This window comes from Phragmites australis, chromosome 1 (assembly GCF_958298935.1).
Source record: "Phragmites australis chromosome 1, lpPhrAust1.1, whole genome shotgun sequence".
Lineage (NCBI taxonomy): Eukaryota > Viridiplantae > Streptophyta > Magnoliopsida > Poales > Poaceae > Phragmites > Phragmites australis.
Genome location: NC_084921.1, coordinates 44,460,318 through 44,532,091, shown reverse-complemented (window position 1 = coordinate 44,532,091; position 71,774 = coordinate 44,460,318). Strand labels below are relative to the sequence as shown.

Sequence of the window (71,774 nt, the reverse complement as noted above, 5' to 3'; positions counted from 1 at the left end):
GTATAGGAATTCCGGACCCAATACTTCCTCCCCTTCTTCTCTAGGTCTATAGGGATCTTGATCTGCTTGTAATGACCTTCCGACCATTGGGGTTTTAGCAGGAAATGATTTTTCAAAACCAAACCGATCTAACACTTTCTGAGTGTAGTTTGATTGATGTACAAATATTTCATTTGCTACATGCTCTAGGTACAGGCCCAAGCAAAATTTGGTTCTACCCAAATCTTTCATTTCAAATTCAGATTTTAAGTAGTAACTTGCTTCTTCTATATCTTCCTTTATACCAATGATATTCAGATCATCTACATATATTGATATTATGCAAAATCCATTTTGGGACCTTCTTATGAATACACAGGGACAATTCGTGTTATTTGTGTAGCCTCATTTTCCAAGAAATTCACTCCAATGATTGTACAATATTCTACCTGACTATTTTAACCCATACAACGACTTCTTCAATTGTACGCTATAAAGGTGTCTATTTCCTCTATCCTGATTCGGCAATGGTATTCCTTCAGGTACCTTCATATAAATGACCAAATCTAGGCTCCCATAAAGATATGCGGTCACAACATCCATCAATTTCATTTTCAACTCCAGGTTGACTGCCATTGAGATTAAATATCTAAAGGTAATGCCACCCATCACCGAGGAATAAGTTTTTTCATAATCAACGCCTGGTCGTTGAGTGAAACCTTGTGCCACTAGTCGTACTTTGTACCTCACAATTTCATTCCTTTTATTCCTCTTACGAACAAAAACCCACTTATATCCGACTGGTTTAATATGGGGAGGTGTGCGACATACTGACCCGAAAATCTCTCTTCTGTTCAGGGATAACAGTTCAGCTGTTATTGCCTTCTGCCAGTCTTCCCAATCTGACCTCATTCTACATTCAGTGAGCAATGCAGACTCAGGGTCATGATCTATGACTGTGGCAATTTTATTTGCGAAGTATGTGTCGACTATTATGGTTGCTCGATTCCAGGATTCCCCAAAATTCACATAGTTTATTGCTATTTCATCATGGGCTGCAGTTTCAGGTGCTTCTTCATCTTGCTCTTCATAATTTCTTACTATTGGAGCAAGGTCCTTTAGTTTACCAGCGTCAATTTCAGTGCGCGCATTTTTGTTGGTTCCTTCCTGCGTGGGAAGATTCAAATCTGGTTTACCTACTTCCTGAGATTTCATACCATCGTTAGGTCTCAACTGGTACCCCTTCTTTTTCCTTTGGGGCACTTTTGCGATCGGCTATGGTAAGCTCTCATTTCCCACCTTCGTCGGACGTCTCCGGCTATTTGGGACTTGAGAAACCAAATTTCTTGTCCTTTTATTATTTTTCGGAGCTCCTAGGACAAGATGAGGGGTACCTTCTTTTGGTACTTCCACCCTCTCCGGTGCATTACATGCAGGCACATGCGACTTAATCACGCTCTTCAAATCATAAAAATGATCAAGCAGATTGTTTGCTAATTTCTGCAAATTGATAATTTTTTGTACTTCACAATTTGGTTCACTAGTGTGAGGATCATGTGCCGTAATTCCTTCAGCCTGTCATATAATTTCCCGACATTTTTCATCCAAGGGTATATTTTCTCCCCTTAATGACGGAAAATTATTTTCATAAAAAATGCAGTCAGCGAAGCGGGCCGTATGTAAATTTTCAGTTGTTGGTTCTAAATATCGGATTATGGATGCAGTCTCATAACCGACATATATTCCAACTTTCCGCAAAGGTCCCATAGTGGTTCGTTGTGGCGGCGGTATTGTCACATAAACCATACATCCAAATTTGCATAAATGGGAAATCTTCGGAATTACTCCTTGCATCAGTTGTATAGGTGACTGGATGTTGTAGGAGGATGGTCTATAATTAGTGAGAGCTGCCGCATGTAAGACTACGTGTCCCCAACATGTAGCAGATAAATTACAATGCTGCAACAAAGGTCTAGTAATGAACTTTATTCTTTTTATAAGCGCTTCGGCTAGTCCATTCTGAGTGTGGACATACGGTACAAAATATTCAACTTTAATTCCTATACCATTGAAATAATCATCGAACGCTTTAGAAATAAATTGACCAGCGTTGTCCATTCTGATGGATTTCACTCGATGATCCGGAAAATTATTCCTAATTTGTATGATCTGCGAGATCAACTTTGCAAAGGCGTGGTTGTGGGTAGATAATAGACATACATGCGACCACTTCAAGGATGCGTTTATTAATACCATAAAGTACCGAAATAGGCCAGAAAGCGGCTGAATAGGACCACAAATATCCCTTTAGATTTGGTCCAGGAATGCAAGTATTTTATCTTGTACCTTCAAGTCAGACAGTCTTATTATTAATTTTCCAGTAGCACATGCAGGGCATACAAAATCTTTATGATTCGGAAAATTCTTCACATTTATATCATGACCTTGTGAGTTAGTAATTATGTTTATCATCATTCTAAGACCAGGGTGACCTAACCTATCATGCCACATGGAGAATAATTCTACACTATGAAACACAGTTTTCAAGGTAGTGAACACTTCAAGTGCCCTAATACGAGTGTAGTACAAGCTACTGCTCATGGAGGGAAGTTTTTCTAGTATTCTCACTTCGCTATTACGCTTAGTGATGTGTAGGTACTCCCTACCATCTTCTTGACCAGTTTCTACATGGAAATCATTAGCGTGAATGTCTTTAAAACTTAAGAGATTTCTTGTAGATTCAGGGTATAACAACGCTTCCTCAATGTGCAAAGTAGTTCCTATCAGTAGTATGACTGTGGCTATTCCAGAATCTACTATGCATTTATCACTTACAGTGACAGTCATCACCTTTCCAGAGCTATTTCTAATAAACTGAAAATACATCTTTTCTCTTAAGATGGGGTTTGTGGTTTCACTATCCACAATACACACTTCCTCAATACGGACGCCACACATATTCTATAAATAAAACATTCAATCATTCACATGCGAGAAAGTAGCAATAAGACTAAATGCTTCATTAGCTATCGAAAAATAATATTGTTTGCAGCTAAGATTTCTCTTCTAGAGCTTACATTTATTCAATCCTCTAAATTCAGCAGCTAATTGAATGGTTAATTACTCTAATTCTAGATAGAGTCTGTGAACTATCCAGTCACTTCTGCTTCAATGGCTTTATTTTCCGCTTCATTCTTCATGGCATATTGTATGACAGTGGAGGAGGGCAAAGTAGAGGTCTCCGTATCTTTCATTGGGAGGTATTTTACAGTCATTGCGGGAGCGTCATCAACTTCCATGAGATATGCATCCCTTTCAACTTTGACTGCTTTGTCCTCTTCCATCCCCACTGCAATGGTGAGGTGTGCTTCTGGCTGCTCTTTCTTCTTCTTCCGAAATGCTTCCACAACATGCTTTGGTGTTTTGCAGATTCGGGACCAATGGCCCCAAACACCGTACTTATAGCATGTCTGGTTCTGCTCACCATATGACTTAACTTTTTTCTTTGTCTTACCATTATCATCACCAGGCTTGACTTTATCTGCCACCACTTTCTTTCATCCCTTCACCTGCTTCATATTGCGGTTCTTGCGCACTTTGAAAGAGCTGTGATCGACTTCTAGACCATTGCTCTTCCCTTACGGCTGGGATAAAAAGTTCTTGTTTATGACTTCATCATGAACTTCATGCAGTTGCAACACATCAATGAATTCAGAATACTTCTTGTAATTTGATTGACGATGATTGCGTGCGGATTCTGCCGTATTTGGGTGGAAAGTGGAGAGAGTCTTCTCAATTTTCTCCTCTTCTGTGATCTCTTTCCCACAAAGACACAGTAATGTGCAAATACGGTGCAGCGCGGAGTTGTACTCTCTTGTATGCTTATAGTCACAGAAACAGAGCCGGACCCATTCTTATTCTGCGAGAGGTTTGATTGTGTATTTAAGAAGTTATTAACGTGGACCATCTTACTAGTTAAAAAAAATCTACACATTTATTTTAATTGATCTGGTTTTCAACGCTAAAATATGAACTATTGACCAATTCGATCAATCAAGAATCTAAACGTTTGCGTGAGCAGCTTGGAGTCTTATCTGATTCCCAACCGGTCAAACATCTAATCGTTTACAGGACGATGCTACACCACTCGGTGCCGTGGAGCTTCCATGCGCAAGATCCCCTGTTGCTCTTGCCATCCCAACCACTTGGAAAGAAACATCACACACTGAGAGGCGGCTCTTGGTGCCACCGAGCTTTCCTGGCTGCGAGCCTGCGACTTGTGTTGCTCTTGCCATCAATGGGAATAGGGAAAGAAGCGTCAGAGTGGGAAAGAGACGGAGCCCACCCAAAAAATTACACTGCTATATATGTGTTTTTCCCTCAAAGATTTGATTGCATATGTATAAAAAGCAACTCTTTTGTTGCTAGACAAAGAAGAAAAAGATATTCAACCGTAGCGTAAAAGTTGGTTTACACGTATACATGGGAAAAAACGCACTCAGATATTGTTGATGATACAGATCATTCTCATATACTTTTTAATATATACTAGTTAGTATCCCACCCGTGACCGCGGGCAAGCTATTTGAAGGAAATTGATACAATATACATGAGCAATAATAACAGCACATGTATGTATATAGATATTAGAATAAGGTAGATTCTTTATGAAAGTAACATAACTTTATTTACATATGTGTTAGCATTGTATCATTTTGGGACATAATGTAAGTTTCACGGTTGTCCGATTATATAGACAGTCTCCATTATAAATGCTGGAACAATAAAACAAATCTTATTGCCGACGCCGTATAGCAATGTCCAACCTCGAGGTCAGCCATTACACCAAACAAATGAAACAAAAAGGAAAGGGACAGCTACATACAAATTAATAAAGCAACACTCACAGGTAACCAAATAAACTGGATAGAGCATATTTGTACATGACATAGCAGCAGGAAGCCAATGAAAATAAAAACTGAAGGTAACACAACAACAAATTAAAAAAAAAACGCACTGGAATACGCAGGGTGTGGCTCATCGGGCAAATCTTGTTGGTCCACAAATGAGGCACTGCTAGCATTAGCAAGAGCAGCGGCACCTATTGATTGGGACTCATTTTCAGTCATGAATATAAGATTGCGTCTATTTTTTTTCTCCGCGACGGGAGATAAAATCCCAAAACAAGGCTTTGTGGTTGAGAGTCCTCCACGGAGATCTCTGATTAGGCCGGCTGTTCATTGATGGAAGCACCTTCCATAGTTAAAAGAAACATTTTTTAAGCACATGTAGCTCAAACAGCTTGAAGCATAACAACAGGAAATCAAATTCCAGAAAGAGAGTCACCTGAGAGGAAATATACTCTAGATCGACAAAAGAGGAACATAATAAATCAGAGCAATAATCATAGCAGTGAACAAAATAAAATAAAAAAGGAATGCCGTAGCTATATACAGGAGACCAAAGTAGCACCCACTGAATTCAAACGGAACTATACAACGCACAGCTGTTCCATGGTACTAAGCTAATGAAAATAAAAAAAACAAAGGCAATACGAATATATATAAGACATACCGCAAAGGGCGAGACGGGGATCATCGGCTAGAACCTGATGGTCTAGAAGTGTGACACTATCGTCATTAGCAAGAACACTGGTACCCACCGGTGTGGATGCATTGTCGAGTATAAACATAAGTTTGTGCCTTATTTTTTTATCGTGATGGAAGGTGAAATCCTGAGACGAAGCTTTCTAGTTAAGAGCCTTCTATGGAGGTATCCAATTGGTTTGGTTGTTCATTAACGGAGACACCTGGCACAAATTTAGGAGAAAAAACATGACCGTGTGAGAAAACAAGTTGAAATATGTCTTAGTTTAATTGTGATGAGTGATTGATATTGTCTTTTATTTAGTTTGATGATCTTCAGTTTTGTATGTGCTTTGATGTGATTTGAATTGATTTGAGATTTTATTTGAGCATATTGATTATGGATTAATTGAAATTGGAGTTGGAGATATGTGTTTGCTTGTCTCATTGTGTGTAGATAATGGATGCAACTTGATAGTCGACGACGGGATGATCAGGGCCAAGCGGAGTGCTTGATGCTAGGCGATCAAGAAGGCTGGATGGAGTCAAGGGTGATCCTAGCTGAACACGTGGAGGTCAAGCAAAGCATTAATGGCGGATGGAGACAGCATGTTGATAAAGTCAAACGAAGGGGATGCCGGTGCAAGTGATAAGGTGGCCCGAGAGATCGGGAGCGGGAGACTTGTCGGTGGTCAGGATCGCATGATGGAGTACACGCGTCGACATCGAAGCGCTTGCTTAAGGTGTAAGCAAGGTGATGAGTCACGCTTTGAGAAGCGTGTAGGCGGTTTCGCGGTCTGATCTCAAAACTATGGAAGGATTGGGGGAGTATGTGACACCATCACGAAGCTTGCGTTGAGACGAAGCTAAGTCGTGAAGGCGCCGCGGCCAAATGCCCTCGATAGTAGGTAGGAGTGTACTACAAGAGAGGAGTATTTTAGGGAAAGGTAAAAAACTTAGGAGTCAAGTTTTTTAGGTCTATAAATATAGAGGTAGGGCTATAAGAGAGTTTGAATCAGCCACTTGAGCCCCTTTATATCACTCATTTGAGAGCCTTAGAGCTAGAGTTTTAGATGAGAAGGATTATTACTTAGCATATGTAATAGGTGAGAGTTTTGATAGATAAATCTTTGTAATTCGTCTAAAATAGGGCTAACATCTTTGAGTAATGAAGTTTATGTTTTTTGCATATGCTTGAATTCCCCACCTTCTAGTTTTCCTCTATTGGTTCCCTTGCAAGTTTGCAAGTTTTTTGGTTTTCGGTTTTGATTTTGTTTTGGTTTTTGGGCTGAAATTTCAGCACCTTGTGAGGTCATTTTTCTTGTTGCTAGAGGCATAAAAACTCACATACGAGTGAATGCTCATGGGTCTTTAGTACCCTTGCCTCTAGATCATCAATTTGGAGAGATTCTTTACCCGGTGATCTTTTCTTTGAGCTGCAGTTTTTCACCTTTGCAGGGTTATTTTTCTTGATGCTAGTGGATTAAACACTGACATACTCATGTATTTGAGCAGGACTTAAGCCCCTTGCCACTAGACTATCATCTTGGAGGATAACCTTGTCCAGTGTCCATCTTCTCTAGTTTCTTTAAAAGTTGCGAGTTTATGTGCACAAAGAAACATGGAATGGTCTTGAATGGAACATATGATTCATATTCCGTCCGTGGAGTCATGTTGCCATGAAATTAGTTTTCTTGCTTTGCCTCTCTAATTCTTTTGCTTCTGCTTGAGTGTTTTGAGGTGCGTTGGGTGAGAAATAGGAAAAGGTCATCTATTTCAAAAGAAATTTGTGAGGTGCCTATTCACCCCTCTCTAGTCGGCATTCTTGTTCCTACAACGTGTGTTACAGACAACTCAGAGCAAAACAATGGAAAATCAAATTCAAGTGATGGTGTATTGTATCAATGTTTAATCACCGACCATATGCTTCATATGTAGGAACAGCCCGCCATTTATGATTTGAACCACCCATTGGCGATCCGATATTATGCTAGTATGGTCAACCGAGGCCAATTTGTAATTTCCTATGATCATTCAACAAAGACGACTGCAATGCGCCGGAAGATACCTGCGCGCGTGACTACAAGGGGTCAATGTGGGGAGGGGCCTTTCCAGCTATTTCAACTAGGGCTGCACCAAGATGACAAGGAAGAGGAAGAACGTCGGGGATGATGAGGCTTCTATTTTGCAGATGGAGGATGGTGCGGCGCCGGTAGCTTCTGGAGGCAGAAGGACGCCGTTATTCGGTGTTGTGAGGCCAAGGCACCGCGCAAGAAGGATGAGGCAGAGGAGAAGCAGGCCGGCCCAAGCATGATCGCACAGTGGATTAGCAGCGAGGCGGGTGACCTGATTTGGTGAAGGTGGGGAGAAGACTTTCAAGGCCGGTACTTTTTTTTTGCCGTGCTTGCGGTCAATGCGGTGACAGGGCTTTTTTTATTTTTTTATTTTTTGATTAAAAATTTAAATAAATAGATTTCTTATCGTAATAATTACAAAAGTAGGCGCCTGCAGCCCCCTGAGAGGGCGGGTGGCCGAACCGCCCTCTCAGAGAGCGGCAGGGAGCTAACCGCCCTCTCAGGGGGCGGGTAGGGTCTCCCGCCCAATGAGAGGGCGAGTACATTGCCAACCACCTTCTCAATGGGCGGGTAGGATATTTTTTTAAAGTTGCAAAATTTACTAGAAAACGTTGCTCAATATTTGAAATAGGTATTTTGCAAAATTTGGAATTAAAATAGTTAAAAAGTGGTCAAAACAGCATATTGGGGAAGCGAGATTTTGAAGTAGTTTACCTATTATTTGGAGGATAAAAAATCAATATTTGTGAACAAATTATATATGTGAAGCACTTGCAGCATATTACGCGGCAATGAGGTTGCAAACGGTGACAAACATAAGATTATACGTATGGTGGAAAATATTTCATGGGAGTGTAACCACGACGACACGACGAGAAAAAAAAGGTGGCATGTACGGTTTGCACAAAGACCTACTTAATAGTGTGCCGCTCCTAATTATAACATGTCTTGGGGGGTTGAAACATGTCGGGTTACATTATATACTCTCTACTGAATGCACCTAGGACATTTTCCCTTTCGCAGGGCATCGGGATCTGCCGCCTTAGTGCGACGGGCCCTCTCCCGCTTCCTTGCCCTCTCAGCTTCCCGAGCCTGAGCCGTGGTATAGTCCTGTGTTGCCTTCCTCATGTGCTCTTCTTCCTGCCACTTCAGGCATAGTTCCTCTTGCTGTTGCTCGTACTCCCGGCTTGCGTAAGCTTCCCTCCTCCACCGTATGGTCATATCGACCCACCGCTTTTGATCTTCATTTTGCTCAATGTCAAGCCATTGAATAAAGTCACAGATCGGTGGAGGGGACTGGACTAATAGAACAAGATGAAAGATTAGTAAAACAGGGTGTGAAATCAGAAAAGATGTGGCTAATCTTTATTGCTATACCGGTGGATACTCATACGGTCCATGTTGAGGCTTGTCGTATTGGTAATTGGCACACATGAAGAAGCGTAGCCCATAGGTGTATGAGAGGTCCTGAGACTCGTGAAGCCTACAACGGTCACCACAGAAGCACATCGGTAGTTCGATCCCCTTAGGGATGAAAATTCCCCAATGTTTCTTGGGTGGGTTTGGTAGAGCTGATGAAGACATTGCAGTTGAGAGAACTTAGAAATGAGTGGTGTATCTTTGTATGAAGGTTGGGTTATTTATGGTGGGGGAAGGCAGGAGCATTAGATTCCCTCTTGAAGAAAGGAGTGGATGGAAGGGCTTAGTGGGCGGCAGGAGCATTGGATTCCCTCTTGAAGAATAGAAAAATTGTGGCATTGATGCTGGACAGAGATTCCATGTGTCAAGGTACATGTGTTGTCATTAAATTTTTGGTAAAAGTTGTCCCGTGTTGTCACTTCTTGTCTATAGCCTGCGAAGAACAAATATGTTGTCATTTAATGGTTAAAGTTAAGTGGTGCGGTCAATTCGTTTCTGCAGATTACGCCAGGAAAGAGGTGATGTCATTTAATGGTTAAAGTTCAGTTGTGTGGTCACTTCGTGACTAAAGTTAGACTCCCAACAGAGTTTTCGAGTGGTCACTTCGTGTACAAATAGCTTTGTAAGAAATACTTTTCTAGGTCTATCGTGAACAGTTGATACATGGCCGAGGATGATAGAAAGTAGTGTGTGGTCACGTTGGATTAAGAAATGTAACTAGCGTGCGATCACACTGGAATAAGAAATGCAGTTACGATATGGTAAGTGGACCATAAAGATTACACGCATCTGAATACGTAAGAATAGATCGTGAATCGAATATGCATATGTAAGTTACAAAAACAAATGTACAATCCTACTGCTGTCTTCCTCGTTGCCGTCGGCCATTCCCCCCATCATGGTCCAGTTGCCGTTGTCACTGGTTGGCCCTCACGTGGCCCCTAGAGTAGGTCAGGGGGTCGGGTGGACCAACCTGCCTGGTAGGCCTAGTAGGGAACACCGGTGTCGAGGCCTCCTCCTGGGTGTGTTGTGTCCGATGTGGAGCACTGGGTACCTGGGACTACTGGAGGATGTCGTAGTCTGGTGTGCCTCCAAAGAAGTCCCGCACGAGGTCGTACCGGGGGTCTAGTCCAGGCTCATCCTCCTGACTCGGGTATGAAGACTGAGAAGGATCAGCGGGCGTCCATGTGTACTAGCTGGAGGGGCCTACGAACAGATAATTGTATTATGTATGGAAAATGTGGAAATGAAAGTAGTTATACAAAATTCACTATTGTACCTGTGTGGTGTGCCGGTGCAGTAGCAGATGGCCAGGCGTGCGTGCCGTAGTAGGGGTCGAACGGTGGTGGTGGGATCGGTCGCGGGGCAGCTAAAGACGGCCGGCCTCATCACCGAGATAACTTGTGGACAATATTAGATGTACTATTGAATATATTGAATACAAGAATGTAGTGTCGCCCAGTACCTGAGTGGCTTGCGAGTGGTGAGGGTGTCGGCACACGGCTCGGTCTAGGTGGTAGCGTCGAGACGTGTGTAGGTGCACCTAATATTTGTTTAAAATCAATGCACCAGTAAGGAATATTTAAACGCCGTGCGATTGAAAAATCCGTACCTATTGGGTCCGGTCCTGCAGGTCGTGGTACAGGGGGGCGTGTGGGTGCCGACACCGATGAACGGCCTTGCACATCAGACCTCCTGCACAACTTAGCGTGGACCCCACTCGACTTAGGAGGCGCTCTTGCGACGTCTGCGGTGGACCGGCAAGAGGTAAGCTTCAAGGCCCGTGCGGTCTTATCGAAAATCCGCTTGACGAACCTCGCTACATCCGACGCACTAAGTTGCACCCCTTGCCTGAGGCGGTCCATGGTACCAGTTGCGTCCATATGGATATCATAAATGATATCGGCCTATGGAAACAAACAAGAAAAAACAATTTCAATTTATAGTTGTTGTTACGCGAGTATCTGGTACTGAAATGAGATGTAAATTACACATACCACCAATGCGGCGTCCTCGCCCCAATGGCCCGGGTAGGCCTTCGTAGTCGACGCGACGTGGGGTCGAACACCCTCTGGGGTGTAGGTATCCCATGTAAGTGTACGTGGCACGTACCACCGTAGGTAGTCCTCGAAGCTCCGCTCGTCGAACGGACGCGCCTCCTCCATGACATCCTGAAGGGCCTAGGCCTATGCTGAGACGTACGGGGCCAAGTGATCTGCCCAGAGGTTGCCAGCTGGCTGTCCCTTGCGTATATACCTGCAAGTGAACCACGTTAAATAGAATGACAGTAAGATAAATGTTACGAATTATTCACTTCATTATATTTACCTGTGGACGTGCACTGGAACAGCGCGAATGTGGACGAGAGGGAAAGCCTGGTGGTGGCCAAACTGCCGCATGACGCGGTGCGATGAGTACTCCTCGACGTAGATGTCGAAGACAAGCGGTATCTTCATAAGCCAGTACTCCTCGTCGCGGGTACACAATGAAGACAGACCCAAACCCGCATGGCCTTGGATGGCCAAGAAGCTGTATGGCGTCCATACCATGTCGTCCGGACACAGCCAGTCGAACTACGACCGAAAAAGCTCATAAGTGTTGTGAGCCTTCTCATGCGCCTAGTGTGGTTGTGTGACAAACAAAGTCAGAATTCATTACAAATACATGTGAGAAACATGATCTATATCCATAACAATAACATATGAAAATTAAAGTATTAAAAAAAGTATGTACCCGGCGTCGACACCAAAGCGAGGCCATGGTAGGCGCGTCCTCCTCGGGCTCACCGTACCATTCCTCAGGGTACGGGGAGCGGTCCACCACTAGCCGGCCTATGACGAACCGCTCGTAGGACCACAGCTGCAGTAGTAGTGGGCACCCAGAAAAAGTGGCAAGTGGCTCCTTCTTCGTGCACGCATCACACAGTGCCTGATATGTCGCAGCAAGGATAGCAGATGCCCAACTAAATTGTGGTAGCTCCTCGCCAACAGCATCCACTATCAATCTCGCGTATGGAACAAGGGTCCTCGCCACCAGCTGGCCTTGGCCGCTGGTGAACATAATCCAGCCAAACAGCCAAAGCAGACAGGCCTCTAAATACCCGGACACCGAGTACACGTTGGCCTACGGGTGCATGTACGCCGGCTACTAGTATGACAAGTGATAATAAGGAACAGAACTTGATACTTGAAAAGTAAATGAGAAGTTGCATTGTACGGTACTTGGAACTGTAGGATCCACTTCTTCGTGGGCCCTCGTGGATCGGACAAGAACGCAGGCACGTAGGGGGGGTGTCGTCTGTCCGCTGAACTGGGCCAAAACGCTGATGCATGACGTTCATCCAGTCAGCATCCATGTTGATGACTCCAACCGTAGCTCCCGCGCAAGGTAAGCCTAAGAGGTAGACTACGTCATGCAAGGTCGGAGTCATCTCACCGGAGGGGAGGTGGAAAGTATGTGTCTAAGGCCTCCATCGGTCAACCAGGGCTGCTATCAGTGAGCGGTTAAAATAGAATCGACGCGCCGCTGCCTCGGGGTTCTTCGTCGATCGGGCCTCCAACAAACGACAAATTGGTAGGAGTCCCATTGCTTCCAACCTGCACCATTGCGAATATAAATAAACTGGGGGATGCAAAACATAAATGAATTGGTACATGTGTATAAAAGTATTGACTTACCTACGCTTCCACCGATCGTCGACCGTAAGTAGCTCTCCAGGGCCATGTGGTTAGAATACTCCTAACTACGTCTGGTGCACGACGAACAATAAGCTGCGGTGCCTCTTGTCCACTACAGGGTCGAGAAGCTCAGGGGTCGAAGGGTGCGCCATATCTGCATTAAAACCACATGTACATTAAGATATTTCAACATGTAGACAAAAACAATATATTGAATGGAAATTTACATTGCAACTATATGTAACATGAATATATTGCGACATGTACTTACAAATGTAAGGTTAAAATGCTATAGAGCGAAGTACAAATATAATAGCAAGGTATGCTAAATACAATCACAGTAGAACACGCTGTAAAACTCACCTACACAACATGTGCATTTTTAGGACAATACTTGTACGTGTGACCTGTTTCATTGCACTAGCTGCATCGCTTGACCCTTGGACCCGCCTTGGATTCATCCATATCGTTGCAAATCCGGCGAGTTTGTCGACGACCCGGTGCGTTCTTCATCTTTTCCAAATCAGGCACATAGATTCGTGAAGGGTCTGGATTACTTGTAAAAGTATCAACAATACCGTAACCATACAGCTCATGATTCCAGGTGTTCAATATCTGATCCTTCATGAAATACTTTGAAACATATTGCCTGGGAGGCATATTGTGCTCCGCACACGCAGCTATGATGTGTGTACAAGGTTTGTGAAGTAATTGTGGCTTTTGGCAAGTACAAATGCATGTCCCACTCCTAGGCACACACTCTTGCACATGCCACTCACGTCTTCCACCCCTACGACCCTTATCCCGGCACAGGACACTGAACATGTGCTCCGCTGTCCCCTCTTGATTAGCGCAATGGATGTGTGCTTTCTTTGTGGTCTTCTCCATATACTCACATAGCATCCGTCCATAAAGCGTACGATTATCTTTCATTACCTTGGAAGCAGTTGCATACCGATCAATAAAGTATTTACAAGTCCCATGCAAAATACCTTCTACAATTCCAACGAGTGGGAGGGACCTCATTCCTCGCATGACCCAGTTATAAATCTCAGCAAGATTTGTTGTCATTATTCCATACCTTGCCCCACCACTGTTGTACAGCAAAGCCCATTTTTCGTTTGGCTCGTTACGTATCCACTGTGAAAAGCTCCTAATAGCTAACCCTGACCTCCTTACTATGTGAGGAGTATCTGTTGGGAGAGGTCCAAGAGCTATCGGTTCATCACCTGTGGCTGCAACCTCAGCTGTCTGTTTCAGAGTTAGTTCGTCCAGTCTTACCCATAGGGTATTAAACTTCCGTTGCAGGTTTTGACTGCACAATTTTTTGAAAAGCTACATCAACTCTTTGTTTTTAAACTGTCTGTAGAAGTTCGCACCCATATGGCTCATGAACCACCTGCTCTTCAAGTCGGGTCACTTTGCTGCAACACCCCATCGAACACTCCCATATTGCATATCCAGCAAAGCCTGCAACAACCCTGCATGTCTATCATGAATCAGACACACATCTGGCCGGTCCAGAACAATAGCATGCTTCACCCGCTCAAAGAACCAATACCAGTTGTCCCCATTCTCACTCTCCACGAAAGAAAATCCTAGTGGCAGGACTTGGTTGTTACCGTCGACCCAAATTGCAGACAATATCTGTCCTTTGTACTTTTCAATGAGGAATGTCCCGTACAAGCAAATGATGGGTCGACAGTACCAAAATGCTTTAATGGTTGCAGCAAATACAAAGAAAACACGCTGCAATTCTCGTTTCTCGCTATACTCCACATCAATCGAGGGATAATGCTTGATATCATAGTAAATGCCTAGGTTCCTTCCACATATTGTAACTAATATACGAGGTAGATTGTGATATGAATCTTCATATGTTCCGAACCTCATCTCAATAGTCTTCTGCTTCGTCCTCCATGCCTTCGCATAGTTTATTGTATACTGGAATCTTTGCTCAATAGCACGGATTATTGTATGCTAGGGATGTGCTCCCCCTCATCGGCTACACCCATCAGTTGCATCTTAGAAATATCCCCAACATCTGCCCTGGTCCTGACATTACGGGGTCTGATTCATCTTCCACTGCCTGACTTGGTCCCGCTACTACTTCCGCAGAGTTTACCTCTGTTTGATCTTTCTGGTACGCCTCAGCTAACAAAATAAGAGGCAGCCCACGTTCACATGATATATCTACATACTGCCTCCAAGTAGATGTTGCTTCGATCGGGACAAGCTTGCCGAAGTATCCTGACTAGCACAGCTGAGGACAGCTTTCAACTTAAGATCATGTTGCTGCGGATCCAGTTGAAAAAACCGCATCAGCCACTTACACACACTTGCAATGGTCCTCTCATTGGCTTTACTAAGACCCTTCATGACATGACGAAACCCAGACATACCTACACCGTTAGGACCATAACTAATTTCACCCTCACCATAATATATTTGAAAAATTAATTTATCTGTCATCCCTGAAAACATCCTCAAATATAACCAATGTTAAGACCGGCAAACTACATTTCTGAGTATCGAAACTAAAAAAATTACCGACACTGATTAATGCCTAACAATAGGTTCTTCAATAATACTCCTAACCAAACTAACCTACAATTATTGCTCTGTACAATGTACATATTGACAATATACTAGCATTTTCTAAACCTTAAACCCTAGGTCATACCGCTAGACCCTAAGTCATACCGCTAAACCCTATGTCATACAATGCTAAACCCTATGTCATACAGTGCTAACATAACCAAACTAACCTACAATTATTACTCTGTACAATCTACATATTCAAAGCTACCATAGAAAAAAATACTACTATGTATTTAATGACTATCCTATCATGTCGTAGTTAATATTGACAATATTCTACTAAATATAGTATTTTCTAAACCCTAAATCCTAGGTCATACCGCTAAACCCTAGGTCATACAGTGTTAAAACCTATGTCACACAATGCTACCCTAACCAAACTAATATACAATTATTACTCTGTACAATCTACATATTCGAAACTACCATACTACAAATACTACTATGTACTTAATTGCCATCCTACCATGTCGTAATTAATATTGACAATATTCTACTAAATACAGTATTTTCTAAATCCTAAACCCTAGGTCATACATGTCTAAACCCTATATCATACAGTGCTACTTTACTTATTGACAACAATATAAGTACAGAAGAAATTACCGGAAAGTGCTCTTCAAATCCGCCGATCAAAAACAACAGGGCTTTACTGCACTCTCTTCCTCTCCTCTCCTCTCTTCTTCAGAATTTTCTCTTTTTTCGGATTAAAATGAGGATTTATCCTCATTTTTTACCCTTTTATAGAGACGGGAAGAGGGGGGGCACAAGGGTGCGTCCTTACCGCCCCTTGTGAGGGCGGCAAGGAGCCTAACCGCCCTCTCAAGGGGCGGTAAGGGGGGCGCGCAGGTGGAAAACCCCTACCCGCCCTCAGAGAGGGCAATTAGGCCCCCCGCCCTATCAGGGGACGGTAGGCGCCTACTTTTGTAATTCTTGCTACGAGGAATCTATTTATTTAAATTTTTAATTAAAAAAATATATATAAAAAAATCGGTGACGGGAGTGCTACTCGTGGTGGCCGTTCACGGCGGGTGGGCAGCACAAGGCAGGGCATTGGTAGGAGCTGGTGGCGAAGGCGGCAAGGGTGGCGACGCGAGAGTAGGCACCGCCTGCGACGACATTTGGGCTACTGAATGGATCGGCACTTGTTGGGGATGTGCATTTTTTTTCTATTGTTTTTTACCGCAAAGCGTTGAGGGTGGTTCCTGTAACATCCTGAATTTAAACATATTTATTTAGTTGCAAATTTAGCTCTAAATTAAAAAAAATTAGGATTTATTAAGCTAACTAAGGTTAAGAAGATAAGTATGTGGATGTATATATACCAGTATATATACATTCACGTACATTAGATGTGCTAAGTTGAATAAGTGTTCCAAATAGCACAAGAGTCAATTTCAAAGTAATCTCTGCATTAGATTAGTTCATATGCTTTGGTTTGAGATTCTTATGGTTTTTTGTGTGGTGATTTGAAATTGAATGTCTCTCAATTTCAAACCTACCATTCAAATCAAATCCAATTCAAATTCAAATTCTTGGATTCAAATCATCTTCAAAAGTCTCGAGATCCAAGTTCAATTCATAAATCAAATATGTTTATTTGAGTGGATCCTAATCCAAAGTCAAAACCAAATTCAAACTCTCCAATTTAATTTATTCCAAAACCTTTTTCTTTATATCTTTCTTTTTCTCCTTCTATTTTCTCCCGGGCCGGTTCCTTTTTCTCCTCTCATTTTCTTGGCCCGTCTCCTTTATTTTTCTTCCTCCCGCGTAGCCCAGCCATGCGGCCAACCAGCCGTTCTCTCCCTCCCCCGCACCACGCCCGGCCCACAACTGCGCTGGCGAGCCCATGCGCGCCCACGCGTCCTCAGCCGTTCACACCTCACTGATCCGACATCCGTCCCACGCCGTCCTCCCCTTTCTCCCTCCTCCACCTCACGCCGCGCCGGTACACGCTCCTCTCCAGGAAAATCTCCTGATCGGCTCCCCCGTTCTCCTCTCTCTCTCTCTCTCTCTCTCTCTCTCTCTCTCTCTCTCTCTCTCTCTCTCTCTCTCTCTCTCTCTCTCTCTCCTCCCATCCCCTGCATGCGCGACTTCCGCACCCCACTTGCGCTTGGCCAGCGCAGAGCATGCCCATGCTCCGGGAAACAAGGCGGGCGCCGGCCGCCACCTCACCGCCGACGTCCCGTGACACTAGCAACCCGCACCGCCTCTCTCCGCCTCTCCCTTCCCTCTATAAATAGTGTGCCTGGTCTCTCCCCCCCCCCCCCCTTCCCCATTTCGCCATCCACACCACCGTGTCGCCGTCGCCATTCACACTAACGCACCTTCGCCGTCACCAATCAGCCGTCCACATGCCGCCGAGGAGCTCTAGGACCACGCCGCCGTCCTTGTGCCACTGTTCGTTCGACCGAAAGCTCGATGGGAGGCCGTCCAAGCTGAAGCCGAGCCGCTCCGCCGTTAACACATCGACTCAGCGCCGACTGTCGTCCCGCTTCTCATCGTCTTTGAGCATGGTGAGCACCTCGAGCCCCTAGCACCCCTCCTAGATAGCGCGTAGTTGCCCCTGTGCTCTTCCTTGGCCGGTTGTTGAGCGTCGCTGTGTGTTCGACTTCCGTTGCCATGTTTTGGCTCGCCGCCGACGTGCTGGTGCTGTATGTGTGTGGCCGGCCATCGTGCCGTGGTGCCTATAGGCCTTAGGTCCTTTTTGTGCAGGTTGGCACCTTCCAGTACAGGGGAGGTACTGCTCAATTTTGGTCGTGTCGCTGCCCCTCTTTGGCCGTCGTCTGGTAGCGCTCTTGCTGCCGGCCGCCGTCGATGTGCTCCCAGTCGCATCCATCGTACCGCATACAAGCCCGGTGTCGACCTCCCATCACGAAACTACGTCGAAATCCCAACACTGGCGAGCTTCCTAGCACGCGCCACCGTGGATTCCTCTCCACCGGCCTTTCCTTCCACTCCCCTCCTCCGCTCGCGCTGCGCCGGCGCGCTCACGCAGACTGGCCAACAGGTCGCGCCCCATGGGCTAGCCCAGCTCCGGCCCATCTCCACAGCCCGTTAGCCAATAAAGCCCGAGTAGGCCTACACTGTGCAGGCCCAACACTGTGCAGCCCGGCCCATCCAGGCCCGGGTTAAGCCCAAGTCAGCCCACCAGTTACTGTTCATGCAGGCCCCACCAGGTTACTGTTCAGTGGGTCCCACTTATGGGTCCCACCTATAAATAGTGTCATTTCATAAAGGAAATAGTCTTATTATCGCATGTGTTATATATTGCATTTTCTCTAAACCGTTTATAATAGTTAAATCCTATCAACACTTGTCATACCTTAACTGTTATCATCCAGAATACATATTACCCTAGAATTACCTGTTGTTAACTATACTAATAACAGACGACGCTTTGATATCTAGCATACTTAGGATTGAATACGTCTCCTCGGGGATGTCGCTTTTAAAACACATCTCCTCGGAGATAAGATTACCGTTATCAATGATAACTCATATACTATGAATCCTTGATGGTTGTGAATTATGTGATTGTTGTGGAATCCTTGATGTCATGTGGAATGTGGGGGCAATGTGTAAAAATGGGTGAAAACTGCTTGGCGGGGGCAGGTGGAGTAGTACTCTGGATGAGGATGCTCCCGGGGGCTTGAGTCACCTATGTGGTGTTCATTGCCGAAAGATGTCTACCCCGGGCATTTAAGGACCGAGTCAATTGCTTCGACATGCTTAACCACCCCCATGCAACCATGTGTCCTGAGTGGGCAGGACTTGACTTTCTTTTCACTGGATTGAGTTGTGCATAATACTAGGAGGCTGAGAGCAGCGAGAGGCCAAGTGCCCATCTATCCCTCTGTTTGAAGGTTGCTAGAACCGGCTTAGGCTTAAAAAGGTGACTAGCCTTCAGTACATGGCCTCTAGGCTTGGGGTGTCTTGTAGAAAAGCCTGGCATGAAAGGTGTTTGGAGAGTCTCGGTATGATTCGCTCCTCAGCTAGCTACGGTTGGAGGCTGAGCATATCGCATGGGTAAAGCTGTACAACCTCTGCAGAGTGTAAATCTATTCGAATAGCCGTGTCCACGGTCATGGACATGCGAAGCATGACCCCATCTGACTAGACTCCAGGTGCGTGTGTCTTGATCAGTGAGTGTGTGAACTAGATGTCCGTGTGAAGAGGTTCCTGACTTAATCCGCCAGAAGCTGTGTGGTACTAAAGGTACACCAAATGTGATAATAGGGACTGCGGAGTGCGGTGTAGCCCCTCCCAGGACTGAAGAACCCTCAGATATAGCTTGTTACCTGGTTTTGAACGATTTAAACTGTTTTAAAGGTTAACGATAGATAATACAATGGAATACTTGCATAAAACTGCTTTACACTTAAAACTAAACCGTAAAGCTTTGTCTTTGCTTCATCCCTTATGCATCTATCAAATACTTTGAAGTAGTACAGGACTTGTTGAGTACCTTCGTACTCACTCTTGCTGTCATTCAGATAAAGGAACTGATGCTGACTTCCCCGGAGGTGAAGATATTGATGAAGAGTAGAGTTAGAAGTTGTATCCGCACCCTCGCTGCTTGTGGCTTGGGCTTTTGCTTTCCACCGTATCTTGTTGGCCATTAGGCCTGGCTTGTAATATGCAGTGCGGTTTGTAATATTTTGTACTCTGAATCTTAATACTTATATACGAAGTGTGACTGTGATACTACAACTGTTATACTGTACGTATCAGCTACTTAATCCAGAAATTAATACAGGAGGCACAGAAGATCCCGAAAAAAAGTCTTACAATTCCAGAAGGTCCTAAGCTTGAATGATTGAGATGGCATCAAATGGCTCGGGTGAAGCATGGGTAGTGCCACAGTGACAGAAGGGTGGTTGAACAGTGGAATAGTAGAGCAGTGCTTGGTATAAAAAACATAGATATAATATAGATTAGATATATAATATTTAGAGAATATATAATATTAATTATATATCCACGTTAGATACCTAGCTACTAAGCGTTGTATGTATTTGATTTTTATTATCCCTTTTTCATCATCACTGTATATAATTAGCGAGCTGTAACTATATATGTTGCTACAGCTAACGAAATATTTAATATTTTGTCACTCTATTAAAGTGATAATTTTGGCTGAGACTGACAAATAAGACTCTTAAATCTATAAATTGTAGATAAAATGATAACCAACAGAGTGTAAAAAAATCAAATACTCCCATCCAATCATCCATCCGATCAAATAAAAGCGCTGCTTGCCCAATTAATGGTCACACTGTAGCCTCTCGAATGTAACTAATTCTATCTCCGAATAAATTAAAAGAGATTGGAACGCAGGAGCTACCAGTCCCATCTGTACAGTTCACCACAGATTCTAGAGCCAGCACCTGCGCCTCGTAGACGTTGTTGATATGGAAAGGGCCATCGACTTTTCGGCGCGACTACTTTCCATTTTTTATAACTGAATTCCAATGGAAATTTTTGGAGCACGCACTCTACTGCCCAACTGGACCTGACTGGAGCTGAAAGAGTGAAAGGTCACTATCTACCGCCAAAAATATTGCCATCACATTTACATTTTCGCCTTTTTGTCAAAACAACATTTACAGGTTCTGTTGGCAGGTGTCTGTCATTCATCGATCATTGATGAACCGCTGCAGAAGTATGATATAAACAGGATCAGTCCTACATATCCATCAGAGTTCAGACTACTCTTGGCCGGGAACTCCCATGCAAAGCAGCTCGATCCGGTGCTAGTACAGTACTGGTAGTACGGCACACACCACGGGACCAAACGACAGTATGGACGCGGCAGGCACCCTGAGAAAGCGGCCGCTCTCGGTGCGCACAGAGAGCAATGGCGCCGCGGCCGTCGCCGAGGCCGGGCCCGGGGCAGGACGTGGGCGGGCGGGCCATGCCGAGGCGCCGGGTGAGCCCGTGAGCCCCTCCGCGAGGCTCGTGGGAGACTTCTACATTGTCGTCGTGATCGGGCTCGCGACGCCCGTGAACCTCCCCGTCGCCCGCGCCGGCATCGAGGCCCAGCTCGCGCGCTACCCTCGCTTCCGCAGCATCCAAGTACGCGCGCAACATAACCACACACTGCAGTCCGTGATCAGGCTCGCGACGCACGTAGCCACCCAAGTTTTTAACGTGTCTCCTCGCCTGTGGTGTTTGCAGGTGGAGGACGGGTCCAAGGACGGCAACCCGCGGTGGGTGTGGACGCAGGTGAACCTGGACGACCACATCATCTACCCGAAGCTGGACGCCGCCGCCGTGGCGGCCGACCCGGACAAGGCCGTGGAGGACTACGTGGCGTCGCTGTCCACGCTGCCGATGGACAAGTCCCGGCCGCTGTGGGAGTTCCACGTCCTCGACTTCCCGACCTCCGAGGCCACGGCCACCACGGCGATCCGCGTGCACCACTCGTTTGGGGACGGCATGTCGCTGCTCACGCTCCTCATGGCATGCACGCGGAGCGCCGCCGACCCGACGAGGCTGCCGGCCATGCCGCCACTGCCCACGCGCACGGGCCCTCTCTGGGCGCGGCCGCGGCCCCCGGCTTCCGCGGGCGCCCTGGCGTTCGCCGCGTGGGTGTGGTCGCTCGTCGTGCTGGCCTGGCACACCGTGGTGGACGTCGCGAGCTTCTTCGCGACGATACTATTCTTGAGAGACCCGCACACGCTGTTCAAGCGGGTGGAGCACGGCGAGCACCAGCGCAAGCGCATCGTGCACCGGAGCCTTAGCCTCGATGACGTCAAGCTCGTCAGGAACGCCTTGAACTGCGTAAGAGCTCCTCTTCTATAGTTACAGGCTGATCTAATCAATGGCTAGGAAAATGACTTAACAAAAAAGGACAACTTATAAATAGCAAAATCATTTGCTTTTTGTGGATTAGAAGTATAACTGACAAATAATGATGAACATGTTGCAAAGTACAAGTGGCAAGTAACAGAACTCTCAAGGAAACAGTTGTGTTTGTCTCTATGTCCCCACAGACAGTGAACGATGTGTTGGTTGGAGTCACCTACGCTGCTCTATCGCGATACTACTTCCGGAAGACAGGTGAGAAGATCAGCGATCGTGCGACAAAGCTTTGTTCCTACCTGATTGCTACTCTAATTGTTGCATTGCTCATCCTCAACTTTAGGCGATGCTGACACTGGCAAGGAGATTCGTGTGCGATCAATACTACTTGTCAATTTGAGGCCAACCACAAGCCTGCATGTACGAACTTGACGGGATCAAAGTCAAAGAAATTGTGATCTTTTACTGTAATTTTGTAGGGTTAAAATTTACGATTGTTCTGTTGTTATTATTACTACGAGCAGGCATGTGTTGAGATGATAGAGTCCGGCAAGGAAAATGATGTGAAATGGGGGAACAAACTAGGATTCATCATCCTTCCGTTTCACATAGGCTTGCACGACGATCCATTGCAATATGTTCGCAAGGCGAAGAAGATTGTGGATAGGAAAAAGAGCTCACTGGAAGTGATATTCACACATTTAGCTGCAGAAATTATCCTCAAAATCTTTGGGCTGAAGGTACATATGCCATTTCGATACTTGATTTTATATTGGCAGAACATTATTTACTCCATTATGTGATTAAACTATTTAATACTGGCAAAACATTGGTTACTAATTCCATAAAAGTTCTCAGTGAAGAATACAATATAACTGAAGTCTAGTTGAAACATCTTATTTACCGTGTAACCAGGCTCCCATAGTTACATATGGCTACGTTCCACTCACTTGTTACCCAAAGAGACTGAGCACGTACGGTCCAGATTGGTGGCAGTGGTCATCTTCCTTGTTTCCATAAGAACATGCAGATTGTCCATTTTTGAGCCATGCGCCAAAACATTTTGTCTGCGATTCTTGTTTCTAATAGCATTGCAACTTGTGAATCAAAACAGGCAGCTGAAGCCATCTTCCATCGTATGATCTCTCATACGACCATATCGTTCTCGAACATGATTGGTCCAGTCGAACAGGTGGAGTTTTGTGGACATCCGGTTGTCTTCATTGCTCCTAGCGGTTATGGGCCTCCAGAAGTAAGTCCTCAACAATCTAATTATGCAATAGACATTTAATAAATGCAGGAACATGTTACATCCTCAAATTTCAAAGAAACATTGATTAAGAAATCATTAGCATTGCTAGGACAAATTCATTGATAAAATGAAGTAAATTCGTGGGCATCTAATTGTTTTAAAATTTTAACTCTTGACAAGTACGTTCCAGTGTGAATTAACAAATGATGATTTACAAGCAAGTGTCTCTTAAATCCATCCACTTTATGTTCACATGGAGTCTGGGTAAGAGATGCCTAAGAAAAGTAAAAGCTAAATTGTACTTAATTGTTCTTTTTTTTTTGTGTAGGCCCTAACCGTGAATTTTCAAAGTTATGTTAACACTATCAAGGTAAATCTAGCAGTGGATGAGGCACAATTTCCAGATTCTCATCAGCTTTTGGATGACTTTACCGAATCCCTCAGTCTAATTAGAGATGCAGCTTCAAGAGTTGGGAAGAATCATAGGAATGATTAAGGGACTATTCAACCAGTGCTTCCTTTCAAGCCTCCACTCCTAATAAATTTTGCAGAATTCAATATTACTGCTATATTATTTGTAGTTCTGTACTGTCATGTAGAATTTAAACTCAAATTGATGAAGCACACTGAGTGGGTTGAGCTAAGGATATTATGGAGGAAACCAACTCCATTTATTTTGGGTAAAAAGTCCTAAAAAAGTAATAATGAATAGTATTGTATTATGCTTCACTTTTTACTCACCGTGTCTGTTGCACATAATAGCAAAATATCCAAAGTGTTACTCATCTTCCTTAAAGTCCATAAGAAAATCGGTTAGATTCTCAGAATCATCTATGGCTTCTTTTAGTGACATTTCACCTTCCTTTGACTTTTCCTGGAAGGCAGAAAGGAACAAGCATTATTCTACAGTACTAGTATATCCATCAGGAAAGACTGTACAAACGATGCAGGTTCATGTATGTTATAGAATGTGTAAACGTGTTAGATAATCTGCACATGCATAACCATATAATCAATCATAAAATTTTCATGGATTCACACAGTATAGACCAACAACAAAGTAACTGATAGCTGTATTTGTGAACGCTAAAAGACTCCTGTATTAATTTTCCCGACCAGAAAACAATTAATATTGGCTTATTCCTGAGGAAGGGGATCATTTACATATAATAGAGAAGGCACCTTTGGCTTTTCAGCCTGTCCAGTAGACTTTAGAACACTCCAATTATGGCTCACTTTCTCTTCTACATCCTCAGCACCATCGGCGTCTTCCTCACCCTATTTGTTAATAAAAAGTTTTAAAGAAATGATCAGCCCTGAAATAGGGTCAGTTCTGATAGCTATGTCATAAATAACCCACTTTCTTTTGTTGGCGATGGCCCACTATTTTGGTGCCACAATATTACGAGTAAGGCCATATTTAACTTCCCGCGTGAACTGAGATTACTGTATTGTTGTCATTGCCAAAAAGAGCCTTGAGAAGCAAAAAGTGTCTATGCTTTAATCAGTAAAGGTATTTGTACGGTAAGGTACCTCTAGTGATTCAGGCTGTGCAACAGCTTTGTCAACATCCTCCTCCTCATCATCACTGTCTTCATTGTACTGTTTAAAATAAGAAAACCTTAGTAAAAATGAGCAGTATTTTAAATGCATACGCTATTATGACACCTTTCAAAATTCATAATCCATTTCTTTGCCTCTTCTGTATAATATCCATGGCTTGAGCACTTTTGGCAAACTTTTTTCTTAGAAAAAAAAATATTGAAGTGTTTAAAATGGGCACTTACAGAATGCTCCCCTATATCAACAGCAGTAGCCATGGGATCTTTGATTTCAGGAATATACTGCCATCATAAAACAGATAAGTAAAGAGGCATTTGCCCTACCCACACACCCTATCGGTTCAAATTAAATGGACAGTTTAAGGAATATATACCGTTATATCTTGGTTGATGTCCTCCCTCTCTTCATTCAGACGTGCATATAGCTCTTCCTTTGTGATCATTATCCCATGCTGAGAGGGGGAGGGAAAGATATCAAACAAGATTTTCATGACTCCTGTTATTAACACAGGATTGACATATTCTGTGCTGTGCCATACTATTAAATGCACTTAGCAAAGGTCATACTTATGGTATTATGGCTTTGCCAAATGATAATACCAAGAACATGGAACTGGCAAATCTTAGCTAGTACAGTGCAAATAATATGAGTTTAGCAGAAGTGCTAACCCATACCTCCATCAGGTACGGTACAACTTCAGGGGTAGGCTCATGAAATTCTGGACCTCTGTAGTCAATCACTTCGTCAGGATCCTGAACATAGTTAATTGTTGGATAAACAGGATCAACGCCCCAAACTGCACATTTAAATATGGAAATTAAGCCCTGGTAGATGTATGCCCTAATACAGTGTATTAAGTAAACCTTCTTTGCCCTATTCAAAACATAAGCTCTTTCAAATTGTCAGAGTAGAGCTGAACTTCAAGGTATTGACATTCAATTATGAACAAGATGCTGACTTCAAACAACACTTTCACTAACCCAGGCTACCCAGATGATAGTTTGACTTTTGCAGTGAACGCACACTCAAATCAGCAGACGAGACTGTACAAATTATTCTTTAGCTTCTACAATACAGCCATACCCCAAGGTGTATGACAATAGTTCTTTGATATTTAGCTCCTATTCCTGGATTCCTAGTAATTTACAATCCACCATACTGAAACAGAACATCTCTTTGGAGGGATAAAACAAAGAAGCTAATGTAAGACGAACTAGATATAATTATATAATTATCCAGCAACCAAAAAAAACGCTTTAAAGATGTCCAAACAAAGAAGAAGAAGAATTTGAGCAAAGAAATAGTGACATACTCTGTTTGATCTGGTCTTCCCGCATCCTCATGGCCAAAGGATCTCGCTGAATACGCACATCAGTGCCCATCATGATACGATATTCCCCAGCAGTCTGGTGTTGAAACATTGTTATAAGTTGACCATTCTCATCTTCCCCAGTCTCCTCAAAGTGCTTTTGTATGGCTTCGTGTGATGTATCCTTGTCTTTATAAGCTTCAACCCATTCTGAGTAGTATGCTATTGGCCCTATTTCTTCTAGTCTCCTTTGCTCTGCTTCTAACCTGTGTTTATTTCATATCAATGTAAGAGATATTAGAAGGCAAGATAGCTACGTAACTAAGAATGTTATGAGCAACCAGTGGTTAGTAGGCGATTAGGCATATCTAAGTCAGCATCCACATCTTTGTAATATGTTATAACTCAAAGAGGGTGGAAATGCAGTAGCAGTTAAATAAGTTTTGGAAAGCTTATATGATGAGACCATGCACGAGTGTAATGGTACTAACAGCTCAAAAACTGTGAATTAAATTAGCATTACAAACATAGTGTGCTCAAGTATTATATAATCACCCGATAAAGATGTACTTACTATATGGGCTTATAATCAAATAACTCTAGGACTCTATAGCTGTAAATCAACCTTTCCTCTTTGTACAAATGTCTTCTTGTCTTGGCAAGAGCAGCTTCTGTCCGTGTAGGGTGGTCCCCAAAAATTTTAATTTGCCCAGTCTCCGCCATTGCCTTTGCAAAAACCTAAAATTACAGAGCAGGCATTACAATGTAGATCGAAGCTCAAATCTGTCATGGAAACATAAGTTTGTTGAAACACCAATAAGGATAAAGAAGCAAAAGGCAAAGCCTCAATCTTCCACACAATTGGGACCCCCAAACCCCGTATAGCAACATACATGCATGGATGCCACAAGCACAAGCTTAAGCTTACATCTATAGCACTCTTCTCACATTCACAGTACACACTAGAAGAACTGAAGAAGCAGGGGATAATCACCAACATGCTGGCTAACACTTGACAGTAACTGGCACTACAAACACCATATACTTTGGCTAGCTACTTTAGCACGGATAGAACAAGAAAATGGTACAGAAAGAGCATAGTGGCATTGTTGTGCCCAGTGCCTGTGCTATCTGATTAGAATTAGGCATAGAAAGACTAGCGAGTACCAATGCAAATCCACAAAACTGTACAGCAGCAGGAGAGTATTGCAGTAACTTATCACGTTGAGAATTGGTAGACAGTCTTAACAAAAAGAAACGTCACTGCCTGACATTTACTAAGTTCAATCAAATGAGGAACTAACCGTGTCAACATCTGGACGCCTCCTCTGCCATCTAGACCACACTTGCTTCTCAGACTTCCTCCTCCAATGCCACCAGAGCTCTTCGCTGGTTTTTGGCTCCCCTAACAACATCGCCTTTGCCGGGTCGATAAACGGATGTGGCCGCCCCATCATCTTGTCCATGTCATACTCACTCAATTTCTCTTCCTGTGGTGTCTCGTAAATGACATACTCATCCAACGAGTCCTTCGGCTCCTCCGACGCATCATCCGACTCCGAAACAGCCACAACAGGCTTATCATCATCCCCGTCAGTCTCCGCGCCATCCCCTGCTGACGCTGACGCAACCTGGTCCTTATACCCTCTCCTCCTACTCCCGGGCTTCTTCCCGAAAGACGGCGCGCCAACCGACTCTCCGACAGGTGCAGGCGCACGGGCGGCACGTACGCGAGCCTCGGTGCCCTCCGGCCAGTACTCCTTCCCGGGTATGCTCGCCCGGGCGCCTGACGCCGGCTCGAGCTGGCCGGACGTGGAGTCGAAGTAACTGGAGTACGGTGGCGGCTCGATCTTGGATGGATCGAAATGGAGCGAATCATCTTTGACGCACCTGATCCTGGCACGTCGCGTGCCCCTCGAGGATCCAAACAACAGCGGCTTCCTCCGGTGAGGCAAACCAGCGAACACCTTCTGCGCACGCACCGAATGGGCATAAGTCATGCTCGCAGAGCAAGATGATGCAGTAGAATTTCACAATTCGAGGCGTTCCGGCAATTACCGTGGACTTGCGGGAGCGAGAAAGAACCGACGCGGGGGCGGAGGCGGCCGCCACCGGTGACATGCCTGTGCGGTCCCGACAAAAAAAAATAGCGGATGAGACGAGTTGCTCTGAGAAAAGCAGGCAAGCAGCTGTGTGGGCGGAAGAACGGAGGTTGCAATGGGGAGCGGGAGGCTGCCTGGGAAGAGCCGCCAAGGGTTGGAGCAGGACGCCATGGTCGCTGCTCCTCCGATGCCGCGTGCGGAGGCAGGCGTCGGCTCGAGGCGAAGACGGAGGTGGAACGGGGCTAGGTGGGGAGGGCGCCGAGGTTTTTGCTTGGGGCTTTGGAACTTGAGGATAACGAGAGAGTTTTTTTAATAATATTATTTTAATAGAGAAATGCAAAAACTCTATTCGTTTTCAAAAAAAATTGTCAAAATAGTGTCGGACCAAATACCGACCGGGGATGTATCGGCAGGTACTATTTTAGCAATTTTTGAAAAAACGAATATTATTTTTACATTTTTTTATTAAATTAATGTTATTTTAAAAAAATCGATAACAAGAAGTGAGAAAGCAAAACGTTTTCATCCCGCGAAAAGTCAAAAAAGAAAGGCCAAGCTCAAGTTTAGCTCTCTGGTCATCTGGTAATGAGATGGCTGTGACGACCCATGTAGTCAACTAGAGCGTTTCATCATTACTCGGCATATTTGGGATGAGAGAGTCTCGAACTCTAGATCTCAGGATTACTCATCCAGCTATGAGACCTACGCGCTAGCCAACCACGCCACCACCCCGCTTGTGAAATGTTTCGGAAGTAACAGTTTGAACTGGACCATGCGCAGGCAAAGGTGGAAGATCAATGCTTTGCAATTCATCTATTACCTTAAATATTTGAAAGAAAAAATAGACATGTATTCGCTCTGAAACCCTAAAAATTATCATGTTAATCAGGAAAAAAATCTCCGCCATTGATTGTTGTGGACCCTAATTATAACGCTCTAGATTTAATCTGTGAAAGTCCACGTTGATCGAACCTTGATATACTATTAAGAGCAGGACTCTACATCTCAAAAGGAAAAAAGAGCCGGATTCTAGAGTTCTCTTTGTAATCTACATGTACGATCATAATATAACATACCCTGCAAGGGAAGGTAACCAACATGTCATGGCAGAAAAGCTTTGAGAGTAGGGACGGGGCATCGACGCGTGCAGCGGCAACACGACACGTTTTAGCTTCTTCCGTGCCTGTCAACTCCTGGCCGTAGCATTGCATTTGCGCGTGTCCATGCCATGCTGCCGCCTGCATGGCTGCATCCAGATTGAAGATACGTATGGGGAGAAAGACAGCTGCAAACAAAAAACCCAGCATCTCATATTGCATAGCAAGAAACATGGTGTCTTCAGGGCAAATGGGATGGACTTTGCATGCGTGTGCGTGGTAGGTAGTAGGCTATCAGCAGCCAGAGCAGAGAAGGCACACGTACAAGCTAATTAGCCAGGACGTCGGCATGAGAGATTGCATGACCAGGTGGCTAATGACTGCGACGGATCCAGATCGCGACCTTCTAGGTTCAGGAGACCTTGCGTAGCCACCGCCGGTGATTCCGGTTCGTCAATGGTGCCAGCGATAGGCCTCGCCCATTGCCAGCCTGATTAGATCCGGTTTCAAAGGGTCGCAGTTCGTTCTGTCCCCAACTTTGCAGGCTCGGCTCACTCTCCACCGCCGCCCTTCAAGCTCGCCGACACACCTTTGTCCAGAGCTCACACACCTTCATTTTATTAATTTCTATAGAAATTAATCAAGTTTAAAAGGCCAAATCAAAATTAACAAAGAATTAGTGCTAAACAAGTATTTCATGCTTGAAATATATTTTTCCTGTGCAAAGCATTACAAAAGAAGATTAACAAAGTTTTATTGACCGGTTTGGGATATTTTAGGATTTAATTACTGATTAACAAGTTATAGTATATTTAATAAAATAGAGGTATTTCAGTGAACATTTTATGCATGAATGTATTTTTTTCATGTAGATCATGACAAAACAAAAATAACAAACTTTGTTTCATATTTTTTTAGCTCTAGATATTATTCTACAAATCATAGATTATTTTAGTTGATTTATCAATACAACTAATATTCCCTTTAGAATTTCTAGATTTTTTAATCGTTGTTGACCGACTTTGACCCGTCGCCGACAGCGAATAGCGGTGGAGCTTGGCCAGGGAGGTATACTAAAATGCTCAACGCAATGTGACAAACTCGTTTGAGGGGTCGACGGCGGTATGTATGATGGCAAACACGGCCAGCGGTGACCATGGCAGGCGGCGGAGCAAGGTCAATGGCGGTTGTGTGTTGCAGAGGGAGATAGTGGAAGGGAAGGGGCAGCAAGGTTCCCTGGACCGCGGTCAAGCTCATCATGCGTTCGGCTCGGGCAGAGACAGCTCATAGCCCGGAGTTTGTCGGGGAGGTGGGCGAGCTCACGGTGGTGGCTGGCCAGCTTACGCAGAGCACTGGGCAGCGACGGGCTACGATCGAACTAGCATGCACAAAAGATTAGGTGTGGCACTGTGAAACTTACCGAGCAATGAAATTGGACGGACAGGGCTCAGAAGCGGTGGTGTGTCAGTGAGGGTAAGGAAGGTCATCGGGGCCAAAAAGACAGTGTTGTGTCCGAGCTTAAGGGAGGAAGAGCCACTATTTTATACTGTATACATCATTACTGACTCATACCACTAGCCGACAATGACGTTCCAGTATCACCAGTGACTTCAGCCGGTAGTGATGATGGAGTTGGACATCAGTGCCGGTTCAAGCTATCGGTCGGCAGTGATGACTTTTATCACTGACAATTCATAAGCCATAATAACATATTCTTTCCACTCGACTTATAAACCGGTAATAATACCACAGTATTATCGATCCATTAGTAACCAATAATTATATCGAAGGTGCCACACAACGAGCAATGCCCCAGTAAGCGTCGTTCAGCAGTTGCACATAGTACTAATACTTTTTGTTTTGAACAAAAAGTTGTACCAATACTATTAGTATCAAGTTGATCTTGCTCGAGTACAAATTGGAACATGTTGATTAAGTTTTGTCAAGCTGTTTTAGTTTGCAAGCTGAATCAATTGGCCGTTCATGACCTGGTGCCAAATATATGTCATGTTTTGTATTTTGTATGTGGTCATCGCGTTTATATGATATACAAAAAAGCTTCCTCATGAAAAGCGAAAAGGCAAAAGGTTTGTAATGGATTATAGGTTGTGTTTAATTGCATAGTGTTTCAGATTTTTCAAACAATAAGATACACCAAAGAAACAAATTATCATACTTCATATTTATTAGTTAATATCTAAATGTACAAACTTTAAAAAAAATAGTAACAAAAAAGCACAATTTCAGGAGAGAAATTTGGACTCTAAATATTATCTTAGTATAACAAAGTTAAAAGGAGACACCTCATTCTCTCTCAAGGCCTAGAAATCGTCATGTTAATCGGTGAAAAAAAGAGAAAGATCTACACCATAGATCTTAGTGAGTCCATATTATAATGGTGCAGATTAGTTGCATACAGGCTAGAATCCATACAAAGTATAAGCTAAAATTAAGATTGCAAAAATGAAAATCAATTGAATCTCGCATACAAAGAGTATTGCTCAATTAAACCGACTGGAGTCACGTATGTACGCGTACTTAGAACAAAACATCAGGCATCTACATCATGTAGGACATCACTCCATTTTCCAATCGGTGAGACACGAGCGAAATAGAGGATTTGTTAATAGCGAAGGGGGACACGAGCGAACAGAACAGAGTTATGGTCTTGGTGTTCCCATCAATCAAGCGGCGAAAGGTTGACAACGAACACACGCATGGCGACCAATATGCTTAAGAGGAGGATGGCTTCGAGCTTCTAGCTGATGGACACGACAGTGACTGAGCATCAGGTCGATGGCTCTTAAGGCTCCCAAGTTGCAATGAGGCAAGAGGACGAGAACACGACGACTGATGAACTTGTGACGACGTCTCCGTTGTGGCTGGGTGAATGGCGGCACTCACAGGAGCACATGGCTCGGCGTTGAGATGGCGACCCACACACTCAGGAGGAGAGATTCAGATCTGACGGCTTCGAGCTTCTAGCCCACAGACACGACGGCTGCTGAGCATTAGACCGGCGGCGCTTCAGGCTAGCAACAACACATGAGGACGAGCACATGATGGTAGATGAATTGTGATGGCGTATTCGTGGTGGCTAGGTCCTAGGTGAACATCAGCGCTTAGAGAAGAGAACAAAGGGAGAGAACACGATGCGATGTCTGGCGCATTGCATGCATTGATCTACAATAAGAAGCCATCAATTGCATGCATGGTGGTGATAGTCAGCACAAGCAACCTTCAAGCAGAGGCTAGCCATGGAGGCATGGAGCAAAGAAGGAAGATTATTTTGCCATTTTCTTTCTTTCTTTGTCCTCTTAAATAGAGTTAATGAATTGGAAAATAGGGGAACATCAATCCAGTGGAAATGTGAAATAAAATTGGATTTGGATTGAAGATTAATAGCTGAGGATTGAGAGGAAAAGGTGAAAGTGAAGTATTGGTTTTCATGAGCTGAGGTCTCAGATTGATTTGAGATAGGTCTCTTCTTTGTTAGTTTTCTTCTCTCATTTTTCCTGGTATGGATGGCAAGAGCTTCCTCATGCAGTGGCAGAAAAAAACTAACTCCTAGTACTCCTATCACCGATAGATGTCGCATTGCGCCTGTGGCTATAGCCTATAGAGCATAGAAAGCATTGGCAGCATGCAACGACATCATGAGTGCGCTCTCTTGTGCAATGATAGCCAAGGCGAGGCTCACAAGTAGGCTTAGGGTAAGTTCTTTGGTTGCCAATCACATATACATGAGGGCAGGTGGTTCTTTTAGAAATCCAGGGCTAAACAAAAAAACATGAAGGAAGCGTTGTTGTAGCTATGGTCTAAAATCTAAAACTACATGATTGGCATGATTAACATTTTTGGTACTCTGTAAAAAAACAAAAAAAAAGACAATCAACTGTAGGATGCTCGTATGTTGCATAAGGTAAGTCAGTACTTGCCGTTTCTATAATTCTGTTGAATCTTATTGCTTCAGAATTCTTTCTTGTTATATATATATTTTTTTTTGACAACGTAGGCTCGGTTTGATTAGGTTAAAGCACTTCATTAAAAAAAATAGAGTATGCACATGTGAAACCAAATCCTTTTATAGTTGTCAATCACTATATCTAATACCGTAACTGGTCTAGCCACGTAATTTGCATGTGTCACCTTGATAGTTCTATTTAAATTGAGGATATGTCGGTGATGCAGTCTAAGATTTATCATGGGTGCTCACTGTGCATTGTTGTCCAAGCACATGATTTAGAGTCTGTTTAATTCATAGCCTAAGAATACCTAAGCTTGCCAAATATTTTAACTTAAACCGTCACACTTGTGGTGAATAAAATCAACACCACACCTTAGGCTGCCTTATAGAATCTTGCCACACTTTTCTAGGTATCTGACACATGAGACGCAGCAGGAGAAAAGGAATATTGTCACAACTATGACTACAAACCAAATAGTTGTCTAAATTGATTAAATCTTACTAAGGCCAGCTCCAGCAGGATCGGCATACAGTGCTACAGTACCATTGTAGCTAAAGATACCGATCGATTCGAGCGTGCAGGCAGCTCTAGTAGAGTCGGTTTCTCTCCTCCCCTTATTCAAAGAAACTGACAAGTGGATCTGATGATATGAGAAGAGTAATAGATAATAGAAAATAGGGTAACTATTAGAGATGAAAAAAGAGAAGACAATATCTAACAAGATAGTCTAACCCTAGGTATGGTAAAATATGTAACATGTGACTACTAACCAAATAAGCCCTTAGTTTAACAGACACTCCGCTGCTGAATGGACGTTCTAGGATTTTTGCACAACCACCAAGACGAACCTAAAGAGATCCAGGAACGGAGACTGATAAGGAGACACAGGATCTGAGGATCGAATGTGATGCTATGTCACAGACGCCATTGAATAAATAAATCAAACACTAACTGCTGCAAAAGGAATTCTCATTCATGGCAAGAGGGGGATTTGGTACATTCTCTTTACAGTTACTCCCTAGTTAACCACTCAGCTACTTACATCAGCATCCTTCAGAATGTACACCACAACTAACCAAAAAAAAAACTCTCAAGTCAAGGTAAGCTCCATGCAGTCAAGTCATCACTGCATACACTGGATCAGTCAGGCCATTGTCTGCATCCACTGCATCAGCTCATCCGTCATCGTCATCAGGAACTGACAACCTTGGAGATCACTAAGAATGGAATGATTGCCCGGTGACCTTTATCACCGTAGAATCTGACGTTTCCAAAGCTCGCAGAAGAGCTGTTCATGGTGGCATTCACAACGAAGGTCACGAGTTGCTTCTGCCCGCTGGGGATGAAGAACTGGGTTGGCGCAACAGAAACCACGACTCCATAGGGAGCAATGTAACTGATCGTGTAGCTCTCGTCGGCCGCCACATTGGTCACCGTTCTCGTTATTGTTCTTGACTGGTTGAGCACTGCTATGGTGATTGAGGGCAGGTTTAAGTCTGCTCCTGACATGGTGGAGGCCACGCAGTTGTTGCCAGTGTAGTTCGTCAATACTGGACCAGACCCATTTATGCCGCAAAGAAAGGAGAAGAAATCATCGTAACCTGTAATTTTTCAGAAGGAACATTTACACATTAACCTCGCAAACAAAGAGACTTTTGATATATTCATGGAAAAGAAATCATTTTGACGGAGAACACCAGGGCCCCGGGAAGAGTGCTTCTATTATTGGATAACAAATTATGCAAGATGGAAATTTAGTTGTATGCAAAGTACTTATGCATGCAAGCAGCAAATAATGCTTGCTATGAAACACAAAACTATCAAACAACCTAGCACAAAATATGCCCCTGAAACATGTGCTACATGCAGAGGAAAAAAGGCTGATATAAGTTATTGACAAGCTGATTTTCAAAACTCTGACATAACACTTACTAATTTACTTTCAAAAGATAAAACACAAAGCAGATTATCTCATTGAACATGAGCAAATCAGTGTTCTTCTCTTACTCAGTTATTCTAGAATGTCTTATTAAACGTTATTAATGTTCTCTCAGTTTTCTGCCATATAAACTATATTCTGTCAAAATGGTTGCATGGACCTTGACATGTGTGGCCTTCATTAGATCTCAATTAAGGAATAGTTCATAGTCTCAAGTAATACTTGACGGTTTGTTGATTGCTGTAGCATTTTACCCCAGGTAAGCTCAAGCGAAGATAGTGTAACATAAGCAAAATGGAGATAACTGTAGAACTTACTGCAATCAAATATGAGCCCTGGGTCTAAAGCAGCAGTGGGACTGACAAACCCATTCCCCATGTCAAAAGGTGTAGCTGGAGTTTGCGTTGAATCTGGGTTGTTGTATGTTCGCTGTGCCATGATTGGATTCCCTTGCCTGTCACTGAGGGATGTAGTAGTAGACAATGCAGAACCTATAGCTGCTGGGCTAAAAGAAGGAAATTTCTGCTTGATTAGAGCAGCAAGACCAGCGACATGGGGTGCAGCCATACTTGTGCCCGAGAGCATTGCAAATTTTTCACCTAAATATGTAAATCAGAAAATAATCAAGATTCGATAGATTTTATCAATGAAAGCACAAGCTGCTGGACTCTAATGCAAAGGCAACTTCCTTTTAAGGGCTTTCATGAGAAAATTGAATAGTACTTGCGCAATCTTTTTTTGGGTGTGCTCGTAAAAAATTAAGAAGGCCAGCAGCAACGATCCTCTAATCATCTAAGCCTCCAATAATCTTTTTTCACACAATTAATTAGTCAATTCATGTGATCCTTTCTTTCTACATAAAAATGTGCTCTTGTTCGTCTAAAAATAAAAGTGTTCTCTTTCAACATAGTAAAGGGCATACTGATCGAATCTTCCAATGTTGGCATAGGTCACATGCCAATTTACACTAGGTTTATGAAACGTTTGGAAAACAGAAGAAAAGGCTGTAAAGAAGATAACTTATCGAATTACCAGCAAATTCAGCAGAATCCAGTCCAAGCGAACTCCAAGCACCCCAAATGGAACTTCCAGGTGCTACCAGATTTGGTTTCAAGATATCAGCATTCGACAATGAGTTGTCCTCAGGGTCAGGACCCCTAGCAGAATAGAACATTACTTTCGGTGCAGGATTTCCATAATTTGGCTTTAGACCCCCTAGTATTTTCGCCACTCCGCCAAAGCTAACAATTCGGTCTGACGCCTCATCTCTCACAAGGGAATCATTGTAATAAGTGAGAAATACCTGGCAATATTGTGTTACATTAGTCAGTACAGGAAAAGCATTGCACCCACAAGTTTTTATTGAGAACAAGTTTGCACCCAGAACAGAGTGATTGATTTCATCAGTTTATGTCAACTATCAACTTTAAATCATATGGCATTCAACATGAAATTCAAAAGAGATACAATAAAAAGCACAGAGCTAATTAAGCTTTACAACCCGATTGCCGAAAGAGGTTTGAACAAAAATGAACCAAAAGTCAAGAAACTGGATAAGATGGATGACCAGGCTGGGCTAACCTTCAGTAAAACCACGAAATCACAGATAGAAGAATAAGAAATGAGCTGCAGCATTAGCTCTTGCCTGCCTTACCTTAGAGTCATCAGACGATGGTATTATAAGTCCAGGCATGCGCATTGGAGTTGGGTTCAACTGGAACCCAAGAACAAATGGGTCCAAATAGAATATAACTCCTGCAGCGCTGACATTCTTGGCTGTATCTAAAGCTTGTTTCACAGAAGAAAGACCAAGTACAAATCTTATAGAATAGCTGCACACTAGTATCTTTCCTCTTATCAAATCTTCATCTAGGTGACTTGAATCTTGGCACTCCCCGAGGGACATTTCAGTAGGACTGGCTGCTGTATTGTTTTTCAGTGCATGAGGTGCAGCAATTAGAGTGTACATACAATCACCATCTGTTCCAGCTGTATTTACAATTAATTAACACAAGTTACAACTATAAAAAGGTAATTATGTGCAGTTGTGCGTACAGAAAATAAATTCATAGGAACTTACGAGCGAGACCAACTCCTAGAATTGTCAAATTGTTGCCAAGTACAACATAGTTGTTGTATACCCTGTCATGGGCAGAAGCTCCTACGGTAAATATCCAAGGACTGTAGGAAGACATGCTCTTAGGGGAAGGACCAGTATTTCCTGCAGCTTGCACCACAAATATGCCAGCTTTTACAGCTGACAAAAGTGCCATATCTATTGGATTGAAGAATGTAGCCAGTCCAGGAGGTCTCCTATTAGGAGTAATGGATAAGCTGATGATGTCAACATTATCCTCAGCTGCCTGCAAATGCGACATAGTAAGTTTGTCAATCATGTTAACATGTGGTTTTCTTAACTGTACCGTTTAGCAATGCTTCTAGTGCGATGGTAGGGATTTTATAAGAATACGACACTGAAATTTTTCAAGATACCATGGAAACTTCAACACAAATATATACAACCTGCTAGACTTCAGTACTTTAGTAGACATATTAATAAACTTGGCCATCACATCCCTAGAACTCCAAAATATAGATTCATCCAATAAACAACAGCCTAATTGACTAGCATAAGTTTGTTGGCTGATTATCATTATTTCATCTCTTCACCAAAAGGTTATATTGTTAAGAACTTAGGATGGAACATTGTTGTGTGCTTGGACCAACAGATGATAAGAAGCTAAATGGTGGACCATTACCTGATCTATTGCAGCCACAACATCAGCAGCAAAACCTCCAAAGCTTTTGTAAAGAGCTTTATAGACAGCAATGCTGAAAAAATAATCTATTATATTAATTTGGGGAAAATAAATAGCATCTATCTTCCTAAAGCAAAGGGCAATGATCTTACTGTGCACGAGGAGCCATGCCACTTGCATTTCCAAAGTTATGCCCAGACACAACAACAGAAATTCCATGATTACCAGCCGCAATGGATGCTGTATGCCTGTAGGCACAAATCTTAGAATCAGAAAAAAAAAATATCTAGGAAAGTAATTACACACGATTCCCGTGGCATGATTTGTATTTTTTGAATGCATTTAGTTAGAACTACGACTACATCCAACCAAGGGACTGATCCCATCTGCAGCAATGGTTGAGCTCAATTTGAAGGAAAGAATTAACAAAAATGCAACAACAGTATACAACCATTTCTAGCAGAATTTCTGCATCTTATCCTATATTCATCTTTCACAACATGATAAAATCAATCTATTACTAACATGACTTCCTGTTGAACATATACATAATAGGATAAAGATGGTTTATGAAGAGTTGAAACATGGTGGCATGTGGACTATAGTATTTAGATCTATCGTTCTACATCAGAAATGCAGAATCCAACAATCAAAAAGTCTAAGGTTACACAAGCATACAAGCGTGGGACCAAGAAAGGCGTATGCATGGCTACACCATCAGGAGCTACCAAATCCACGTATTAATTCCTATAACAGACCAAGTAGCAGACTAGCAGTAGAAGAATTTACTTGATTTGTCTAAGTAGCAGCATCAAAAGGTAAATAAGAAGGCACTACTCACGTCCCATGGCCATCACTATCAGATGGTGAAGCAAGATCTTGAGAAACATTGAAGACACCTCTAGTTATTGCAGATGCTGCAAAATGCCGAGCTCCCACGAGCTTTCTGTTGCAGGACCCAGATGGAAAATCATTGGTAACCTCACAAATGCCAGAGTAGTGAGCGGGTACTGGATAACTATCAGTTGATAGATCATCTGCAAAGGTAGGGTGGGTTGGATCTATTCCTGTGTCAATGAGGCCAACAACAACACCCTGACCAGCGAATTGTGGACCACCTTCTTGAACCCAGGCTCCTTGCGGTAGTCCAAGGAATTCAGGCGTATGAGTTGTTGCGGTCCTAACTGAATAGTCCAACATCACATTTGCTACTTCTTTTCTCTTGGATAGCTTGTCTGCCTTTCGGTACAAGCACAAAACCAGTTAAACTCACATAAGAAGCAGGTAAATCTAAACAACCTTCTAATGAACCGGTAATTCTTCAAAACAATAAGAAATGGCAAAAAAGTATGCAAGGAGCAAAAAGAATTTGTAGGAAGTCATAACTAAGAATGTTTTAATTATCAAAACGACATCAAACGGTGTAACATAGCAAATATCAACACTATCTATACTGCCATAAATTTCCCTATTTTCATCATTTTGATGAAGCATCCAATAATCTAAAAGCTGCAAGCCACTTGATGCTTAGTTTCAGAGCCTTTCTCCACCAAGTAATAGACAGGTGATAACATAACTCAAGTTCAAAAGTAGAACAAGGAACAAAATACAAGAAATAAGATACCTGCTGAGGAGTCATGACAACAGCAAAACCGTTAATCAAGTAGCGGTAGCTGTACAGCTTTATATAGTGCTCTCCTCTTAGCGTCCTCTTCAACAGTGAATTTTGAAGGCGAACTAGGTATGAACCATAATTCATAGGTTTGGGTGAACCATGTCTGCATTACCACAAGTCCACAACCAACGTTTGTGAGAGAGTAAAACACGTAATCTTCTTAGAGAAAAGGCCACCAACCAAAAACATCCTTACATTTTCAGCATATGCCAAGCAAATGAAAGTGGAGATAGTCCTCGTTTTTCCTTTTTTTAGGTGTGCGCATTTAGCCCATTTGATTCTACTGTATAGAAAAAGAAACACATATAATCTATTGCTAAATAACTACCGAGATAGCAAAGACATTTACTCTGAGTTGGTGCTGACAAATGTAATGATATGTAACTAAGTACCCAACGCCGCGGGGACATAAAACATCTGAGTACATGACAAAAATTACAACTTGGACCAGGGTCCATATAATGTGAAAATCGTCAAAATACACTAGGTCACATAAACCTTTTGTTGTAGACAGAATAGAGCCATCATAATGGAAAAGAGGGAACAGGGATGATGTATCAACAGCAGTCTATACACTGCATTACCGTCGCATGAAATTCCAAGTCCAAACGACAAATGCCTACTTCAGTAATGGGTTAACATAACACTTGACCTCCCCAATATAACCAACCATTACAATGGTAAAAAGAGCTGTCGGCAAATTAAGAGATATAAACGCCGGAACATCTCAATCATCTCAACTAAGCACAATCAAGATCACCCAAACTCCCTCCGAAAAAAGCGATTTTTTATGCAACATCAGAAATGCGAAAAGCCTAAATTGAATGATACTGCGCATGAACGCAAAATGGGGCAGCACAACAATATCGAAGAATTAAAGAAAAACAATCAGTATATTTTGCTAAAAAGAAATGTCGCCCACCTCGGCTTCCTCAGCACACTGGTGGAGGGAGTGTCCCCGCCGCCGCCGGCATTGGCAGCTCTGCTGCTCCCGAACCTCTCCAAGTCAAGGCGCCTGTGGAGCACCGGCGCTTGTTTCATTATCACAATGTACACCGCAGTCCCGTCCTCGAAGGCGCGGACGCCGCCCGCCGCCACCGCCCCAAGAACCACCACCGCGTAAAGGAAGGTGGCAGCCGCCCATTGCCCCTCCCTCCGCACAACCCCCATTGCCTCCAAAGCTCCTCGGCAGTGACCCCCAAAGGCTAGTAGCGCCCACCCATGGAAGCAAAAGATCAAAACTTTGGGCTAAGCGGCGCAGTACTGGGGCTGCAGGCGGCAATTAATGGCGAGCGAAAGAGGCAGAGGGAGGTGCGCTGCGAGCCCGCGAGTGCGCCGCCCAAAGAGAGAGCACCAAATAAAGATGGCGAGGATAAAGAAGGGAGAAAATTTCTTATTGCAGTAAGTAGTAATTCCTAATGTGTCATCTTTAGGTTCAATTTATAGTAACTGATTGATTATCGCGGTTATCAGTTGATTTGGTCCGTACTATATTTATAATCCGAGCGATTACTGATTAAATTTAAATTAAAAATTAAAAAACTGAAAATAATGAAATTTGACCAATTTCTACGGAATTCCATCGAATTACTATACGGTTACCGCTGGTGGGCGCTTTTTAGGTCCAAACACATTTGTAAACCTTTATCATTTTATAAAATAATCTTCTTTATTTATTATTGTTTCTAATTTTCTTTTTTCTTGTCACCGTTATCTATTTTATCTATAGAAAAGACATATTTACCCTTATGGAGAAATACGACAGCCTCATGTGCGGTTGTCGATGATAAACGACAGTAGAGCTCGAGCGATAAACCCTAAGTAAGAGTGAGCGGAAGGGGAAGACGCCGAGTGTGAGGATAGCTACGTGAGGGACCGCATCCCCATCATAGGTGTTCACGCTAGCACTACAACCCTACCACCATTTCATCGCCGGCAACCACGCCTGAGGTCACTGTCAGGCTTCCCAAGAACAAATATATTTTTCTATCGATCAAATGGATAACATTAGCGAGAAGAAAATAAAAATTAAAAGTAATAATAAATAAAAAAGTTCATATCATAAGATGATACAAAGAAAATTATCTTATCTTTTGATAACAAATAAAAAATATAGAAGAAAAGGGATGCATCTTAGACAGAGAAAGACTGCACTACTCCCCCATTAAGACCATCTCCAGCAAGTCATGAAAACTACTGTACCGATCGCTATCTATACATTTTGCCGATCGTCCCGTGCGGCAACGCTCTCCAGCAGGTCTGAATCTAGCGCAACAGTGATACAATGAGAGAAATGTATACTCCAAATTTGCCGATGGTTTTGAGGATCCACATCACTGTTCCTTAAGTATGTATGTGAGTTCGATGGAATAAAAAAAAGTAATAGAAGGTAGGAAATATGGTAGCTGCTGGAGATAAAAAAAAAAGAGATGCTGTAATAGGGTTATAGGAGATAAAACTTTAAAGCATATGCTGTAGATGGTCTAAAACCCACTTCTCATATTTATTAGGCTCAGCAAGGGCCAGTGGTGTACGCTATTAGGCTCAGCTTGGTTGCTCAAACCACACTCGGGGTTAACAAAATTGTTTGACATCCAAAAATTGCTACCCGGCGATTTTCCCAAAATTCACTAACATTGTGAAAACTGTTCAAAATTCAGAGATAATTCGCTCAAGTTCACTCGATCAAATTTGTAAATCAGAGACAAAAACCGACCGAATCGATAATTCCGTAACCGCTCAATTTGAAACAAAAACCGACCACATTTCTCGCATTTCGTTTGTGATTGAAAACCGCTCGATTTTATCGAAAACCACTCAAGTTCCAAAAAACCAAAAAATAACCCAATCTTGTAAAATCGATAATTAATTTATATGAGCTTCAAATCAAGTGAAAAGTTTTTTTGGTTTACATGTAACATGATCTACATGATAAAAATATTTATACTCATAAAAAAGTTGTATATTTTGTGTGAGAAAATGTATTTGCTAAACCTAGTTAAATGCATAGTTAATTCGTTGCTAATCCAAAAATCATGAAACCAATTTTTTTAGTCTTCTTACATTATCATATGTCTTTTAAAAATACATAAACTTATGAAATAATTATTGTAACATACATGATTGTGTAAATGTGTTGCAACTAGATTAATTCATAACTGACTCATCACATCTCCAAAATTAATGAAACTACTTTTATAAGTTTACTTATACTATTTTTTATGTAGAAAAAATAATGATAGACATGAAAATGTTAATTACAGTGTTGTTCTTTAATATGTTCACTTTATGCTTGTAAACTTTGTAAAAATTATGAAGAAATTAATAAAACTCTAAATAAATGGAAACTAATTTTAAAGAACCTCTTAAGATATGTCCTACATAAAAAATATATATATATATATACATGTTAAGTTTTTCCTTAACATGATGGACCAAATCTTTATGTTCATACAACTTATTTTAATATTTTTCTTTTTTTTTCAAACTTCATCTCCATAAAATATGATACAAACAACATTATTTTAAAAAAATTCACATAAGGTCTTAGAATTGTCTCTAGTATTTTAGAATTTTTTGTGTTTTATTTTTTGATTTTTTAAATTTAAATTCAAAAATTGATCGATTTCTAAATATGGTGCAGACTAAATTGTTCGATATTTGTAAAAACCGAGCGGTTTCTAACGATTTTTCAAATACTGACCACATTGTGTTGTGTTGCTCACCTCGATGCTGGTTGGGCAGTGGCTTAGTGCTGCTACTGTTGTGTTGTGTAGTGTTTCCTCCTTTTAAAAATAGTATGTGTATTTTATTTTTATTTGGTTTTTAAGTTGTTTTTTATTAAGATTTTTTTTAAAAATATATCATTTGTAGCTATAAAATCTATATAGTATGAAATTATTTTAAAATATAAATCTAGTTATATAATTTTTATACACTAGATATTCTTTTAATTTGATTAAATATTATTCAAAGTGTAAAGGTTTGACTTTTAAAAAATATGCTTACTATTTTAGAATGGAGGGGTATCACTATTTGGATCATATTTAACAGAGTTTCATATTCAAAATCCATACAAAATTTATAGTTTGTAGGATAAAATAAATTAGTTTAAATATATATTTTTAATTTAAAATAAAAACAAGATATATCAACAAAGATACTTTAACTGAGTACGGCTCAAACTCTAAGAATTTTAAAGTTATATATGACTAGCTAAAAATACTATTAAAGCTAGAGGTATACCAAATAATATTTTAATTTGATATTTATTTGGTGTCTGCTTCCGCAGCTCTTTCTGTACGTCGGTGAGAAGGATTCACAGCTCAGCATTCGAGAGAGGAGGGAGAGAGAGAGAGAGAGCTGAGGAAGAGACTCGGGGACAGCGGAGACCTCGGCTTTCTACAGCCTCGGGAGCTGTGCGTTGATTCCAGCCTTCTCTCCCAAGCCATTTTACAACGGTGGTGGTGTACTGGAGCAGCGCACAAAACTTGAACTCGAACACTGTTTGCGTTGAATGAAGTCACGGTCTCGGATCATCTTCAGTAGCTACTTAAATTTTCATTCTAAAATACTATTACAGCATCCTTTATCACTATTACAGCATTCTTTATTTTTTCATCTCCAACAACTACCTTATTTCCTATCTTCTACTTCTCTTTTTCTCTCCCTAGACCTGCTGTCAGCCTATATAAACAATGTTACTACAGTACTACTACAGTAGTCCGCAAAATACAGACCTCACCCCTCTCCGCAACACTGTAGCGTCACTGTTTGGAACTGTAGCACTGGATGAGGTAGCTGCTGAAGTGCAATTTCAATGCTACGGTACTTTACGGAGTACTGTAGCAGAGTTGGCCTCACAACGAGATGAAGTTCCATGGCACCCTTGTGCTGTGCTGTTTCCAGCAGCATCGGTATTTGCCGATCCGCATCCTTATACTGTGATGTTTATGTATTTTTTACGATTGTTGTGCTTATTTTCTTCTCCAACAGTAGTGGTACCTGGTGTTACAGTGATACAACTGATTAGGTACTTTAAACTCTCTCTGCCAGTATCACTGTTTATAAAATAGTTATTAGATAAAAAATAAAGAATATTATAATAATAATATTAAAAGGATATTATAATAATATTATATCAGATGAAATTTTAAAACTTTTTGTTAGAGATGACATAATAGAAATGAAATGATGAGGACTACCGAATCACTGCCTACTACTTACTCTTTAAAAAGAAAGTTAACATACAATAGTAGCTATTTATTTCAATTTGATTCAAGGTTGTGTTTAGCTTAAAGATGGCAATGGGTAGAGATTATTCGCGTGCCCGCGGGTAAGAATCCGACGGGTGCGAATTTGAGTTTCAATGTTTGTCCACGGATATAGATACGGGTTTGATCTTAAATTCGATGGGCAAAAGGTTGAAAGCAAGAAAAAAACATACCTGTACCTGTGAACCCGCTCCAATCACGTTATATATGGGTCTAAATCATCACAAGTATATAATCTAGGAGCTTAGGTATATAAATTCATCCTAATTACCCGTAAACCCGTGCTTTAGGCAGGTATATGGACGCGCTCGCGGGTATAAGATGCCTGCGGGTAGCATTTCTTACCCGTGACGGGTAATGGGTACGGATGTGAACGCAGGTATAAACTTGTGGGTACGGATTTAGATAGCCTCTAGCTTGCCATCTTTAATTTAGCTCTTATACGGAGGGACACTTTTAATTGCGCCACGACGGTCGTAGCAGATCCAAACTAACCATGACGCCATGGAACTTTATGCACACGCGTTGCATGAATGGTCTGGATACTGTGGTACATTATTTAAACAAAATCTTGTATTACTGCAACTTTTTACACTTGTATTAATTCAGAGATATTCTAGTACTGCAATACTGCATGACTTAAATGGACTGGTCCGTAGCTTCTCAGCGTGAAATACCAAACGGCCACTCCTACTGTAAATAGACGTTAATGTAGAATTATCTCTTCAATGCAAAATATGTTTTACGTATCAAAATATGTGCCCACGTATATTTGCTTGCTTCATGCAACATATAAACATTGACATTTAGCCCACCAACGTGTTTCTTTGCTTATTTTTTATGATGGATATTGTGTTAGCTTATGTTTTCAGAATAACACTAACTTCATCTCTCTCTTCTTTAATTTATTGTCACCTCATCAAGAATCAAGGTGGTATGATCTTTGATAAACACCGTATAGCTTAATGCTGTAACATCAGTTATTACCCGGGGGGGGGGGTGCTTTCACAGGTGATATTTGTACTACCTTTAGCATCACTGAGCAGGTAGAAAACCACCAGCAAAAAAGTAGGTCGATGCTTGTATTGTTTTATTTTTCCCCTTTTGGAGCATGATGAGCATTAATTCACCCCTTTTTTAGAAGAGTTTTCAAGTGTCGTAATGATTCATTTTAGGACTACAATCACGCAGATGATGAAGGAAAGGGTACGAATCACAATTACAATATGTTTTAAATTTCAGTTGAAATTGAATTTTCCTCCTTAACCATTGGAGTCTCTGATAGTCTTCGTCTAAACAAATACTCCACATTGAGACTACTGCTCAAGGCGTTACCATATATTCTCATCATCTCGCAAGAGTTTCTATTTGATATTCATAAAAATTTACCAGTTTTTGTTCCGGCCCTCTTGGTATAGTTGGTACAGACAAGATCATTGCAGGAACACCACTAGAACCTGCAAGACTGCAACCAGATAGGATCTCGGGCACGTCGGGCATCGGTCCCAGTTTTTATCTTTTTCTCGGCCGGTTATTTGAAATGAAATTTTATAAGATTTTTTATAGAAAGATTTTTATAAGATTCAGATCTATATCGTTTTTTTTTTCTGATCTAACTATTGTCACGTGTAGCTGAGAGAAAAAAAAAGGGAGACCATGCGTCTCTGTAAGAGATCGATCTTGTAGAATTTCCCTTTGGAGCACAAGACCAAGCGTGTCTATTTGATAATGCCACTCGCTCGCACTTTGACTGCGCTTTCTCGAGAAACAAATTTGCTCCTGCTCCACGTCCACGCCGCGTATAAAATTTGCGGTGTGCTTCAGCAATCGCCGGCAGGGCATGCTTTCACATGGATCCTTCGTCCCAAAGGTGCACATCCAATGATCATTGGTACACCTAAAGTTTCATGGATCCAACGCACAAAACCAGAACCCTAGCTAAGATCAAGGCTCCACATGCCAGCCATCTCGCTAATGGCCCAGGCCAAATATAACATATCTGGGAAAATGAAGTGTGGACTTTGGACCTTTAAAAAATGGAGTTATGTTCTAAAAAAAGTAGCGTCATTTGTGTTCTGAAAAAAAGATTTACAAACCCTTCTATCTTTTCCCCGAAAAATAAAAGAGGGGACATGTATGTAAGATCATCTTAAAGAATTCTCGTCAGGGACCAAAATCCCTTCACAGAGGAATTTTCGTTACCTTCAACGCTCCAATATTTCCCTTCACGGTTCCCATTACGAAAGGATTCTTAAGTTTATTCTCTTCAAGACGAGACTCTCTCTTTTTTACTTTACGAATCTCTTCAGAAGAGAAGCCGTTTAAAATGAGAGAAAATAAAAAGAAGAAGAATGAAGAGATGAATCAAAAGAGGATAAAATGAAAAAATATGATCGAAGATGGTCTAACCAATAATGACCTAACATGGCAACAGAATCACATGAGCCTGCACTCCCAGGGTCAGCACTGTTCTGTTCGCCAGGCAGGCAGCAACCAGTCGACCGGATAGACTGAGGAAAGCGAGCCAGCAATACTGTAATAGTTGGTGTAGCTTGCATGGTGTGGCCCTAACCTCTGACAGGCCACTTTGAAAAGTGCAACACTCGCCATGGCTCACTTTTGCTGCTTTTTGCTTGTGTCTCCTCTGCTTTTGCTTGCCCGGCCAATGCTCACCGGAGACGAACCGTAGTTCTAGACCAGTACCTACTAACTAGTAGCTGATGATGACAAGAGTTGGTTGGTCCATTCTAATATTCCGGCCGGCCCATCCCTACCTGCACTGGCAATCATCGCCGCTGTTCCGACTCGTCGAGATGTGTTCGTGATAAAGAGTACGAACGTGAAGGCAGGGCAGGCACTGGAGCGTAGAAACGAGCTGGGGAAAAGGTAAAAGGGCAAGAGACCATCATAGCGTCTAGTCGGCTAAAGTCTCCCCAACCATGCCCGGCAAGCATTCATGGCATGAATCATTCCGTGCTCGAAAGACTTTTTACAGGTAAACGGCTACACGCACACCGCTCGTGGCATAATGTAGGATACGAAGACGGACACGAAGGAGCCGAGGCTGCTAGCAGTAGTGCCGCATCGGCAAAGATTCGGCGCGCGCCACTGCCGGCGCCGTACTCTTTTTTTTTTTAACTATAATCACACAGCATCTACTGAACAAATACACGTCTCCGGTTGAGGCCGGCCTAGCGGTCAGGATCTGCACGCCGTCCCCCACGCGCATACGGACGCGGCGTTCTTTTCTTCTCCTCCGCTCTCGGTAACCCGGACGACAAAAGATTCCGGGGGAGCCAAGCAGGCGCGACCGGAAGAGATTATGTAAGTGTTGATAGCGAAAAATGATACGGCCAAATTTTTTATACACGCTAAATAGTCAGATGTTTATGGTCGTGTTTTCGACGGATCATCCGATAAATATAAGGACAAATTATTACAATGAGTTTTGCTCTTTGGATAAATTTATCCGGCGAAGGTTTCGTGGTAAACATCGGATTATCCGGTGAGTGCAAAAGGATTTGCAGAGAGTTTTGCTCTCTATAAATTTTACTCAGGTGAGGTGTTCGCGGAACGTCGGACTATCCGGTGAATATTAGGAAAGAATTTAGAGTTCTGCCGAATTGAACTTACCGGATGATCCGGTGATAAGAAATTTATTCTCGTCAAACCATCCGATTTTTAGTCCGAGTCCGAGTCAACTTAGAATTTTAGATTTCTTTGAATTTTTTCCGTGTTTTCGGCCGAACAAGCCGCGTGTGAGCTAGGTGTATAGTCATATTCCATAAGGGCCAAGTCCAAATCATCCCTATATATATTGAGGGGGTGGAGGCCAATTGCAACACATCACTCAATCGTAAAAATTATATTTACTTTTGTTCTCTTTTATTTTACTGTATATTAGGGTTAGCTCTTCGTTGTTGCTTTAATTCTTCATGGATTGGGTAGTGGTCTATGTTGATTTGCTTGTAAATCAATCGGACAACGACTCTCATGGTTATTGTTCGAAATCTTTTTTTGTTTGCTCGTAAACAAGTCACGATTTTGATGCAAAATTGGGATAGTTATTTAGGATTTAAGGATTTTGTGTGTTGCACAGGGTTGCAAAATCTCGCACCAACACAAATTGGCGACTCCGCTAGGGACCGACGGTTCTCCATCAACGTCTACATCAAGGGTTTCGGCTGCTGTTCCTCCTCCTAGATGCTGCGCCATGGCTAGTGAAGGAGTTGAAATCAACATGGACAACATCATTGCACCACCGGTTGAAGAGCTTTCCGAGGATGATCGCCAAGCTATTGAAACTCAAAAGCGGGAAGTGAAGAAGATGATGCTATGAGTAACAAATTTAATATATTAGCTCAAGGTTTAGATAAATCGTTCAATAATCATTTTGAATCTACAGTTCTCAATGTGCAAGAAATTAAGAAAACATTAAAACAGGCCTTCTCACATGATGCTAGCACTTCAAATTCTACCCATGAGAGCAAAATTCAGCAAACTCCTCTTGGTTCATCGGCACAATTTATATCACTTATGCCTATGCAATAAAATACGCCGATGCAACAAATTTGTAGCCGGACTAATGTGTTAGGTTCGACCAACGTTGTGACGTCTCCATTTGCTACATTGAATACTAATAAACCGGAGGTCGCATCATTTGTTTTTCCAGTGCCAAATGCTACGTCTAGTATAACTAGTTCGGCTCCGCATGTAGCTAATCACAATAGCCGAGCTAATGAATTTTCAGCAAACATGTTACTAGTTCCATATAACACCGTAAAATATAGTACACCTCACATACCTCCACAAGATATCGGCATCCCTTATGGTCCATTGCCAGATACTTGCTTTAACGTGCCTCCATAAAATACTCCATATACATAAACCCATAGTGCTTCCACAAAGTGTTCTACAAAGTAGTGCGGCTCCTCCATGGCCCATGGACGAGCAACCTATAAGGCATGAAAGCATTAGGGAACAAATGGCTAGTCTTTTGAGGGAACATTTTAGGATAGAATCTAAAGGTAGAGCACGTGTTTATCAAAAACTTTACCCTGATTACTATGATACAATTCTATATCTCGGTGGGTTTAAAATTCTTTGCTTTGTTAAACTTAATGGGGAGGATGATAGAACCACAATAGAATATATAGGACAATTTCTTACGCAATGTGATGAAGCCGGTGGTAGTGATGCTTTAAGATTACGTTTATTTTCTTTATCACTTTCCGATAATGCATTTAATTAGTTTACTTTGCTTGCATCTAATTCCATTCATACATGAGCACAACTTGAGTAAAAATTTTATGAATATTTCTATACTGGAGATACAGAGTTGAGGTTAAATCACTTAACAATGGTTAGACAAAATTATAATGAGTCTGTTTCTGAATATATTAGAAGGTTTAGAGATACTAAAAACCGATATTTTAATGTAGCACTCTTCGATAGAGATCTTGCTGAGTTAGCTTTTGCCGGTCTACATGCACACATAAAAGAAAGATTAGAGGGGCAAGAATTTTCAGATGTAAACCAAGTATTGCAGCGGGCTCTAGCTTAAGAAGTTATGCCAAAGAGTATAGAAAAGTACAAAAATTTAGTGAGAAGAACAAAATGGATCGTCCAGTGTTAATGTAGTCGAATATGAGGATGATTCATCGGATGAGGATAGTGTTTATGTGTGCGTAGCTGAGTGGGCATGAAAATCTAAATCTAAACCATCTGTATGCTCTGCTTTGAAGCCGACTCCATAAAAGAATCGGCGAGAAAAGATAAAATTCACATTTGATGTTACTAAGTGTGATAATATATTTGATCTCATGTTATAGGAAAAATATATTAGTTTGCTTTCTAATCATGTTATTCCACCACTTGAGGAGCTTAAGAAATGGGCATATTGCAAATGGCATAATCCTTATTCTCATGCTACTAATGATTGCAATGTCTTCTGTCGACAGGTTTAATCGGCCATTAATGAAGGACGATTGAAATTTGCTGAAAATTCTAAGATAAAGCTAGATAGCGATCCATTCCTTGTCAACATGGTCAATTTTGAAGGCAAGAAAGTATTGATTCGGTCATCTCAAGTCGAGTCGACTAAAGGTAAGGATGTGGTAATTAGTAAGGATAATGTGAAACCAAAGATGATCAAACCTAAAAGCCCAGGGGTTGATAGTTGGAAAGTGAATGAAAATAAAAACAAAGCCACTAGGAAGCTTGAAAGCCAAAACCTATTCAATGCACTTTTGCCTAAGTATGAGAGTGGTAAGACTGACCAAAAGGGAGGAAACCGACCAAATACTCTTAAGCATTCAATGTCACCTCCGAAGCATGAGTTTAAAGGAAGGAAAAGGTAATGGTAGAATAATATTGCAGCAGCTACGTTTCCTCTGTTTGGGCCACCAATGCCTATGATGTAGAGGCCTTCTCCTAGGATGTGTCCACCGTGTCCGTTGTGGGGTTGGTATGGACCTTGGATGACACCTCCTATGTTGTCTGCACCATTTTATCCAGGATGGACAACACCTAAACATTCACCATTTGGTAGGGTATCTCACCCTAAACAAGACTGGTCTAGTTCAGGAGATCGGTCAAATGATTAGAGGGATAGAAGGGGGGTTAAAAAGGTGTATCGTGTCAAGAATGTAGTTATTTCCAATGAAAAACTAGATCTAGAATAGAAGTGAAAACAACCGATTGTTGATAAAGACAAAGTGCAAAAGCAATTGGTTAATGGCGGTTTGAATGGTGACAACAGGGAGGAAATTATAGAGGTGGTTAGTACTGATATTGGGACCAAATTAGCGTCCTCTAACAGTGCAGTAGTCCATGGCGCCAAAGGTTGAAGAAACTACTTCTAGTGCCAAGTTGATCAGTAGTTCGAGTGATCGGAAGGTTGAAAGGAAGATGTCCTTGCTGCCCGGAACTAAACCGCAGCCCCAATGGTGTCATAGAGGTCTTTTTCACTCCCAAAAGAGAAGGTTGCAGATAGTATGCAAACAAGAGTTAGGGGAAGCTCAAGCCGAAAAGGTGAGAGATGAAATTTTCAATGAAATTAAGTCAATGTTGCCTATTCGGAAAGAATGGAGAGTAAAGCAAATTGAAGTGCTTGTTGTGTCACCTAGTGATGATGAGGATGACTCCCCAGTGATTAGAGATGATGAAAGGACAATAATGTCGCCTAGAGAGGGCTGAATAGGCGTTTTTACAAAAATTCGTCCCTTTTTACCGTTGGTCTAAACTTGTAGCGAAAAACCTAAATATGCTAGGCTCAACTAGTGCACAATCACCGTAAATAAGTGTGGAAATTACAATCCTAAGGTGACAAGAATTACTCTAATCTAGCGAGAGATATGCAATAAAATTTAAATTGAAAAAAGGCTGAAAATACTGTTTATATACTGAAATTACTGTTTATCCAGATACTCCGGTGAAGACCGGAGTCTCCGGGTTGTACATGTCCGGAATCTCCGGTAAAGTCCGGATTCTGTACAGAACTGAGCCCGAAACTGAATATAAAGGATGGGTAGAGAGTTCTAGCTCAGACCAAGTGATGTTATGTGTTCCCGGAGATGATTTCAAGTAGATTCACGGAGAACCTACACTCAAATACACACAAACAAATAGATCGAGCAATATGCACAAAGATTTGAGCAAGAACTTAAAAGTAAGGAAATAAGAGAGGAGACACAAAGATTTGTTTCCCGAAGTTCGGATTCACCACTGTGAATCCTACGTCTCCATTGAGGAAGCTCCAACGAGCCGGGTCTCTTTCAACCGCTTTCCTCGATCCACTCTTGATTTCTTCCCTTGCGGAGGCGAAATCGAGTCCTTCACAAACTTCCGCAGCAACCCACAACCTTGGGTGCTCGTCGGCGACGCCTAGCCGCCTAGGAGGCTTCACCTCCAAGAGTAACAAACACGATGACTAACTTCTTGCCGAGAACTCAAGCGCTCAAGATTGGATTTTAGCTCACTTGCACTCAATCTTCCAATCTCTCAACCTAACTCACTTTTCTTCTCAAATCACACACTAGAATGGAGTGGGAGAGGTTCTTTTGGCTCTAGAAATGTGTTCTTTCGTACCCTTTTCAGCAGCCCCAAAGGATGGGGTGAGTGGGGTATAAATAGCTCATTTCAAAGAACTAGCCGTTACTGTTCTGACACACCTACCCCTGAGTATCCGGTAAACACCGGAGTATCCGGTCTCAATTCCAAAACGGCGTCAGAACGGTCACAGAACTGTGTCAGAACCAACCGTTATGCTCTTTTCTGGACTTTACCGGAGTATCCGGCCTACACCGGAGTCTCCGGTCGGCACTTAACACAGAAAACAGCCCCGGAGACTTCCCGGAGTCTTCGACCACTCCAGGTACCGGAGTATCCGGACTTCACCGGAGTCTCCGGCCACAGCACAGCTGACCTCCGAAAAACGGCGATAACTTTTGATCCCGGAGTCCGATTTCGACGATTTTGGACTCTATGGAAAGCTTATTCAGAGGGCTACACATACCAACTAAATTCATGACCTAAAACACATAAGATCAAACTAGGAACACTCCAAAACCCATTTTGGACACTTCCACACTTTCCGCTCCGGACTCTTAACAAGAAATTCTCACTTTGGGTTTGGTTGGGAACTCTTGAGCACTGAGACGCGACAATTAGGTTACGTTGCATCCCTCTTAATAGTGCGGCATACATGTACTCAAATTCAAATATAAACTCGTTTGAACCACTTTGAGCATTTGAAAACTTTCAAGTACCGCTTCTTTTTTTCAAACCTTGAGGGTTGCCAACTTCCATATATTCTTCACTCCATCTCTTCTTGATTTTTCATATGATTGATGTGAATCATCCATAGCTTCCCATGACCTCGCACGGTCCATCGGCACAAAGCCTTCACTCGCTCTTCACCACCGCCTTGGTCCTTCGGCGCCAAGCCATTTGCTTGCCCTTTACCACAGATGGTCCATCGCAGCCGAGTCTTGCTTGCCCTTCACCGTCTTGCCATAGAAAACCACTTTGTATTCGACATCTTCAAGAAATTCATTTTATCAAATATGGAGTCCACTCTTATTCTTCACTCTTGGCACATATAATTTCAATTCAACTTATGACTTCTTATGGATCCTAATCCCAACTCACTCTCAAGCACAAAGCACATGGGTTAGTCCATAAAACCTAAATGATAACTTTTATACCTTAAGTTACTTGATCTCCATAAGTAAGTTATTAGCCTTATTGAATATTGCAAAATCTTCATATAGAATCTAACCCCACTGATTCTTAAATACATAGCACATGGGTTAGTCCATAAAACTCTATTGATAAGTCATACCTTTAGTTATTTGATCTCCACAAGTAACTTAGCCTTCAAGCTTATTGCTAATTTTATTTAGCTTCTTCTTATTTTTATGAGCATCACTAAAATCTCAATGACTTTTGATGCAATTCTTTGAACTCATGGCATTTCTCAAAGAATCCATGCTTCATCATTTATGCATCTCCTATGGAATAACCTAATAGGAATTCTCAATATGATTGTTAGTCTATAGGCATTGTCATCATTTACCCGAGCATCACCTAGAGCTCATTCATCTTGATGCATTTTCAATCTACTCATTTACCTAGAGCTCATGCATATCTTTCATCCATGCATCACCTATGGAACAACCTACTAATAAACTCAACACCATTGTTAGTCTATAGGTATTATCACTAATTACCAAAATCACACATAGGGGCTAGATGCACTTTCAAATGATACTCCACCCCATGATAGTATAGATGTTAATATGGTTTTTGTTTTTCCTTCGGAGTTTTGGGCTATTGATAAAGAGGTTGTGCAACTAAATCTTGGTACACACTCTGCCCACTCAAACTCCAAAGGTACACACACAACTCATGCTAGTTGTTGTGACCAAAGCATAGTTAGTCCATGACCATAGACACGGCTATTCAAATAGTTTTACCTTTGCAGAGTGTTACACTTTATCCACAAGTTGAGTTTGGCAACATACCGTTATTGTGGCAATGCGACTCAACACAGCTATTACCCACCCAAGCATCATCTCACTAGGCGCCTACAGGGGCTAATCAGGGGTTCCTGACCTTTAACTAAGCCTCACAGCTATTACCCACCCAAGCATCATCTCACTAGGCGTCTACAGGGGCTAATCAGGGGTTCCTGACCTTTAACCATCTCACTAGGCGCCTACAGGGGCTAATAAGGGGTTCCTGACCTTTAACTAAGCCTCCAACAGGGTCAACAAGTCTGCACCTGCTTGCACTTGCTCCATAGCCTCCCGTTGCACACCTACCTCCGAATGACCAGTAGACTAGCTGGCAGGGTTTAGACTAAACCCTGCCACATACAGGGTTGTATGTAATGTCAAGACTAGTTAGGATGTTACGTCAACTCGGTCCTTAATCGAGCCAAGGCAAACATCTCCACACTGAGCCTACCAGACATGCGGTGCCCAAAAATCCCAAGGCATTCCCCACGAGAACCCTGCTTTGCCCCAACTCTAACCAATTCTCAGTTGTTATCATTAACCGGTGGACATTCCCATCCCAACACCGAGCACTAGGTTTTACCCATTTCTCAAAACTAATTGTGATTAAGTATGAAGTAACAGCAACAATTACAGTCCTAAGCATACTAGTATCAAGGGATTCATCTTAGCGCAATCAATATTGTCGAGATAGATATCTAGGGTTATCAAGGTAATATATGGGATGATAACAATCAGATTGACTAATCTACAATAGTACTTAGCTAGATCGACAATTCAAATTATGCCGATAAATAATATTTCATGTAATTATTTAGTGAAAAATAGCTGCTATGGGTTGTGGTAATAAAACTAGGTACAATATAATCAACGAGAGAAATGGATTAAGACTTGTCTCCACTGAAGTCCTCAAGAGGGACCTGCTCGAAGTCCTGCGTTCTCGGTTCCTCCTCCTCAATGAACTCTTCGGTCTCTAATCGCGACACACGACAAAAAACACACAAATAAATACAAATAAATATAAAACTGGTATGAAAAGATAGAGTTTGAATTTTTATAAATATCAGTGGAAGAATCGTCAAAATCGGAGTTGAAATGGAGGAAATACACGCTTTGGAAGTTGGTCGGTAGATTAAATTGGGAAAAAGGAAAAGGGGATAATATTCCCAAAATATTCTCTAGAGAAATCAGATTTCGGGAAAAAGAGAAAAGCTACTGTGCACATGGGCTCAGCTTTTGTGTAAGGGCTTTAGTTCTTGGGCCAACTTATGGGCCGAGGCAACCCATTTTGACCCGAGGGGAGGTGACAGCATGGGGCGATGACGTCAGTGCCCGGGCCCTCTTGTCAGGTTTACAGAGAGAAAGGAGGGAGATAGCGGCGGCTCGGGCTGATGGCGCCATACAACGGGGTTGCCAGGGTGGCGCGAGGGTGGTGACACCGAGGGGATCCACTTTGGGAGCTTACCGTCGGCGGATCCCGACCTTGATTTGGGATGGGGAAAGGCTCCCAGTGATAGCTTGGCTTGGGGAGGTGATGGTGGGGCATGTCATCCGTAACGATGGCTGGAACAATGCCAATTGTATGTCGGAGTGGGTGGCGGCGGTGATTGGCACGATTAACTTGAGGAAGGACGGTTTGGCTCAGGTTCGTGGGCTCTGGGAGCACACAGGGGGTGTGAGGGAGGCCTGCCAATGCTCGGCTAAACTAGCGAAGCTTCAATGACGGTCGGTGATGTTATTGGGCACGGCGGCCAAGGTCACACGATGGTGGCTAGAAAGAGGGGTGGAGGGGTAAGATAGAGGGGCTAGGAAGGTTGGGAGGAGCCTGGTGGAGCTCGTCGTGAGAACAATTTGACTGGCAGTAGCTCTAGCTGGTGGATCAACTGTTGCTCCCATCGATGGAGAGGAAGAACAACAGAGGAGGGAGGAAGGGAGGGAGTGGAGATTGCCTGGGGCTCGATTGAGAGGCGGTGAGGTGAGAAGGAGCTCAGGCTGGCCTTTATAGAGGCGGAGTAGATGGTTACCATAGTGAAAGGCCGGGTTTCCCGGTGGACATGTCGACCTGCGGCGTGGCGAGGGTAGGACTGACGTCAATGGCGTCAGGGGTTGCGGTGTAGATAAGGCAACCGACGTGAGCATGCGAGCACACAAAGAGAGAGAGAGAGAGAGAGAGAGAGAGAGAGAGAGAGAGACATGGCGGTGGTTGGTCGTACGATGTGCGGCCTGCACGTGCACGTCACCAGTACTACGCGGCATGCGCGCGCTATGCACATGTCATTGGCGCTGCATGCGGTGACCACGCTGAGAGGGAGGTCTCAGCGTTGGCGAGGGTGGCACGACAAGTGGTAGGTGGCGACAGAGGTGGTCGGTCCGGTGAGTCCAGTAGCCGGGCATGCTCGGCGTGAGTGTGCGCGGCGGGAGGAGGAAGAAGGCAGTGACGGGCCAGGACATACCGGCGTGCAGGAGAGAAAGGATAGAGGAGAGAGTGGGCCAGGAAATGAATAGGCCGACTAGGGAAAAGAAAATAAAAAGAAAAAGGGGAGTGAGATGGGCTGAGAGAAAAGAAAAGAGAGATGGATTGGGCCTAAGAAGAAAAGGGAAAAAGTTTTAGACTTTTGGAATTGATTTGAGGATAGATTTGAACTGAATTTTGAAATGCGATTTTTGGCTAAAAACTGGGATGTTACAATCACTACGTAAGAAATCAGCAAAAGAGACACCACATTAGTGACGGCTGCTCAACACATGCCACTAATGTCCTTTTAGTGACGGATCCAATAAGAAACGTCACTAATATCCATTATGATCGGAACATGATATAAACCCGTCACTAATGATTGACCATTAGTGACAGGTCGTAACATAACCCGTCACTGATGATAATAGTGACGGGTCGTCCTAAGCCTGTCATTAGTGACGTGTCACAACTTGACCCATCACCAATGATCCACTCATTAGTGATGGGTCATTCTATGCCAGTCATTAGTGACGGGTCAACTTGTAGTCCATCACTAATGACCAACTCCATTCATTAATAACGGTATTTGCAAATATTTTATATTTTTAATTTATTTTTCTCTTATTTTTTCTCACATAGAATATGAACCATTGTACATTTCTGCTCAAGTTTGATGTAAGATGTGATGGCTATGGACACAAACACGCGTTTCAAAAACGGTGCAGAAACTTCCGGGGATGAGAACTCAATATTTCAAGCCATTTTTGGCCTCGAAAAGTTCTCTAAACCCGACAAAGTTAGGGAGAAACAGATATAACATTTTTTGTAAATATCCGTAGAGTAAAAAAAACGTCGAAATCGGTGTTTGTATGCAAAAGTTATACCCGTTTTACCAAATGCACTCCAAGTCACCTATCAAATTATAACCTCGACGAAATTTGGCAAAATTAGTCATTAATGATAGGTCATGGTTATGACACGTCACTAATGACCTTCAACAAAGAAGGTTAAAAAAGATAAAATATCCGATTTTTATCACAACTACGTGATAGTGGAGGTGGTAAGGTTCGATTCCATGGATACAAACTTGAAAATAATGTGAAAAAAGTGTGGCTTGTGAGGCATATGGGATGAGCCTGCGTTGGGATGGCTCGGGTGATTTTGTTTTTTACTTTTTTGTGTCCAAAAAATACGAAAAATATCCATCAGTCATTAATGACGGGTCAAGATTACAACCCGTCACTAATGTTCAGTCAATAGTGACAGTTCACGGTTACGACCCGTCACTAATGACCTCATTAGTGATGGGTCATCGTCTGTCACTAATGACCTATCATTAGTGACGTGATAAGAGTGATGGGTACATGATTCGTTACTAATGCCGGTTATTACCTATCACTAATGGCTTTTTTTCACGTAGTGAATGGGTGTGAAAAATATAGAGGTATTTGATGATTCATTATTAGTGATGCAACAAGTTTCTAAAGTTTTTCATTCCTTTGATGGGTTACTGCATAGCTATTTGGATACAAGTTTAGACATTATAGTAATTTTGGATGATTTTATCATCACTCACATATCTAGAGAAGAGAATATGAGGAAAAATGACATAGCGCAATAAGCATCCGGTTATCGAATAAGTGGAGGGATGTTCTTTCTATTAGAAAAACCATTGTTGGCCTGTGCTCGTATCTTTTTGGCCAAACATCAGGAGAGTGGTTCGGTTTTGCCCAAAACTTCATATTTGTCTACACCTAAAGATTAGATGAAGCCGTTAATTGAGCAGTTAGAAAATCCTAGTTCATTGATAGATAGAAAAATAGAAGGTAAGTCTTAAGATATGTAATATTAGATGGTGAATTCTATCATTGAACTATAGATAGGTTGTTTCTAAAATGCTTAGGTTCATAGCAAAGTAAAATTGTTATGGGTGAAATACATCAAGGGATTTATAGTACACACCAGTCAGCTCACAAGATGATATGGTTGTTAAGGAGAGCGGGTTTTTATTGGCTGACTATGTTTGATGATTGCTTTAGATATTACAAAAGATGTGAAGTATGTCAAGAAATTGGTGATATACAATTAGTTAATGCTTCTATGTTGCATTCTATCATCAAACCATGACCGTTTCGCGGATGAGCTTTAGATTTTATCAGCCAAATTTATCCTTTATCTTCTAAAGGTCATCACTTTGTTTTGGTTGCTATGGCTTATTTTACAAAGTGAACCGAGGCCGTTCCATTGAAGAACATGATGCATAAAGAGGTAGTCAAGTTTATTTTGGAGCATATCATTTATAGATTCGGCATTTCGCAAACCTTAACTACCGATCATGGTTCTTCTTTTATTTCTCATCAAGTGCGTGAATTCGCCAAATCATTTAGAATTAAGCTTCTTAATTCCTCATCATATTATAGTCATACCAATGGATATGCCGAGTCAAGCAATAAAATTTTAAGTAAGCTCATAAAGAAGAAAATAGAAGAGTATCCAAAGAAATTGCAGAGGTATTGAGTGAAGCATTGTGGGCTGATTGTATATCTAGATATAGTGCTACTAAAGTTACTCCTTATAAGTTAGGATATGGATAAGAGACCGTTTTACCTGTTGAGGTAAATCTTGGCATGTTGAGGGTGGCATGAAAAAAATGACTTATCGGTCGTGGGTCATTATAATGCTATGATAGATGGGATGGATGACCTCAATGACAAAGGTTTAAAATTTTGAGAGAGATTAAGAAGGATAAATTGAGAATAGCTAGAGCCTACAATAAGAAAGTAAAGTAAAGTAAAAATCGTTTTAAGTAGAAGATTTAGTTTATAAGATGATTTTACCTATTGAGTCTAAAGATAATAAATTTGAAAAGTAGTCTCCAAGTTAAAAAGTTCCTTATAAAATTGTACAAGTCGTACATGGAAATTCACACATACTACAATATTTATAAAAAGATAAGTTGCCAAGAATATTTAATGGGAAATATCTGAAGAGATACAATCTAAGTGTTTGGGAAAACAATTGAGAAGGGAGGTAAACATACATGACAGATGTAGCTGTCCTCGTCCTGAGATCGAAACTACAGTTTTTAGCACTCCGTTTCCTGGTCGTACTGAACATTCCCCTGTAACAGTACACTTTTATAAGGGAAAACTGCAAACCCCCAAAGTCACTTGGATTTTGACTTTCTCCCCTAAAAATTGTTTTGTTGCAAAAAAAACCTCCAAAAGTTTGACTTTGTTGCAAAAAACCCCCTAAAAATTCAAACAAATAAAAAAATCATTAAAAAAATTCTAAAAAAAAAACTAGAGACAATTCTAAGACCTTCTGTGAAATTTGTTTTCAAAAATAATATCCTTTGCATCATATTTCATGGAGAGGAAGTTTGGAAAAAAAAAGAAAAATGTGCAGCTCATTTATTAACTCATGTTATTTTAACTTTGTCATGTCTACCATTATTTTTCCTACACAAATAATTGTTTAAGTAAACTAATAAAAGTGGTTTCACTAATTTTGGGGGTGTTATGGATTAGTTATGAATTAATCTATCTGCAACACATTTACTCAATCCTGCACGTTACAATAACTATTTCAAGATTTCATGTATTTTTACAAGATAGAGGATCATGTAAGAAGACTAAAAAATTTTATTTCATGATTTTTGGATTAGTAAATAATTAACTATGCATTTAACTCAAATTAATAAATGAGTTGCACGTTTTTCTTTTTTTTTCAAACTTACTCTCCATGAAATATGATGCAAAGGATATTATTTTTGAAAACAAATTTCACAAAATGTCTTATAATTGTCTCTAGTTTTTTTAGAATTTTTTGTGATTTTTTTTAAAAAATTTGAATTTTTGGAGGTGTTTTTCAACAAAATCAAACCTTTGGGGTTTTTTTACAACAAAACAACTTTTGCGGGGAAAGTCAAAATCCAAGTGACTTTTGGGGGGGTTTTTGCATTTATCCCCTTTTATAAAGGCGACAATCATCTGCATGGGGAACTCACGTGGACAGGAAAGGAGTGAATTACAGCTTTCACTCAAAGCACTAATTATACATGGCACATGAATTTTATCATCGTTCTAAGCGCATACATGCATAACCGAAAATGCATAATGAGCTTTTCATGAGTTTGATGCATTTGAGTGTTTTTCGTACATAAGTTTTTTTAAAAAATAGAAGAGCATGTGTTGATAAAAAAAAAATGACATAATCAATTTTTTTTACACATCGAATAGTCTAGTATTCATGGTCGTGTTATCGTTTGAATATCCGGTGAATATAAGGACGATTTATTAAAAAGAGTTTTGCTCTCTTGACAAATTTGTCCGGCAAAGGTTTCAGGATAAATATCAGATTATCTGATGAGTACAAAAGAGTTTCTTACAGAGAATTTTGCTCTCTAGAAATTTAGTTTGGTAAGTCACCCGGCAATCACCGGAGTATTCAACGAGTGCAAAGGTGAATCTTGCAGAGAGTTTTGCTCTTTGAAAAAATTCGTCTGGCGAGGTGCTCGAGAAATGCTGAACTATCTGGTGAATATTAGGAAAGAATTTAGAGGTCTACCGAATTGAACTCACTAGATGGTCCGGTGATAAGAAATTTGTTCGCACAGGACCATCTGGCATTTAGTCCGAGTCCGAGACGACTTGAAATTTTAGATCTATTCAAATCTTTTTTTCGTGTTTTCGGTCGAAGAAGACTCGTGCTGGCTAAGTTTAGAGTCATATTCCATAAGGGCAAAGTCCAAGCCGCCTCTATATATAGTTGAGAGGGTGGATGCCAATTGCAACACATCAGTCAATCACAAAAAATGTATTTACTTTCGTTCTCTTTTATTTTACTACACATTAGGGTTAATTCTTTGCTGTTGCTTCAATTCTCTATGGATTGGGCAATGGTCTTTATTGATTTGCTTGTAAATCAATCGGGCAATGACTCTCACAATTATTATTCGAAATTCTTTGCTTGTTTGTTTATAAACAAGTCACGATTTCTCTGCGAAATTAGGATAATTTTTCAGGATTCAAGGATTCGTGTATTGCACGAGTTGCAAATCCCATGCCAACAGGAAGGTAAGCTCACAACTGCAACGTATGTGTTGTACTAGCAGCGTGGCTGTGTAGGAGACTAGGGATGTCAATGGGGCTCAATCCCTATTACTCAATAGGGAATTCCCCTATTAGGAGACAAGAATGGGGCTAATTTTCCCTCATGAGAGGTTTAGTGGGAGAAAAATCCCTCCTATCGGGTATGGCTGGGGCAGGGACGATTCTCATCCCCGTCCTTATTTCTTCATGAGACTCAGAATATATAGGCTTTACATGTATTGACTTAATCAGCCCACCCTCAGTTTGAAGCACATCTCATAAGATGATTAGCTTAATTGCCCAACCTAATCATCCCTATTTAACTTAGAGTTCAATCCATATGACGTTTAGCGGGATGGATTCCCCCATCAGGTCCCTATTCCTCACACGGGAATAAAGATGAAGAGAAAATAATCGTTGTTCCCCGGTGGAGAATTCTCCATTAACATTCCTATGGGAGACCTTTAGGGGTCAGGTCAGGTAGCCGTTGGCTCGCCGCACGCGGGCCCCCCTGTACAACGTTTTTTTGCCTTTTTCGGTCCATGGCCATGGCTCGCCCGGACGCTGTGTGCTCTTAACTTCCTGTAAGCAAGTACCACGAGCACCATGCACGTGTAGGGTGCCGGACGGTGCGTGACATGCACCGGGTTCGTGCGAGGGCCGGCCGGCAAATCCTGCGTCCTTGGCTTCTTTCTCCCCAGCTGCGCCCGCTTGGGCACCCCCTGCTCGCGCCTCGCTGCGCCCGTGAGCGCGGGCAGCCTCTGCAGAACCGAACCGGGCCAGATTCTGCCGCAGATCTTGTTGGCATCCGCGGGCAGACGTCGCTGCCATGCAGAGGAGGACCGTGTGCGTGTGGGCGCAGAGCAAACGCCTCGGCGTACCCTTGTTATGACCCGGGAGTGAACGGCTTGGATACGTTTCGTGTGCATTGGAAGGCTGCTGCTGCTCAGTTCGTTTATGCGGGAGGAAACAGTTAAACGAGATTTTCGTCAGTAAACAGTAGTTTTATTACCGGTTAATCTTTAATTAGCAGCTCTAATTACTTTTCGTTACTTTTGCTTGCTGTAACCGAGATGGGGATGGATATAACCTAGTCTCGGGAACATTCCAGGGTAATTCCATTATGTGAAAGTTTGTAACAAAACTAGTAGTTCATGGTGAATACAGTAGTTGTTCTTCTCCAATTCTCCTCTCCTCTTGAAATTTACTACTATTTCTTCCGTTCTTCGATTACTTGTCGGATTCATTGGTGGTTTTGACAATAGTATCAGAGCTAAACCCGCTGGTGCATCCTATGATAATCAAATGTTTGATCATTATTTTGTCCATGTTGCCAGCATTGTAGTAATCTACTGCCTTTGGTGCAGACACAACGGCTTCTCCAACCTGAAATTGAATCATAGTTGCCTGTATCTCGCTGAGTTGCTCCTGCATATGAGCAAGACGCACCTCCACATTCCCCATTTGTGACTGCAGATCCTGTACCTCCTTCTTGATCGTCTCCGGCGAAGGGTCATGGAGGTGAGGCCGAGCCGCGACTGGTCCGCGTGATGGCAAGGTGCGACGACGGGAGTGGGCTCGATGATCGGACCTAGAGCGGTGACACCCGCGCGCGCCGCCTCGCGTCCTCCCAAGCACACATTGACGCCTGAAACGCCTAGTCGGAACCTTTCATCGCTGCCAACTTCTCGTGTCCATCTCCGACGAGGGTCGTGGGGGAGGATTGACTGGGCTCTGGTACCGTTGTCAAACCCGCCGGTGAACCCGCCGAGTAACCGAAGAAGAACGGAAGAAATCACAGCAAATTTCAAGAGGAGAGGAGAATTGAAGAAGAACAATTACTGTATTCATCCTGTATTCATCTTTTTTTTAGGGGTTATTGGGCCGACTTGCTTATCTTTTGGGCCGCTCGGCCCAACTGGCCCGCCTGCCTGCTATAGATTTGGGGGCGGTAGGGTGGAAACCCTAGCCGCCACTCAGTCGGCGGCCGGTGGCGCTCAATGCCCGTGCGAGGGCGGCGCCGGCAAGGCAGGAGCGGCGGCGGATGGCGCGGTGCGCCGCGGCGCTCGTGCTTCGGGCAACGTGGTGGCGTGGTCGGGCGCACGACGGCGCGTGCTCAGGGCAGCACCGGTGATCCTCCTGGGCGCAGCGGCGCCGCTTCGAGCGGCGTGTGCGTGACGGTGACCAGGACGAGCACGCGACCGGTGGTGGCCTGGCTGCTTGCAGGCGGTCCGGCAAACAGCTCGACTTCAGATGGAGGCGTGACCGGCGTGCACCGCAACAACCCTCGGCTTACCCGGCGGCCGGCGGCACAGATCCGGCAGATGCGGAGGCCTGGCCAGCGATGGCCTGCCTGCATCTGGCGCCTAGACCACTGGCTACGTGCCAGCCTAGCGACGTATAGCCTGTGAGAGATGGTCCTAGCCGATGGTGCTTCTCTGAGTGACGTCGGTGGCTTCGGGCCCCAGATTTGCGATGCAGTGTTTGGGGCTCAGATCGACGACGACGACGACGACGATGCTGTTCTTTGGCGATAAGGAGGAGGTGGCTGGTGCGACGGCGAGTTTGTCCACGGCATTGCGTCGTGTTTTTGTTCTTTGGCAGCGGCGGCCTTCGTGCCACGTGTGTGTATTCTTGCACGTCTGTGCAGAGACGGCGGCGACAGGTATCGACCAACGACGAGGTGGTGGCTGCGGGCCCCACAAGATCAGATGTGATCTACTACTATTCATGCATACGTGCTACTGTTTGTATATATGGGCTACTGTTCATGCGCTGCGATTTCAGATCTATTTTGACGCAAAACAGTAGTGGCTAGGGTACGTACCAAATCGATCGTACCTTTCAATTCTTGCGAATAATTTGTGCTGCGTAGGGCATATAGGCTAGGCCAAAGACCTGTCCGCTTGATGACAATGTCGATGCAGTGTAGATCGGTCGTAGGCAGATTTGTTCCGCTAGCTTGATCTCCGGCAGAGCTTTGTGCTGATAACGTGTTGAGAAACCGCTGGTACCGGATGTAGTCCAGCGATCCCTCAAGAGAATAATTGTAAAATGAGACACAAGTGTATGGAAAAAGCTGTCTATTCTTTATTCATCTGTGTTTACAATGAGGGGTGCTACCCCGTATATATAGTGCTAAAAACCACTGAGAGATAGAACCGAATCTTTTAAGAGATCGAGACGGATCTACATTCGGTTGTGAAACTTTAGATTTACTAACAGGACGAACTAATTATTTGGTGCAGGAATTTTCCGTCCCTGATTTTGCCTAGGGTGGTGCGGAAATGAGCTGGGCGTGAGCGTGAGCAAAACAGTTGTTTGTGAAACAAATTTTACAAAATCCGATTATACAAAAGATTACCTTATGTCCACTCTTACTAACTCCTACTCAGTTCTAATTGTTTGTGTCCATCCAAAGGACTGCGCAGGATGGTCAACGTCATTTTTTTTTGTTTGTGTGATCCAAAGGACTGCGCTGGCTTCAATCCCAACAGCTTTTTGGTGTTTTCGCCTGCCATTCCATCACGGGACTAGCCGATCGATCACGTCGTGGACCATCGGACACGGTCATCCTGCTCTTTTGGTGGGTAATAAATCGTGCTGTGGTCCTTTGGGTTCAGAGTGTGCTAGCTTGCTTGGTAGTGGATGAAAGGTAAGGTCAATGACGATGGCCGGATCTGTGTGTGCCTTCAATTCAGCTGATGTCTCGCTGAAAAGAAGGACGACTTGGTGTCATTGTTATCAGCTTTACAGTGGTGATCTATCATCTTTAGGTGTAGTTTTCACCGGTCCTGGACCAGTTAGGATAACAAGATCTGTCAAGTCAACAAGTCGTGAGTACTATAGTTTACAAGTCACGAATCATGCGTGGCCTGGCTGATGAAGCGGGTAAGAAAGAAAGAAAGAAAGCAAGCAGTACTGCCCAGTGAAGATTTACCGCTGTACTATTTCCGGTGCTTTCAACTCTCGAGGAACTCGATTCAGTGGCAACGATAAAAAAAGAGTTTGTGCTTTGAACGGACAGGTGTGACAAATTGTAGGAGCTCTAATCCAAAAAAAAAAAAAACAGCAATGGAAGAGGCATCATGTGATTCATCATCCTTGAGAATGACGTGTCCTGCAGTCATTTTCCTCTTTGTACCGCAAGAGTTTTTAGCCTTTTAAAGTTATTAGCCTTTTAACGTGGGGTAATAGTTGGCCCGCCACAAACGCAATTCACTCTGTGCGCACTGCCACGAACCGGCAGTGCTGCTTTTGCTCGCTGCGCAGTGGGCGGAGCCGAAGACCAGAGCAGCAGCAGCAGTAGAGCTGCAGACAGGTGGTGCCTGTGTCGTAGTAGTGTTCGTGAGCAGAGGCTGTGAGCTGTGACATACAGATCTGAAGCACACCGACCAGGGCAAAACGCCGGCGCTGCATGTAGAGTGACGCGATGCCACCTTGCAGCTTATTCGCACGCTTGTCGCGCGTGGTGCAGCGACCAGTGTCTACTACGGCTGCTTATGTTCTTTTACAACAGAATCTGATTGCTGTGCAAGTATTAGTCGAGTCCTTTTCTTTTCTTGACAAGTACATTTCTCCCCCTTAAATCTTCAGAGGAGGCACTCGTGTAACCTGGTGGTAGAGCAGAGCACAAGTTGTGAAGGTTTCTGCTTAAGATCACATTATCTTCTTCAAATCAGACATAAATAGCTGGCCAGCGTATTCTCGTTTTTTTCTTAAACCCAGAAACTGCAGATCGTATCACATTCGAGTGCATGGTGTGCAGCATCAAATGCTGAAGAAGATGCAGAGCATCTGATGAGTTCTGGCAGCCTGGCAAGTTTATCATGAGATGCACTCATCTACTTGTCATGAATCAGGTCTACCATTGAGGCCATGGACATGAGAATAAAGCGTGATATTTCTTTTCTCCAACTTTTCCTCGTTTTCTTTCTTTTCTTTTTGATCGAATGACGAATAAAACATTGTGTAATCATCCACCACAACCAGGTGACAGTTTCATATGGACTACTATTCTTCAACAGCATTTCGTGTATTGTGTCAAAGGGAATGGTACAAAAAAGAATTGGCATCCTCGTTTTTCACTATTCAACAGGGACAACTATACCAGAGAGCAAAAGTGTGCATGCATATCCGAAAAGAAAAGGGAAAGAAAAGCTGGGCCTCAGCTTTCAGGGGGATAGAATGATTATGCCGTCCTACTCCTGTTTTGCTGCTCTTAAACATACAGTGTGTAAGAATCTCATGGATTGCTTTTGTAGAAGATATTTGCTTAAGATGAGGTAAACACCTTAGTTTTGTTATTTCTGACCAAATTTTGGACAAATAGCTCTCCTGCACGGTATGAAGACCGAACCTGATAAAAAATCACATAATATAGTTAGTTCTTGTAAGTCACTGGTATGAGCACAAATAAACTGTGGGGTACATATTTCCAACCAAATTAATGATCTGATACTTGGGCTGCAAGCAATATTCTTGATTAATGTCAAGGCTGGGCAATTAAACATATATTATTTGCAGAACTTTAGCTACCCATTATAGTACCATTTGTTTCATAGTGGCGGCATATACAGTCTCTTATTTGTATATGTTATTTACCATTTAGAGGGGAAAACTGAAGGGAGTAACCACATGTAGCCCTTACCAAGGGTCCGCTAGCAACATATCGGAAACCCAGTGATTCTCCATACTCCTTCCAAAACTGGAACTTCTCAGGGGTCACATACTCTCTTACTGTCAAATGTCTTTCTGTTGGCTGTAACATCAAGTAGTTCCTAACATTATGGTTTACTCGAAGAAGGGGTGACACGATATCTAGACTCAATGGGAAAGTGCGATGCATATTGAGCTAACCTGTAAATACTGGCCGACATGTGGATGGCTGGGCTCGCAAGGTGTGCGGGTGCGAGCGAGCGCGAGCGGGCTGGCACGCGCAGGGAGAGCTGGGACGGTGGGCTGGTTTGCCGGGCCACATAAAAAGAGAGGGAGGGAAGATTAGGCCCGGAGAAAAAAGAAAAAGGAAAAAGTAAAGGGTTTTGAGATAAATTCAAAAGAGGGATTTGAATTTGGACTTGAGTTAGGTATTGGTGTAAATTTAATTGGGGATATTTGAATTATGAGATGGGAGTAAAGCTCTGAGATTTAGAAGATGATTTGAATCAAAAGGATTTGAATTTAGATTGAATTTGAGCTGAATGGAATATAATAATAGATTTGAAATTGAGATACATTCAATTTCAAATCTCCACTTAAAGAACCATACAAACAAAAAACCCCACTTTATATGAATCAATTAATGCACGAAGAAGTTTAGTAATTAAGGTAGTGCATTTTGGAATACTTAGTCAATTTAATATATATGAATATATACATACTAGTATATATATTCATATACATATTTCCTTGATTTTATTTGGTTTAATTAATTAAAATTTTTAATTTGGAGTAAAATTTGCTATTAATTAATATGCTAAAACCCATGATGTTACAGATCATTAGTGGTGTCTGTCGTTGCTACCCAAGCCCTCAAAAGCATAAAAAGACATGTCTATTTTAGAAGAAAAAAATGGTTTAGTTTATTAGAACTAACATAATATAAAAGTAATTCTATTCTACAAGATACTCATATGGCTATGTAAAAAATGGAATGCAACATTAAATAGACTCTCATGGAGTACAATTGAACCTAGATTGCAGGGCAACATGAGCCTGATAGGCCAAACTATCCGAGCAAGAAAAATATATTATTTAAGAAAACAATCAAATCCTATCCACTGCATTTGTTAGTTGTGACTGGTAACTAACAATCAGATTTCATGCACTGTTATCAGAATAGAATAATATAACAAACAATCGGATTCTATACACTGCATTTGCTAGTTGTGACTGGTAACTAGCATTCGAATAGAATATAGTAGAAATGAGAATAACAGATTTCAAACAACATTCCACAAGTCACGTATTGCGAGATGGAATACAAGTAACAACCAATTTTCATGACTACCTCTACCTGGTGAATGAATCTCTCTGTGTATGCATTGCTCTGAAAAATATTGCTACGAGACTTTCTTCTTGCTGAACTGAAATGGTAGTAAAAAAAATAGATCTTGTGGCAGTACTACGACTTGGGATGGCAATGGGCGTATATTACCCATGCCTCGATCTGATCAGTCTCAAGCCACTTAGGTAGTCAGGCGGATGAGGATGATGGATTGGACAACATCCAATGTGAACCGTGGGTTCAACCCACATGAACCAAAAAACAAGAGAAACTATTCCAACCCCACCCAACACGCTAGGCATATAAACCTGTTTTCACTAGGGTGGTTGAACACGGCACTGCTATGTTTGTAGAATTTTGAAAATTCACCATGTTTATCAAAATTCAAACCTGACGTTATGTTTGAACGCTGCACAAGAATTTTCCCCGACTTGAGCGATAATTAAACGCTTTCATATGAAATTCCAAACAGGCTCTTACGATTGATGGTCAGGTCATAGGTAAATCAAGTGCAAACCAGAGAGGCTGAGATCTCCCTTTGTGATTGTCCCCTGCTCTAAACAACATCTAAAGGGCACACGGCAGGAATAGGCTCTACCCTAGGATGAAAGAAGAGTTGATACATACAGCACGTACCAAAACAAAATATCACAATCGTAATTCAAACAAAAGCACGGGAGCAACCACGACCCATTGTTTTTAGAAAATGTTTTTAGAAAATGGAATAGCATTATCCCAGTCATTACATCACAAGATGCACCTAGCCATGACTATTGTTACAACCGGATCAACCAGTCCATTCGATATCAACATTTTCACATCACCACGCTGTCAAATGGAGTTAACAAATAACATTTCTGACAGAGCTAGTTAAAGACTTAAAGGACGCCACCACAAAATTTACAAAAGGCAGGCAGCTTCACCACCAGGGTAGGAATGTAGCCGAGCAAGATGAAAGCTGACAGCATAATGAACAAACTTAACATTAACATTTGCACTGGACAAAATGGGCGAAGCGAAATACTCTACGGTCGACTTTATGAAGACACAATAACTAATGCAGGATTGCGTATTGCTAGCATATAAAAAGAGTAAATGAGCAGAATAGTCCAATGACCTGTGAAGAACTTTAGCAGTAGAAATTTCGAAATGGTACACCTGCAATTCCGGTATCCACTACACAATATCAGTGGGTACCTGGACGATACACTGTTCTGAAACCTTAGAAGACTGAAGGCCAACTAGAAGAAAATATCTTTCCAGATGCCTAACAAAAGTACTCCATTATTTTAACACATTTGATCCTAACTTAAGTAGACAAGACACCAAGACCAGACTACATACTTCGTACTTGATACTGGGCACCTTCCACACTCGTAAAAAAAATAAAAGACAGGAAGGCCCTGATAATTGAACCTGTACAACCACAACCACAGCTAGAGTGCTAGGGATGCAAATGTGCCTGCTCGCAGCCAGCCCGCCCAGGTCTTCTTCACTGGTTAAAGACTATGCCCATTAAGGTCTTCTTCACTGGAGCATATAAATGTTAAAAAACTAAACTGCCCCAACGAGGTGACCAGTTCAACGCTGCACAGAGTTACAACAGTATAGCGTACATGCATAGTCTGTTATAATCATCAGGTGGGTGCTATATTAAATGACCCACAGAGAGGAGATTGTTGGTCTGAGATTAATCTGAAACCTACACTTACTACACTTACGTCACAACCTGAAGCAAAGGCTAATATCCTGAGCCGATGGAACTTCTCCAAGCTCACATCTTACAATGGGGAATGCATGTCTTCAGATACAAGAATTACCATCTGGAGACAATCACGTCAATGTTTTAAAGCATTGACCCTTTGCCTTTCTGTTTCTCCTTCAGTTACATCAACCAGGAACAGTTTCTGAAGTGATGTGTCCACCACTAGCACCAGGGGGATTGAAACCAGTTAACGGCATGGATCTCTGAGCAAAATCAAGCAGCATCTGGCGCTGCTGTTCATTTGTATGAGGAAGGCTTGCACGAAGTAGCTCAACAGGCATCTCCTTACTAGTAGCTTTGGAAGCTTCAGGTCCAATTACAGAGCTTGATGCTTGCATGACAAACATCTGCAG

General features: G+C 42.4%; 4 protein-coding genes across 8 annotated transcripts in view; 1 reads left to right on the top strand and 3 right to left on the bottom strand.

Moving 5' to 3' along the window:
* Positions 1 to 21,021: 21,021 nt before the first annotated feature.
* LOC133921668 (wax ester synthase/diacylglycerol acyltransferase 11-like) lies at positions 21,022 to 24,117 on the top strand. Of its 2 annotated transcripts, XM_062366647.1 has the most exons (7): positions 21,023 to 21,414; positions 21,517 to 22,122; positions 22,335 to 22,401; positions 22,487 to 22,563; positions 22,668 to 22,883; positions 23,258 to 23,395; positions 23,724 to 24,117. In XM_062366647.1, the coding sequence occupies exons 1-7, from the start codon at positions 21,142 to 21,144 to the stop codon at positions 23,889 to 23,891; spliced, it is 1,545 nt and encodes a 514-aa protein (XP_062222631.1). In that variant the 5' UTR covers positions 21,023 to 21,141; the 3' UTR covers positions 23,892 to 24,117. The 2 variants fall into 2 exon arrangements, with proteins under 2 accessions (XP_062222637.1, XP_062222631.1); XM_062366653.1 differs by lacking the exons at positions 23,258 to 23,395; positions 23,724 to 24,117 and adding an exon at positions 23,059 to 23,189 and having other exon boundaries at positions 21,022 to 21,414.
* LOC133921643 (protein PLASTID TRANSCRIPTIONALLY ACTIVE 12, chloroplastic-like) lies at positions 22,984 to 28,644 on the bottom strand. 4 transcript variants are annotated; one of them, XM_062366611.1, is made up of 12 exons: positions 28,504 to 28,644; positions 28,326 to 28,390; positions 27,572 to 28,237; positions 26,893 to 27,005; positions 26,271 to 26,533; positions 25,633 to 25,754; positions 25,332 to 25,409; positions 25,183 to 25,239; positions 24,929 to 24,997; positions 24,578 to 24,673; positions 24,137 to 24,269; positions 22,984 to 23,411 (listed from the first exon to the last, which is right to left on the bottom strand). In XM_062366611.1, the coding sequence occupies exons 1-11, from the start codon at positions 28,538 to 28,540 to the stop codon at positions 24,174 to 24,176; spliced, it is 1,662 nt and encodes a 553-aa protein (XP_062222595.1). In that variant the 5' UTR covers positions 28,541 to 28,644; the 3' UTR covers positions 22,984 to 23,411; positions 24,137 to 24,173. The 4 variants fall into 4 exon arrangements, with proteins under 4 accessions (XP_062222595.1, XP_062222604.1, XP_062222611.1 ...); XM_062366620.1 differs by having other exon boundaries at positions 27,572 to 28,234; XM_062366627.1 differs by lacking the exon at positions 24,578 to 24,673.
* A 5,726-nt stretch (positions 28,645 to 34,370) lies between these two features.
* On the bottom strand, positions 34,371 to 41,194 carry LOC133921635 (subtilisin-like protease SBT2.2). The gene is made up of 10 exons (XM_062366599.1): positions 40,730 to 41,194; positions 39,757 to 39,910; positions 38,974 to 39,371; positions 38,285 to 38,380; positions 38,133 to 38,205; positions 37,454 to 37,736; positions 37,028 to 37,362; positions 36,406 to 36,676; positions 35,691 to 35,972; positions 34,371 to 35,035 (listed from the first exon to the last, which is right to left on the bottom strand). The coding sequence occupies exons 1-10, from the start codon at positions 40,975 to 40,977 to the stop codon at positions 34,626 to 34,628; spliced, it is 2,550 nt and encodes an 849-aa protein (XP_062222583.1). The 5' UTR covers positions 40,978 to 41,194; the 3' UTR covers positions 34,371 to 34,625.
* Positions 41,195 to 70,754: 29,560 nt separating this feature from the next.
* Positions 70,755 to 71,774, bottom strand: part of LOC133921627 (protein PAT1 homolog 1-like) — a 9,198-nt gene continuing 8,178 nt past the window's right edge. The window contains exon 5 of the mRNA XM_062366588.1: positions 70,755 to 71,774. This exon is cut by the window's right edge and continues 1,856 nt beyond it. Coding sequence (XP_062222572.1) covers positions 71,547 to 71,774 — 228 coding nt within the window. The 3' untranslated portion in view covers positions 70,755 to 71,546.

Excerpts from the sequence above, each read along its gene's own strand:
- LOC133921668 (XM_062366647.1), top strand. The coding sequence starts at position 21,142 with ATGGACGCGGCAGGCACCCTGAGAAAGCGGCCGCTCTCGGTGCGCACA. Across the intron at positions 22,884-23,257 it reads TCAAAATCTTTGGGCTGAAG|GCAGCTGAAGCCATCTTCCA; the intron begins GTACATATGCCA and ends GAATCAAAACAG. Across the intron at positions 23,396-23,723 it reads GCGGTTATGGGCCTCCAGAA|GCCCTAACCGTGAATTTTCA; the intron begins GTAAGTCCTCAA and ends TTTTTTGTGTAG.
- LOC133921643 (XM_062366611.1), bottom strand. The coding sequence starts at position 28,540 with ATGGCGTCCTGCTCCAACCCTTGGCGGCTCTTCCCAG. Across the intron at positions 24,674-24,928 it reads CACAGCCTGAATCACTAGAG|GGTGAGGAAGACGCCGATGG; the intron begins GTACCTTACCGT and ends ATTAACAAATAG. Across the intron at positions 24,270-24,577 it reads GACAGGCTGAAAAGCCAAAG|GAAAAGTCAAAGGAAGGTGA; the intron begins GTGCCTTCTCTA and ends TCTGCCTTCCAG.
- LOC133921635 (XM_062366599.1), bottom strand. The coding sequence starts at position 40,977 with ATGGGGGTTGTGCGGAGGGAGGGGCAATGGGCGGCTGCCACCTTCCTT. Across the intron at positions 38,206-38,284 it reads GGCATGGCTCCTCGTGCACA|CATTGCTGTCTATAAAGCTC; the intron begins GTAAGATCATTG and ends TTATTTTTTCAG. Across the intron at positions 37,737-38,132 it reads TTGTGGCTGCAATAGATCAG|GCAGCTGAGGATAATGTTGA; the intron begins GTAATGGTCCAC and ends TCGCATTTGCAG.